General features: G+C 38.0%; 1 protein-coding gene and 1 long non-coding RNA gene across 2 annotated transcripts; one reads left to right on the top strand and one right to left on the bottom strand.

Moving 5' to 3' along the window:
- Positions 1-5,428: 5,428 nt before the first annotated feature.
- On the bottom strand, positions 5,429-45,087 carry chrm4a (cholinergic receptor, muscarinic 4a). Its single transcript, XM_008430160.3, has 7 exons — positions 44,470-45,087; positions 36,593-37,191; positions 33,744-33,898; positions 33,031-33,232; positions 22,929-23,012; positions 13,216-13,485; positions 5,429-5,693 (listed from the first exon to the last, which is right to left on the bottom strand). The coding sequence occupies exons 1-7, from the start codon at positions 44,522-44,524 to the stop codon at positions 5,448-5,450; spliced, it is 1,611 nt and encodes a 536-aa protein (XP_008428382.1). The 5' UTR covers positions 44,525-45,087; the 3' UTR covers positions 5,429-5,447.
- LOC145554479 (uncharacterized) lies at positions 24,713-34,447 on the top strand. Its single transcript, XR_014090446.1, has 2 exons — positions 24,713-30,472; positions 33,772-34,447. It is a non-coding gene; the product is annotated as an uncharacterized LOC145554479 (long non-coding RNA).
- Positions 45,088-59,022: the final 13,935 nt, after the last annotated feature.

Raw genomic sequence — 59,022 nt, forward strand, 5'->3', positions numbered from 1 at the left:
TAAAAATGATAGTATAATAATGTGGCACATTATGTAATAAACAATCATAAACTGTTTATCTTCATTCTAGTCATTATTCTTCTAATAACAATCATGTTATTTAAAGTTTTGTCAATAAATGCCAAACTTTTGCTCATGTAGTTATCTTTTCAACATTATAGAAAGAGCCGTTGGTACTAACTTATGTTGTTCAGGGCAAAACGATTCAAAGTGCAATTTGTGACTTCCTTACATTTTGTGCTAGTTATTACATATTATGGTTATAATGATGTTTTGTTACATCTAATTATTAGAGCCCTACATTTTCTTACCGAGGTTTAAAAAAAATCACCTTTTTTAAGAATGTATTACAAAATACACATTCTGTAAGAACTACAAATTCCACCAGTTGTTGTTGTTGCCATGGTAAATGTTTAAATTAAGAAAAAAAAATTTTTTCCCAAAATTGACAATAGATCAAATGTCAGTTCCAGATATAATATGCCAAAAATGTAACATTAAGTGACATCACTTAAAGTACATCAAAGTGATAATTTTCTCATTAAAATTTGAATATTTAAGTGTTTTTATATGATTAGCAGTTGAAAGACATTTCTTTTCAGAATCAGGCTAAGGTCTGAGAATGATGAGAAAATGAGGAAACAGGATTCAGGATTCGACCCAAAACAGAAACAACCCATTTCCACACTCCTTCAGTGTTTCTTCCACCTTTCACCTCAGTTCTCCTCTTATTCTGAAAAATATTGTATTGAAGCTCTATAATCGTCATGGTTTGTTAGCTGGTAGGATTTTAAGAAGCAGAGACTTTCTCTAATCCACCTGCCTGCAAATCTTGCTCCCTCTTTAGTCATCACTCCCCCTCTGACTTCCTCTCAAATTTGTTGCTTATCCTGATCTGTTTTTAATCAACAGAGTGACTTCAGCCACTTCGCCCTTGCTACTTAAAGTTGCTGCCTTCCCCACTGGCGAGTTATATAAGCTCGCTCGCTCGCCCTGTGAGGGTGGCAACAGAGAGATACATCAATGAATCTGTAGCAGCTGGAACCGTTCCTTCCTCTTCTCTCCTGGGAGAAGAATTCTTCTTTGTTTCGAAGACAGACGGCAATCTGCAGCCATCTGCTATTATGCTAAGCCTGAACAGAATCACTGTCAAACTCATCAATTGAGCTTTTAAGCTTTATAGTGGAGAGAACTTCTATCGAGCTCAATCTCACAATAATGATCCAGTCTGAGAAGGTAGAGAGGAGAAGAATTCAAGCAGAACTCCATCTATAGCCTCTAAAAAGATTAAAAATTGAATCTGTTTTGTTGAGATTTTTTTTGTTGCTGTTGACATTTGAAGGTCTCAGCCCATCAAATGGGTTTTGATGTTTTTGAAATGCAAAAGCAGTTTTTGAGAGCTGATTTTTAAAAAATTGAAAGTAAAAGACTTTACAAAGAACTTTTACCTTTAAAACAGACAAAAACTAAAAGAAAAACTACTGACAGATTTCAAGTGGCCTAGTCAAAGACCAGATTTAAGTCCAACTGAGATGCTGTGGCATGACCTCAGACAAGTTTGTTTGCTAACATTCCACTTTGGTTGAACACAAATACCAACAAAGCAGAAAAAGCCAAATTTCCTTTTACTCTAATATTTACATTAGTTTAACCCTTTAACTGTCATGAGGACATTGAAGTCCTTATGGACCCAATGACTAACGTAAATGTTTCGAAGGTGGTAGTAAACGGGTTTTAAAGAGCTGATAGGAAAAGCAAAAACTAATGCAACGTGTAAGACGAAAATGATTTTTCACACCACAAGAGGAGATCCACAATGCTGAACACAGTTATGTTGTTTTGAGTTTGACCTAATGAAATAAACGTATTCCAAACCTCAAATTGCCTAATGTAGCAGGTGGTGTATGATCCGTCTAGTTAAAGTAAAGTTTTATCAATAATTAAAAAAAACGACAGAATGAAGGCTTAGCAAGTCAGAAAATGAGTTTTAACAAATCTGTGAGCAGTATGAAATTATCTGAACCTGTAATTCAGATTTTGAAAAAGATTTTTAAACCAGAGGCAGTCCTATCCATCATCAGCAGCCATGGTAAGCAGCACCAGCAATACGTTGTTAGCTCACTGTCACAACATCAATGCCTTCTCTGCGTCTTTTCTTCAATCTTGGCAGATTCTCAGGGCGGCAATAGAAGGGGAGTGTATAAGGAATAAATAAAAACATCTGTCCATCTATTACTGTCTGTGCCCGGTTAGCTGGAGAGAGGCGAGGTTACACCCTGAATAGTTTGCCCATCCAACACAAAGCCCAATAAATAAGATACAAACATATTATTTATCTCTTATATAGCATTTAGCTACTGGGAATAATTACAGAAATGATGTCTGCACAAGTTGGGACCCATCAGAGAAGGATTTGTAGGAGATAGAACAATGACTCAAAAAGTAAAGAAGCTAAAGGTAAGGTGATTGATTGGTGTGTTTTTGGATTTACAGGCCAAGTTTGAGCTGCTCTACAGAAACAACAGAGACTTTCTGGACTTTGTGATAAATGATAAAAACTTGATTGACTTTTTTGCAACATGCTAAAGCTAATGTTAAAGTTTAATTTGTTGCTCCCTTGCTGTATGTGTTTGCACACAGCAAGGAAGGGTTAACTTTTATTTGCATCCAAGATATGTTTGCGAATAAATTCATTAAAATCTAGTGACTGGATTAACACTGAAGTTTAATTAAAGGAAAAAGTAAGCAATAAAAAATTAATGCTTGATTCAGTAGATGGTTCTGCTGAAACAAATCTCAATCTTCTCTCAAGATGCTGCAGTTGATGAAAACCCATAAGTTATTCTGTTTATTCTTTTAGATCTTCAAATATAAAGACTTAATATGTGTTGTGGCCGTTTGAATTCTAAATATAATCCTTCTTAATCTTATACGGTAGAATTTAAAAAAGATGCTCTAAACACTGTAGTTCTTCTGATGACAGAAGAAATACAATTATTTTAACTGGAGGATTAAAAAAATGTTTTTATTGAGATATTTACAATAAATCTCAAAACTAAATATTAAAAATGGATTTACTCAAAGAGGCCAATACAGCTAAACACTAATATTAGCAGGAGTGATATTTAGAAATCATTAACATATTGGTGCTAGTCAGGTGGATTTAAATTAATATATTTATAATTAAAGAAATATTAAACACCAGAATGTCCTCTCTCTTTCCAAGGGACAAACTTATCACCATGATCAGGTAGGATATGATTCTAAGGCAGTGATATGCAGAGCTGCCTTTCTTTTCTGCCCCAGGTTCAGTCACTGATGGCCTCATTTCCAGCGTACTCTGGGACTTCCTGAAACACTTTTTCTTTTCTCCTCTTAACATTCTCATCTGTCCAGCGGGTCACATTCGGAACACGGAGCTTACGCTGACTTTGTCGTGAACAGACCAGAGAAATTCCTTTATGTTACGGCTAAAACGTGTCTGGGTTACTTAAAGGAAAATCTTTGATTGAGTTACTCATGAGAGGAGTAAGAAACCTTATAGAGAACCTTAGCTTCAGCTTCTAAACCCTCACTAAAACCATTTCTAGTGTTAATCGCTGAGCAGGACCCGACCAGACTCTATTGAAACTTGCTAGGATATTTCAGTTATGTCTCAATAGTTGTTAAATCTGAAACTTACATCTGGAGTGTGAAGCCTTTAGCTGAGTTTCCATTACAAATATATAAATTTAAATATTCCACTAATGTCAAAGTAAAGAAAATTTCACAATTGCAGTGTTTTCATAAAATAAGAAACACAATTAAAATCACATGTTAAGTTTGTTCATTAAGACATGATGCATCATGATCCTCCAACTACTTCCTGTCTTCGTATTCTTCATGGTTTGCTCCAGTAGCAACATACGGTTGTTGCTCATGTGACGCGAAAAAAAGTGATTCCATTGCAGTTTTGCAAGATAAACCAATTTCAATACTGCCGAAAAACCACCTCATCCTAGTGCTAAAACGTTTTTTTAATCAAAAACCAAATGTGTTTTTTTGTTTTTTAAATTAGCATGTTTCATCCATCCATCCATTTTCTTACACCCTTGTCCCTTAGTGGGGTCAGGAGGGTTGCTGGTGCCTCTCCAGCTAACGTACCGGGCGAGAGGCGGGGTCACCCTGGACAGGTCGCCAGTCTGTCGCAGGGCAACACAGAGACACACAAGACACACAACCATGCACACACACACTCACACCTAGGGGCAATTTAGAGAGGCCAATTTACCTGACAGTCATGTTTTTGGACTGTGGGAGGAAACCGGAGTACCCGGAGAAAACCCACCATGCACAAGGAGAACATGGAGACTCCATGCAGAAAGACCGGTGCCGGGAATCGAACCCAGAACCTTCTTGCTACAAGGCAACAGCTCTACCAACTGTGCCACTGTGCAGCCCCTAGCATGTTTCTATTAAGCAAATATATTTTTGAAATGTCCAAAAACATGACTGTCAGGTTGATTGGTCTGTCTAAATTGCCCCTAGGTGTGAGTGTGTGTGTGCATGGTTGTGTGTCCTGTGTGTCTCTGTGTTGCCCTGCGACAGACTGGTGACCTGTCCAGGGTGACCCCGCCTCTCGCCCGGAACGTTAGCTGGAGAGGCACCAGCAACCCTCCTGACCCCACTGAGGGACAAGGGTGAAAGAAAATGGATGGATGGATTTTTGAAATGTCACATTGCACAATTATATGGTCAATAGAAGCACAGCTACCTGTTTTCCCTTATTTTAAACAATCTCTTGTTTCCTTTCTGTACAAATAGCTGATTTCAGATCAACTGCAGGATCAAGAAGAACTTTTAATGATTCTGCACCAACTTTTACCCGTCTGGGTCGATAGTTGAACTGTCACAACTCAGCCAGTGACCAATTATCCACACAACTGCCCTCGGTACTTTGATATAATATAGTTCACATTACATCAGAACTTGAACGCATGACTTTGCGGGGATTTTTGCTGGAGAATAATTCATCATGGGGAAAATGACAGAAAACTGTTACATGAAAACACTCAAATCTGAGCAGCGCCACTGCCGCCGCTGTTTTAGTTTTACCTCTACAAGCTTTCATTTCCATTCATGGTCTCCACACTTTACACTTGTTCCTTCTTTCCCAGCCCACATTCACTTTGTCTTACTGCTGTAGCAGCTTTTCCACTCTGCGGATCCATGTAAAGGGAAGCTGGAGAGCTCTCTCGCCTGTTTGCTTTAACTTGCAGAATAAATAGATGCATATCCCCCGCCATATGCCAGAACTCGTTAAATTTCACACATTTATGCTTTTATTTATCCAGTCTTCTTGTCACTCACCTTTATAGTGTTTCCTCTGTTCCTCCTTTGACGTGGCTTACATCTCCCCCTCCCGTAACCCTCCCCTCCCATCCCACCCTTTATCTTCTTCTTTCATCTCATCTCGTACCTATATTTTTATACTGGCACAGCAGCAGGTTTTTGAAAGTCTTTTTGAATGTGGCATTGCACAGTGCGTAACAAGCTGGGTTGATGGTGGAGTTGACATAACACAGCCAGTAGCCAATCGCCCACACGGTGTCAGGGACACAGGACTGACAGAAGGTGGATATCAGCACCATGACATTATACGGTGTCCATGTAATGATGAAAGCCAGGAGAATGGCAAAGATGGTCTTGGTTACCTGCAGAGAATAAGAAAAAAAGAGAGAGCAGAAGATTGGACTTAGCAAAACAGAGTAAAGATACAAGCAGTTCCAAATGAAAGATACCTGCTATTTTCTTTAAAAAGACACAGAGGGAACATTTTGTCTATTTGCTTTTATCTAAACATACGTCATGTAGTTAACATTTTATTACAGTGCCTTTTGAAAATCCAGATAATGCAATGGATTTGTTAGCTAATGATGAAAATGATGAAGAGGTGAGACAAAACATTTGAGTTACAAGTTGGATCACCTGTGGATATGTTTCAATGCAACACAACAAACACACCACTGCCTTGTGTGTCAACATAAGGCAGATACTCTACTTCAGCCTTCCTGAAGTAGAGTATCAGGAAGGCTGACGAAAACTGAGGCAAAAGTTTCTTGGCTCCAATTTTCAACAAAGTTCACTTGTTCAAACAATTTTGTACAAGAATGTCCAGTTATCATACAGATCATAAAGTTCTCTGTCCCAGACGTGAAAAGGTTTTGGTCTGAAACGTGTGAGTCAATGCCAAAACAACAGCTATAAACCTCATGAACAAGCTGCTGTACTAACATGGGCTGAAAGGTCACTCAGGGAGGAAGAGGCCATCTCCAAAAGACGCGGAGTACAGTTTGGAAATGCACTCATGGACAAGAATGTTGAGTTTTGTAGATCTATCCTGTGGTCTGAAGGCAACAAAGTCAATGTTTTGGAGTGTCCATCACAAGGTCGTGACCTGAGCCTCAGAGAACATCGGGGGGCGGAGCTAAAAAAGGTGTCTGTCAGGGATCGACCAACATTCCAACAAACTATTGCTGAAGGAAACCCAAACATTTGACCAAAATCATACAGTTTAAAAGCAGGTAAATCTCAGAATTTAAAGATAAAAAAAAAATGTAAAAAAAAAAATCACTCTTATTATTCAGGTACCTTGGAAGTGGAAGGTTTAATATAAGAAAGAGGGAGAGAAAAAGTATTTTTACACAGTGAATGTAAATCTCTGGTTTCAACTGTATGTGTAAACTGCAGCTTTAATAGCTAGGAGGAAAAGATTCAGTTTTATGTGAATAAAAGGAGTGAATGCCATCACTCCCTTGCATTCAAACCAAGCATTTCAAAGGCATTTACTTTCAACAGAGAGATATGAATTATTCAAGTGCAAAAAAGACATTTCTTTCAAGGGATCAACCAGTATTCTGTCTTTACATAACTATACGTAACCTGTTTTGAATTTTAGCTTTAATTGCTGTTAGAGCCTGTTGCACAGAGGCATCATTTGTTCCACAACTTTAGTTGTATCTAAATGCATAAAATAACTGTCTGATAGAAAGAAAGTGATTTTTGAAAGAGCGTGGCCGAAAACACCAGCAAAGAGTTAAAAAAACAAAGTGAAGCAGCCAGAAGAAATGCTCTGGTTTAAACATAACTTGGTAGATTTATGCAGGATTTACTTTAAAAGAAGCTTTTACATCTAGTAGAGGCACTGGGAACTTCATAAGTGAAGCAATAATAGACATAGGCTTGTTGTCATGCCAACCTGTCCAATACCTGAACAAGTGACATGAGACTCTGTGTAGCTTGGTGGACATGACCTACATTGTGGTCTGTCTTGGGTAAGAAGACAGACCACAACCATCCAGAAATAAACTGTTTATTCCCTTCATGATGTTTCAAGAGTTTATTTCTGTTTATTTGGATGGTTGTAGCTTGAAAGCAAGGAAAACCAAAAATATAGTTTATTAGAAAATAATATGAGAGCAATAAAAAAAAATCCTTGAAAGCAACCATATTGGTGGAAAGTAAAATGGAAGGGAAAAAGTCTGGAAGAACAGGGATAACTACAACCTATAAGGTATTGAAGCAAAGCACCTTCACTGGAACGGAAGTACCAAAGGCTTGGACTATGATTGAGTCTTCAAGAGCCACTGCACTCAGACATATCCAGGACATGGACGGTAACCATCACGTTCCTTCAGTTAAATCCTGAACCAGAGACAACATCAGAAGCCACTAATCTGAATTGAGGAGACAAAGGGGGCAGAGCCTCACCTGTCATCATGAAAAAATAATATATAATAATAAAAGTCATTTATATTGCTATTTTCACGTACTATAAAGTATCTATTTTTTACTTAGTTAAACCAATTCTGATTATTTTTTCTTCAAAATCGATGGGTTTTTGCATTTTCCCATTCAAATCCTCAGAAGCGAAGCCGGTGAGGCAGCAGCGAGCTGAGCCTCCCCTGGGATTACGCAACCTCTCGCTAACTGCACTGGCTGCCATTATATGACAGCATGTTCGTCCTGTCTGTACGCCGGCAATAAAATGGCTAAGAAACATTTAATATATGGACTGATTTTCCATAATTTCGCTTATGTATATAATGTAGAGTGTTTTTTGTCACTAACTGTGTGTGTATCGTGTTTTGTGTGTGGAGGAGGAGCGATAAGAAACTGCAGAGAACAGACTCGAGGTGAGGCTGGCAGTTCTATTGCCTCACCGCTGGGGGCGCTCATGTTCCCAGACATTGTGCCTGCACAACTGCAGAGTAAGACACAGTGAGCTAGCCATGGAGCTAGCCATACAGTAAAATGAGTACAGCGATATATTTGGTTTCTTCTCTCTTCCGACGTCAACATGAAAGACTACATTTCTACACTTAAACAGTTTTTTAAAGTGGATTTTTAATTGAAGGTGTTGGTCTAAAGGAAGACCAACACCGGCTGAAAGACAGTTTCAGCCGGTGTTACTCGAAGTAAAGACAGTTTACTTCGAGACAGTTTGACGATATTTAACCGGAGTAGAAAAGACATGCCGAGGATAAAGTTGGCTTTGGATGAATGGATATTTTTGCGCAGAATTAGCGGTGCATGGATTTAATTGATAACTAAAGGTAAGACAGCAATACGATGTTTTTGTTTAGTTTTTTAATGAAATGTGCGTTTGGTGGGCTACAGTTTGTATGTCTAAGTAGTTCAGTAGCTAATCTAGTCTTTTTTGGTGTTAAATCCTAAAACATTAAGTGGCATTGTTGTCAGTTGCTATGGCAACGAGTCTGCTTGTAGCTTGGCGGATACAGAGCGAGAAAGTGCTTGCTGTGGATCAGATCACGAAATTAATACCTGCATTTGTAAGTTTCACTGAGTTAACGCGGCCATGGTTGACATGTAAATGATTAGTCTTTTTGCCCCCCAGCGTTGTGTGGATGCGCAAAATTTCCGTACGTCCAATAACATTCATGGTGTCTATAATCGTAAGTCAGTGCCTCACCAGCATTGAACCTCACCGCACGTCACTGAAGTGTAGCTATACAGTAATGCATGTATTCATGCTAGACCTTCTAAAAAAGAGTCAGCAGTGCAATCAGAGCATGGTGGATCAGCTGTGTGATAACAACAACGATGCGGCCACAGATGTTCTTTTGTTGATAAAATCATGAAGAGATTGCTCTGTGTAGTCGTGAGCTCATCCATTCCCTTCCTTCGTCTGCAGCCGTGATTCAAATACTGCTAACAAAGTTCCAGGTATGGTACTGATCATTCATGCACATCCCTAACTCAACACTGTGCCATGTGCAAGGTACTAACAGCAAATCCTTTTCTGGTCAGTCACATCACCACAATGCATTCCTTGCATGGTGCACTAATTTGGAAAGAAAGTGAAAACCAAGAGGAACTAATAACATTACTGTAAACTTAAAGAAGCCATAATCTTACCACTTAGGAGGCTTTCTTTTATAGGAAACATTCACCATTATGCTTCACAGAAACAGAGAGGCACCTGATGCTTTTGTTTGAAAAAAATATTTGTACCGATTGATAAGTAAACTGTAATCATTAATATTTAAAAGTCTTTCAAGTAATACCTAAAGACTGAAAACATAAAAATGTACTCTAATTGAAAACAAAAAAATATATAGTCTTGAGTCTATCATCATAGAAGCATGAATGCTTTGAAGTGTGTGTTTACTTTTTACACTATAACATTCAAATCTATAATATTCGTCACAGGAAGAGAGTTGAAATCTCTTGTCCAAAAATAAGTCCTTGATACTGAGAGTAAGAAAAAATGGTAGAAAAAAAGAGTTGTGTGATTCAGACCTCCAAACATTGAAAGCACTTTATGACTGGGAATCTCAGACCAACATCATCATTGAGACGTCTGTAAAGCTCAAATATCAAATATCAAAACATGTAGTGTTTGATCATCCTCTGGGATGTTTGCTACTTTTAAGTTGCTTTAAGTAGTAGAAAAGCTTCATGTTTTTCTTGTCTGCTAGCTTCATGGAGAAAGCATGTCGAAACAACACTGTTAAATTAGACAGAAAATGTTCATTCTAATAATATACTGATAGCCCACAGAGTGTAGAAATACAACCAACATCCAACTGATTTTAGCTAAAGTGTTAAGATAAAAATATCTATATATGATGAAAGACTTTTAAAGACATTTATACTGGAAAGTCTGGAGCCATAAACCAAGGTCACTATTCCTTCATAGGGTCAACAGAGAGAAAGACACATCAGCTGCATACTTATTCATCACAGTAGTTAACCAGAATCTACTGGGAGGAAATCTTATTCACAGAGAGAAAGTAAAAACCTTGTTGTTGTGAGGCGACATCTGAGCCACTCTGCTGACTACCCACCTTCTCCTGAAATATGAGACAACTTTTGCTGGTAATAGCATCAACACAGATGGTAGGGCCAGAACTGGACATACTGCAGAACATCATAGCTGTTGCCTCATTCACACCCAGTTTGGCCAAGCACTTTTAAAGGCGAGGTACTGAGGATGCTGGGAAAGTTGATTTTTGCTGCTTAAAAACTTCAGTTCAACTTAGCAACATTTGGGATCAAATGTCACTTCATCCTATTGACATTTCTTCCAGTCTGGTGTTTATTTGTTAGGGCTGAGATACAAGTGATGATATCCTAATAACCAAACCTTAACTTTTGTTGTTGTTTTTATGGGATAACAATGACACACACCTGACATTGTGTCTGGCTTGTTGCAGCATTACAGGCCACAGAATCTTTCTTTGTCAAACCAGAATGATTCGAATCATCCTGCTCATTTTATTAACAAAGATAACCTGAGAAAATACAAAAAGCAGATTTAAATGATGAAGAAAAATCTAACAGGCCATGAAAGCTAACAGGCTGCTGTTAGCCTTTAGCTTAAATGAATACAGCTCTATGTTTTGCTGAGTTTACTAACAGTATTTATGCAGGAAATTTCACTCCTGCATAAATAAAGCTTCAGAGTGCTTATCATTTGGATAAACCACATTGGATAATAACAAGATTTGTCCACATGTGTTTACATGGCCCACTGCTTCGCTCAAACATAATGTCCCTGTGGAGCACAACGGCAAGGTGCTCTAATTGAATAACACAAATAACTGGATATTATTCTGAGTTCTCCCAGTAGTTATTTTCTAACTGCAGAAAAAACCACAAAGAAGACAACAGGAAGTAGTTGGATTATCATGACACTGCATGTTTTTGTAACGCATGGACAAACTTATTCACATGTGATTTAAATTGCATTTCTTATTTAATGGAAACACTACAGTTGCGAAAATGTAATTGTTCAACATTAGTGTAATATTGACAAATTTTGCTCACATATGTAATGGTTTGTTTCAGAGTGAGCAGGAAAGGTCTGAATCCAGAGGACTTTAGTGGATGGAGCCTAAAGGGTGTATGTCAGTGGTCCCCAAACTACGGGCCGCGGGCCGGATCCGGCCCGCCTCCACATTTGGTCCGGCCCCCTGAACAATACCAGAAAGCATTCCGATTTTTTTTCATATATTGTATTTTCCGGTTTATATGTAGATTTTCTTCAACCACCAGGGGGCTCTTTAGCAGGAAGTGTGTCCTGTAAACTGTGGGTGTTTTGTTTTGCATGGCGCATTGCTGCCATCTGTTGGACTTTTAGGGAACTGCTTGACTTTTATGTTACGTAATCAGTACGGTTGGTAGCGGTAGAGCAGATGAACACGTGTTTGTTATGAACGCCGCATTCCGGTAGAGTTCTTCGAAGCCTGTAAGTAGCAGCTTATACTTCAAAATGAGCCTTTATGTTAACATATGATAAAATAAATAACTTGTTTATTGAATTAGTTTTGGAAATACCTGCGGGCGATTTGATTATGTGATACGTCATTGCTAACTAGCAGGCTGCTAAGATTTCTCAGGTCGTTACGTAGCATTGCAGCTCATAGCATTCAGAGGTAGCTGCTGTATCAGTTGTACTTCTAATGTATGTATCTGAATGTAAAACACTTCTGTAAGCTGCTCTGAGCTCATCCTGAGTTGTTTGTGTTTTGACAGTTTCACTCCATTCTACATGGAAATAAAGGAAGAACTAATTAATCCTGACTCGTGTGAAAGGAGTTTGGCTGATGGTTAGTTTTGGTACAAGACATCATAGTGAGACCATTACAGAGTGAATCTTTGTAAGTCAAAATTGAAAATAAAAGAAGAACGCGCCCATTAAAACGGAATTAGGTTTTAATAGGGAATTGAAATTTGAGAATGTTGATCAGTTAAATAGCATTTAACAGGAAATGCTATTTAACAGTTTTTAAAATAATACTGGGATCATTATGAGAATTTGAGGTATAGATATTAGGATCCAGTAGATGGCAGTAATGCAACAATAATGGATGCAAGCTTCTGTTGAAATCTGAAGAAGAAGAAGAAGAAGAAGGAGGAAGCGCTCATTTTGTTTTAGCACATGCTAGTAGCAACACGAAGGATCAGCACTTTTACTGTTACAGTTATCGTTCGGAAACGATTGTAATCAGTTCAGTTAAATCTAAACTTGGCAACTTTTCTTTTCTTATGTAATGAATGTGATATTCAATTGACCTGTTATGACTAAAATGTTGGCTGTCCGCCCCCCTCTGCTGCTGCTGCATCGTTGTGGAAAACCTGGCGCGGCAGAGATATCTGAGACTTATATGTGTATGTTTATTGGTTAAAAAAAAAAAAAAACTTTGGGGTTGTGGTTTATAGTCCAGTGCGGCTCATAGTTAGGAAAATACGGACTATAATCCTTCCTGGATTTTTTCTGTGAAGAACCCAGAGAGGGTTATTTGGTTATTATTTATTTCATTAATAGTGTTATTATTTATTTCCTGACTTTTGTTCTGTGAAAAACCCAGAGAATGTTATTTGATTGTGCTTTCTGGAAAACAATACATTTTTACATTTAGGCACTCCTACAATCGTCTCACTTTTTCTGTTACAAACTGACTCCGGCCCCCAGCAGAGAAGGGAAAAGTTATGTGGCCCTCACAGGAAAACGTTTGGGCACCACTGGTGTATGTGAATAACTTTGGTAAATCAGATTACCTGAAATGGTGAAAGTTTGGTTTGTTTTAAAGTCAGACAGTAAAAAAAATTGTTTTTTGGAATGGACCAATTTCCATATAGTGATATGGAAATATGTTGTTGCAACTCTATCCAGTTTTCACCACATGCTTACTCAGTGTAAACACTCACTTTCTTTTCTCTGGCGGCCATCTGTCTTTTCCTCTTCACTTGGCTTCTCGCAATGCTGGCAAACTTTCTTGCCACGGTTCTGGGGCGGCTGATTGGGATGGAGCGCCTCTCCGCTCCCTCCACCGGCGGTACGATCTCGATCGCTGTGATGCATTCATCCCCCGCCTGCTTCGTTACTATCTTTATCTTGGACCACCTTGACGATGGGTTCATCTTGGTAAGAGCAGAGTTGGATGTCGTCGTGACAACTGGATCAGGATTTGTAGCCGCCTATAATCAAAAGTAAAGAGTTTTATTAAATCTCACCGTGATTTCTCTTTTAATAGGGTTAAAACTTTTCTTTTTCATGTTTTTTTTTCATAAAGTTAAAGTAGACTGTGATCATTTGGCTGCTCACACTGAACCAGGCTCTACTGCGGGTTTCTTCCTGTTAAAGTTCTTCTTAACCTTAAACATTCCTATGAGGCACAGAAGCTCCTCTCCAGCAGCAAAGCAGGTAATTATCAGTAAGGTCTCTGTGTTTTCTGTGTAGTTATTTTTGAGGTTTTCTGTGTTTAGTCCTGTTCCTGTCCTGTCTTCCCTGTTGATTGCTTCCCGGGTGTCTAGTTCCCCTGATTACTCCCTGTGTATTTAAGCCCACCTGTTGTCTCTGTTCTTTGTCAGATCCTTGTCGTATGTCGTTGTTGTTGCGTACTGTGCATCAGTCTGTCTGTTAGCCTTTCCAGTTGAACTGTATAGTCGTGGTTGGCTTAGATCTCATCAGTCTTTTAGTGTCAGTTGCTACAGGTTTAAGCTGTTTGAAGTTCTCTGCTGTGCCGCCTGTACTGGACTGATTTGAGCTACTACTATTAAACCTATCATCATCACCTCTCAATCTGGGTCCTGCCTGCGTTCACTCTCACCACCTCCACCTCAACTCATGACGGTCTCACAGGAACTCGGTGTAACATCTATAGAGCAAAGGGTTGAAGTGAAATGTAATGATCTCCTACAGCAAGTCAGTAACTGAGCTACTAGTGATGACGGGTAAATGAGGCGTCATGAGGCGTTTCGACTCATAGCAACACTGTATTGATACTGTGTCGATACTGTGTCACTCAATAGTGACACATTGAGTGTGTCACTATTGGACATTAAAAATTCCTACAGGCAATGTAGTGATTTAATGACCAAGTCTATACAATAAGATTTAAGTCTTTGTATTTTATTGAATATTATATGTTGTATTATGTCATATCTTCAGTTACATTTAAAATATATTTGATATACAGTCAATAAAGAATGTGAACATGTACCATAAAGTGAAAATTTAAGTGAATGTGTTTGGAATGAGGATGCATGGACTGTTTTTTTCCCACACATTTTTATTTTAAAAAAAGTTTTTACAACCTTTTGAAATTAAGCCTGTTACGCTTTTTTTGACAAAACTTCTGCTGTAGAGAAAATGAAGTAAACTCTACATTTACAGTGAACCCTTGTTTTTCTTAGGGGTTGCGTTCCGAAAATAACCCGTGAGGCGAAATCCGTGAAGTAGTTACCTTTAGTTTTTACAATTATTATACAGCATAATTAAATACTCTACATTGAAACCAAAGAACAAAACCTGTTTTCAGGTCAGCAGATGTGCGTGTGCATCAATCGGGCCTTAATGTGATCCGGAGTCACATCATTAAAGCTTCTCCTGCACCAGATTCACAGCTGGATCTACGGCAGAGCGACGGATCTCATCAACGAGCCTCCGGTCGGGTTTTGTGCTGATTCTGGCCACAGTTTTTTTTCCAGCAGACATTGAAAGTTTCAGTTTCCATCTCCTGAGTGGCCAATCTGTATTAAATACCATAACGTTATTGGCACTCAGGTAGAGAAGAAGCGCAGAGACTGTTTTTACCAATCATATGGTCAATCAGGACGAAGAACACTGTATAAAAAACTGCACAAAAAAATCTGCGAAGCAGCGAAACCGTGAAAAGTGAACCGCGTTACAGCGATGGTTCACTGTATATGAAATAATTTATAAAAAGCAACCGAGTAATTTGTAGAATGGCTGCATATCTGAGTTTATCTAGGTGTATCTGAGACTTAATTCTCATGCCTGGCCTCATAAGGCCTCAGCATTGAAAAGGTGGATTTATTTAAATAAGACAGTTTAGTCAAACATATGCGACATTTAACCTACAGAACATAATATGAAAGTAAACTAAGAGTCAATTTCAGCTGAATTTGGATTCAGATTAAGTAGAAACTGACAAGAACCGGATGAAACAAAAATGAAAACAAATTTATTTTCCAATATAAGATCAAAATGGTCCCACAGAGGAAACATTTCCTTTGAAGCTGCTCCATAGATGACATTGTAAAAGATCAAGAATTTGTTTGGCAAATGCTTTTGACAGATTTGCTTCCTTATAAACACAGTTTGGCATCCAGTGTCATTTCGAAACGGTTCCTGTATCGGTCACGTGACTTGCTGAAACCAATACACGCACCGACACGGGTGTTGGTCTGTGGGCCTGATGCATGCACCGACGCATCGGCGTTGCCGGACCCATCACTTGGTGCTACCAAATATGAGACGGCAAGTACCAAAAGAATGGACAGTTAATTAACTGAATATAAAACCATGTAGTTGGGATTTTAAATCAAGACCATAAACTAAGTTGCATTTTATACTGATTTGCTGCATCAGTTGAATGTCTGCTGAGAGAGGCTCAACATTTTAAATTGCTTATTTAATTGAATTTTAATGAACTCTACTGGATATAATGGATGACACAGCACAGCAGCGGATCTTATTGTCGCTCCCAGCAGTTTAACTTCTTAAATGGAAAATGTTACATGCAAAACAAAATCTTTTATTACCTATTTATTTTATTTTATTTTTGTTTCATAGAAAGTCATGCCACTCTTGGGCACACCCATTCATTATACTTTGCTAAATACAGTTTTAAAAGAAAATTATCATTTTTGTTGCTGGAAATGCACGAAAACATTCTATAGACCAACAAGAAGTTGGATAACCGCAGAAAGTAAGGCAAATATCATGCCAATGTTCGTTTCGTTAAAATATTAGTTGTATTTATTGTTGTGTAGACAAAGGAGGAAGAATTCACACTTTTTGTGTTTTCAATTGAAGAGTTAAAGCTAATGGCCCAATTGAGACAGATGTTCTCCATGATGTATTGGGTTACGCTGCCGTTACGTTCCTGTGCTTCACTGACTGCATCCTGGCTGACCTTCTCCTCACAGACTAAGGTTACAAGTTGATGTGAGGGTGGAGGAGAGAAGCACATGATTGTGGTTTGATTTCCCAATCAGAACATTTTTGAAGAACTTCATGTTTGCAAACATTTGTGTTGAATAAACCTTCCATCCATCCTGACAGTTTAAAGTGGAGCTGAGTGAGACCAGAACTGCAAAGTCTTAATCCAACAGGATTGTTGTGAAAACCTGAAGAACTACACAGTTATATGCCAGTATGTCTCACAGATGAATGAGTCTGCTGTAAAATCTATCAACCTCAGCAAAAAAACAAGATTCAACTGTGTCAATAGATTGTCTTATTATCCAAAGTGAAATGATTTCTGTACGTTATGAGCTCAGCAAGGAAGAAGCCATTGCTCCAAAATTGACAAAAAAATTATTTGGAAATTTGCAAAAGAAAATATGTTTTCAGTTTTAGAAAAAAAAATCTGTAGTATGATGATAAAATAAAATTGAAGTTTTGGTTATAATTTCAATTTCTGTCAGGAGGAAAGGGACAGATGCTCCAGGTCATACATGTTCATGAGGTAATTAATCCAATTACTACAGATCTGTATGGAAACTGTTCAAGATGAACAAAGAAAACAGAAAATTCATTATTTTTTCAGGCATATTTAAAAAGGAAACAGCTTTAAAAATCTTCACTAAAACAGAATTCATGTCAGACATTGAAATGAGTGTGTACAGTTACAGTGTGTATAAGAAACTGGTTTCAACTCTGTTCTTATTTAATTCAAGACAAACTTAAAATATTTTCTAGTGCTGTTCATAGAATATTCAGAAGACTCAAGAATTAGCAACATATTTCTGTTTATTGTCACGTAGCTTATCTTTTTCTGACCATTGTCTTCTTTTTCTAAGGAAGCCAGAAGGTTGTGGGTTTAAATCCCAGTCCAGGTTCTTTCTGCTGGAACCTTCCATGTTCTCCTCAGGGACTCTGACTGTTGGGTTAATTGGTCTCGTTAAATTACCTTTGGGTATGAATGTGTGTGTGCATGTCTGTTTGTCTTGTGTTGTGATGGGCTGGTAGCGTCTCCAGGGTGTAACCCACCTCTCACCCGTTGACCTCTGGAGATAGGTCATAAAGAGTTAATAGATGGATAGAATGTACTGCTTTATATATTTCAATAATGAATTAAATAAAGGTTGTAAGATGAGGTTATAGCCTTATCATTATTATTATTATTATTATTATTAGTAGTAGTAGTACTGTAGTAGTAATATGTTAATTTCTTTGCACCTTCTGCCTATATATTAAAATTTTTCCAGTCTTTAATATTTCTGTTTTCTGAATTTTTAAATTCGTTTTTTAAAGTTTATGGCATTGATCCAATAAAACTATTTCTGAAAGGCTGACTAAGGTTGTTTGGCGATCACATATGCATTCAAACTGCACCAGAGTTCACTTCAACCAAATCCAGGCCCAGGTTTTTTATTGGTCAGAGTTTGATTAACATCCCCAACATAGTAGAGTTTTGATAGTAACTCTACTATGTAGAGAACAAGGCGGGTGTGAATTCAATGTAATTCACATATTTTCTAAAATGTGTCTTGGTTGCAAAGTCAGATCACAAAAACCAAATAGGTCATACATGTCTGGCCATTTTTTTTTAACACACACTGCTGTTCTTTGGAAGCTCTTTCCAGAGCCTTTACTTGCGTCTGGGTTCACCATTAAAATGTCTGAAAGATAAGCAAATATGAACCAGCACATTTGTGTGCTGATAAGAGCCGCTGCATGTGATACAAGTATCCACGGAAACCAGCCATCAGATAGAGAAAACATGGCGATCTCAGTGTCCTGCCTCATGGAAAGATGCTCCCCCATGTCTTTTCCCAGGAGTTTCCCGCTGTGGGAGCTCATCTCCAGCAGAACATCTCCCGCCCTGAACAGCTCGTGTCAACAGCATCTGGGGAAAAGAGCCGAGCCAAATTGTCTGTAGAGTCTTGTGAGCATCTCTCTGTGTGTGAATAGAGCTAATGGGAACATGAATCAATAATGTGAGGTTTGAATGTATTAAAAGTGTTTTTTTGCCCCACTGATGTGTAAAATACAGAACGCTGGGAATGTCTTAATCTAAATACATGGGCAGGGCTTCAGGCAAGAGGAATCTCTGTTTCAACAATTGTTTTGGCAAAGAGTTTCACAGTTAACTGGTTAAAAAAAGCCTCAGCCTGAGTGCTAAGAATAAACTCAGTGGGGAAAACGGTTCGAGGATGTGTGAAGGGCAGCTTAAACACCTGGAACAGTTTGTTTCTACAGGTTAGAGAAGGAGGCAAAGATGCTCCAAGGAGAACAAAAAAGATTATTTTGAAACATTCTGATCTAAGAAGCAATGGCATTTAATCACCTTTTTCTTTTTAATCTAAAATATATAAACTTCAAGACTGATTTGCTAAAAACTAAATGATTTTGCAAAACCAACTCAGTTTTGAGGGTTCTCCTATTTGCGAATTTCGTTTTCACAGAAGACCTGCTTATTCGTGAAATTATTTTGTAGAGCATATCTGAAATATTAGATAAATGGAGCTTGGGAAGGGGAAGGGACTAGGTGCTGTGCTGTTTGACGTGCTGCTGGCTTGTGCTTGAAAAACAGCAAATCTAGGAGCACCGCTTATTTTCCTTGGTGCTGATTGGCTGCAAAATAAAGAAGCATAGGTAAAGAAGGCTGTGGAGGTTAGCTAGCAGTAGTTTTCATTGTATTCACGTATATTAAGGTACATTTGGCATTTTAACTATCACAGGGTTCACCATACAACCACAACAAACTGTGTCAAATTTCTGAAGCCCAGCGCTGTTACAAGGAATTGTAACCTCTGATAAAAACAAGGACAGAAGTGTCACAGAAACATGTTTCATAATATATAAGTTTTGAGAAAGATAATGTCTGAAATCATGTTGCTGTTTTATATTTAGGGGATAAAATGCCCAACAAATCCATTTTCAGCTCACACAAATTATAGTGTCATTTCTTATGGGAAAAAAAAATCTACATCAAATGTTATAAAGTCATTTACTTTATGGTTAATTATAAAATAAATTTTGCTTAATCACAGTGTTTGGAAAGCTGGCTTAAATTTCATTAACCATTCATTAGCTGCTTAAAGATCTCCATAACCAGTTTGTCAGCTAAAAATAAGAGCTGAGAAAAATAAGTTGACATAATACAAACAATGGTTTATGATATGAAGGTTCAGCAGTAAAACAAACAACACTCTCTAACTCTTTCAGGAAGTAACAGAAGAAAGCTCTGCAGACCTCACTGCTAATGTTAAGGTCAAAGGTCATATGGCTTCCATAGGGATAGTTCCAACATATCTGATTTGTTTAAATCATTTGCTAAAAGGTTCCCCAGAAATTACACATCTAAATGTCCTAAACAAAATTCTGATTTAGATCCACCTATGTGGCTGAATTAAAACAATTTACAAAGAAGAGAGGGACAAAATTCCTCGATAGCGATTATGAAAAGACTCTTTGCCAGATAACATCAACGATTGGTGGGAATCATTTGCTAAAAGGGTTTGTTACATTTTCTACTTAGGCCAGACATGACTGGATGGTTTATCAATTAAATTATTAAAAAACACTTTGTTGTATTTACTGAGAAAATATTTGATGATCAAAAAAATGATTCAATGTGTCTTTCTGTAACGGGGAAACATTGTTTTCAAATAAATTCATTGATGTTAACTCAAAACATTTACATGCACAGATTTCTAGTCCGGTTAGACTGGAATCATAAAACAACACATCCAACATTAGTAGATCATATAATGCCAAAGACATTATATGACATTATATGTATCATCCTGTTTGATGGTTATAAGTATCATCAAACAGGATGATACTTATAACCCAGAAATGATGCTGCGCTGACATGGCGCCTTCTGAATATTATTGAAACAAAGATTCATATTTTCACAAGAAAATTTAAGTATAAATCAAAAACAGACAATATTTCAATATTCCTACTGATCTCTGCAATTAAATTATATTCCAGTTTACTGTTACTATTATTTCACTTCTAGTGCAAATATGCATTAACAAAAGACTTTACAGTAAAAATGATGGTGATAGCAAATTGAGGTAAGGACATTAATATTATCAAATCAGCTGCATTTGCTCTCAATTGGAAGCATTATGATGAGCTTCTAGACCATGTCTGTAATGATAATGTTTCATTAACCTAATCAAAATTAACCAAAATATTATATGAATTTATGTAACATATGAGTTTCACTTTTTGAACATATTTGTTTACTGAAGTTCCTATTTATTTTGATGAACCTTTACTTAATCTGTAAAACCCTGACATAATCTGTACGTTGTGTTTGTCAGAGGTCAGACTCAGACAGTGAAGGGTTAAAGTTAAATGTGATTACAATCATTTCAGAACTTCAAATATCATCATATTTGCTCTGATATATAGTTTTAACTGAAACGGTGTGAAGGAGCAGGGAGACGAAGGACAAGACATGCAACATTTTAACCACAAATTCTAAAAGTGTTTTGTTGAGAAAAAGAGAGAAGATGTCAGATGACGATATGAAACGGCCGTATGTAGCTAAAAATAATCCCGACGTGGTGCTGGGCGTCAAACACACAGAGCAGGTCAGTCAGCATCTGAAGGAAAATGTCCAGAAAATGTCCAGACTGGCATCAGATTGTTTTATGTCAAACCTACTGTCCTTACATGCAAATTCAGACTCTGAAAGTTTCATCTTGTTTTTCTTTCGTTTTTTTTTCTTGCTCTTCTGCATAATGGTGCATTCATTTGAAAAAAAATATTTGCATACATCACTCAAACAAGCTGCCATTTGCTTCCCTTTTTATGTCATTATATAATTCTCCTGCTTGTCATTGTGTCCATTTTAAGTTTGACATCAAGCCATCACTAAACCACTAGATTTTATTACAACTGAATTTTAAATCTCTAACGGCTGAATTGACTGGGTTTTAAGAATTATGTAGGAGTTAGTCCAATTAGGACAAGTCATCTTCAGAATTAGCTTTAACGTGGCGATGTCCAAATCCAGGAAGTTGTTTTGATCTTTTTCAGAAGTTCTGCTGCTCCGTTCTTCATATTACATCCAGATTCAATGAATATTGTAAAAGTACTTGAGCTATTCAGCAAGAAAAGTATATATTTTTATCTGAATCTGAATTAGACTGGAATACGTTTTTTTAAACTTGGGTAAATTTGGATACAATCGGACCAAATATGTCGGGTTTTAGAGTGATTAGAGAGAATTTATGTGAAAAATTGCTATATTAAGAAACCAAATTGAAATAAATGATATTAATATGATGAAGTTTAACTACACTATGATGTAAAAGCTCTTTGAACTTCTATGTTGCTGAGATTTGCTGTACAAATAAACTTTTTGTGCATTGGAGAATAAATTAATAATATACTCTTTCTGATATTAAGAAGTTGTTTCTCATTGGCTGTCAAGAGAGATGCATTTCTCCTTGTTTGCCTCTGATTGGCTAGTCAGTCCGTGTTGAAGGAAGCACAGAAAGAATCGAGAAGGTTTTGTCTGAATTCACTGAAATGAGATCCAAAATCGCACAGCATTCTGGGGGATGTAGGCAGAGGAAAGACTAGCTGCTCAACCTCTCCTAGCCAGCAAAACAAGATTGGTGGCATCGACTAACTCGCTCACATTTTGGTTACCTAGCAACAACTTGTTAATTAACTTGTGCAGCAGCAGTTTCAGGTTTTGCCATCATATTTCATAACTGCTTAAAAAAAAAAACTGGATAAAACAGGAACGGTCACAGCAGCAGGTCGGCAGGATTTTAGATTAAAAAAAACAAAAAACATCAGTAATTATCAATATTGACTGATATGAAATGCTGATGTATATCGTTACATGTTTTTCAGCCATAGTTATAACACACATATACCAGTAATCAACGTCTGAGGTCGTCACAGAGCTGCTGCATTTGCACTCAGAGAAAAGGGGGCTGAGTACTTTTGCACACCGCACCTTTCAGGTTTTCATTTGTAAAAAAAATGTTTTGAATCATGTTGAGTTTTCTTTCTGCTTCACAATTGCACACCACTTTGTGTTGGTCTTTCACATTAAATTCCAGTGAAATATATTGTTTGTGAATGTAATGCAACAAAATACGGAAAAGTTCAAGGAAAAGTATTGATAATTTAGCAAGCCACACTATGCAGATCACCACTTCTGAACAGAGACGTTGAACCTTAGAGCAGGAAGTTTACAGCAGCAGAAAACACACTGGGTCCCAGAGTGTGTTTAAACAACATGAAAGGATCTCTATGGTTATATCAACAGTTCAGGTTTAATGATGCGAGGAATATTCTCTTACCACACAACTGAGCAGTGCTTAAATGTTACAGCCTACATGAGTTATTGACCATGTGCTTCCCTTTATGACCACTGACAACAATATTATCCACATTTTGGACACAAACCTCAGACGTCGCCTCACTGTTGGCCTTTGGTTCTGTTGGAGGGATAAAAGCTGTGGACGAGTCGTTGGAACTCTCCTTCTCCTCCTGTAAGAAAGAAAAAGGCACAAACTCTAATGCCACTCAGTTATGTAATAAATGCAATCTCTCTGCTTTAATTTGAAGGCACTCCAAAGCTGCAAGTAGGGGTTAGAGGACTGCAACATTCTGCAGATGGTTATGAATTTAGAATCTGCTTCAAGGAGAGTTGTGACAAATTCTCGTTAGATCTTCTGATTAATAGAGCAGGTAGGAGGATTGTGGGATATTCTATATGTGAAATCTGCATTCTGACTTTAGTCTGTGAACTGACATCAGTGAAAGTGAAAGGAGCCATTCATTGACTGGAAAGAACAGAAACAGATCCATCAAAGACGTAGAGCGAACATCCAAAGTGGAAACCTTCACCTTTCACTAAAACGGAATACACTAATGAGCCCAGACACACAGAAAGGCTACACCAGGAGTTTATGATTAGATGGATGGTAAAAAACCAATACTATGGGTACTACAGGCATAAACATCAAGGGTTCATCACAGTCAACGCTGTCAAGTATTTTTTATTATACTTCAGGCTTATTTCAGCAAAAACTTTTCATCTTTCTTTCCCACTTTTAGAAATGAACGTTGCAAACCGTTACACATAACAGTTTTGCAGAGGTCAGTCAGGTTAGTACAACCAGTTAGTTTCTGATCCTGATCGTGCTGAAGATTTAAAGAATCAGATGTTTAAAGATGTTAAAGAATCAGTACAACAACAGTTGTGTTCAATATACCAGACATCCAATACAGTTAGTCCCAAAAATCACCCATTTTCATGACCTTTAACATCCATGCTCCTGATTCTATGGGTGAATTGTCAAACATAGCAGAGTTCAGTGAAGGAGGGTCTACTGTGATGAATGTTATCTGAACATTCCTGGAGATAACAGAAGTCAGAACAGAGTGAAAATGAATGGTGAGAGTACAGCGCCCTGTGGTGCTGCTGACCGACGGTTAGACACACAGTCCTTCAGTCTCACAAACTGTGGTAGAGGCTAGAACGCTTTAGTGTTGAATAAAACCCACTTGGCAAAAGAGTTAACAACGTACAATCAACATTTTCTGAACCAAAGAGTTATGTTGGAACATTTAAGGGAGTGATAAAAGACAGATTTTTCTTTTTGGGCCACAAACAGTTTGTCAGATAAAACACTGATTTTAAACTATGATTCACTGTTGATAAAGGCTGTAAAGAAAGGGAATGTTTCTCATGCTATGGTGTTTATGATCTACTCCTCTAACAATAGTGATCATGGATCAGGCTGAATACAAGAAAATACTTGAAGAAGTCATGTTTCCTTACACAAAGGAGCGGCTGAAACTCAAACAGGTCAAATATGCTGATTCTGAGGCAACACAGATGGAAGCAGATCTCAGCAACAGCTAAACATCCGTTCAGTGGTTCACTACGTTTTCAAAGTTTTCAGTTTACACAATAAATGTTTGACTCTGTAAATTAAATATGGAAACTCTTATGTTAATTTGGATGATCTAATATCCTTTTCTCACCTGTTTCTGTAGACTAATTAAATGTTTATCCTTTGTTGTCCCACAGAGGGCAAATTCAGGTATCACAGCAGTGTGGACATACATAATCACACAAAGGTAAAAATAATAAAACACTGAAGAATATTCTCTGTTTCTATGACATTTACCAAAATAAAAGCTATCAGAAGGATTTTGAGCATTGCTCACTTTTTATAGACATGCTATTATTTTGAACCCAACTGTAATTTAGCATAAACACTCCATGCTGCCGCACAGCTGCTGCTGGAGCTGAAACAGAAGGTAAAGGTGAACATGTAGGCCGAGGGCATTCATCCTTCAGAACAAAACAACAACACTGACAATCATATAGGCGCGCAACGTTCTGCCTGCACAAAAAAGTAACAATGAGGTTTTCAGTGTTGCTATGGAGATCTGTCTCAGTTTTACTGGGGTGTGGTTTCTCAGTTTTTAACCCGTTTCACCTTCTCTCTTTCTTTGCCTTAACATTTCCTCCATCATCTTGATCTTTTTCTTCTTCATCAGCAACACAAACATTCAAACTAAGACTGTCCTTTGTCGAGAAAAGTCGAGCTCATCCCACTTCCCCATGCTGGAGATTTTAGTTTAATAGTAATAACAAATAAAATTACCGTAAAATTAATTACACAGGTGACATCAAGACCCAACAATAGAGTCAGACTGTAATAAAATGAATCTGGTTGTGTGTGTTGTTATTGTGTCCTGCAAACTTTGCTTTAATTCTACTTTTTTCTATTTAATCATAAAAAATCATAGTCAGGCAGAAAGAAAGTCATGAAACAGGAAAGGTTGATTTCCTTAATAAAGAGGAAGTTTCTGTCTTGCATCAGGCTAAAAATAGTTCAGACCATTCCTTATTTTAAAGCATTAAAGGTTTTTAAAGAATAAAATCTAAACATTTTGAGAGATTGGATAAAACCCAGAGTAAAATACTTAAAATAATGACTTATAATTATGCCAATAATTAATATCGGTTTAACCAGTGGTTGATGTTGGTTTGATTATAAGAATATTTACACTTACTCTCACACTTGTGGAAGTACTTAAAGGTGAAACAAGTAACTGTAACATGGTATCAGATAATTACAATAATGGATTATTATTGGGTTCTTTTCAGAAATGTCTGTAATAACTCACATTATGATTATAATAAGAGTAACTAATAAGTTATGGTTATTATAACATTATAAATGAATGTTGAATCAGATAAACTAAAAGGTTATAAATGTGATTTTGACATTGAACTTGAAAAGGTGTAAAATGTTGTAACTGTAATTAAAGGTCACTGATGTTGTGTAGGAGGTAGATGGTAGGTGGAAGGACAGGGCGAAAATGGGAACTGATAGGATAGCGGAGGTGACTCAGGCCTTATTGCTAAACTTCAACTGGCCTAAGAAAAGGTTGGGCAGGAAACAGAGGTAGGAGGAACTATTGAGCAACTTGGGGACATTAGAACAGAGATCCGGTCATAAGGTCTCCAGGGTGATGGAGATGAGATCATCTGTCCAAGCAGTCAGCCAATGAGAGGCACAGCAACAAAGCTAGCCAATGCAAACGCACCAAAAGGTGGATAAACCCTTTATAAGGTGGGTGCAAAAGAGGAATCTTTGGTTGGATCCTTCAGGCAGCTTCGAGCCAAGACGGAGATGGACAAAGAACTCTGCAGCTGAAGAAGAGCCAGGGCCACAGAACCGAAGACTGTTCTGCACATGGGGACCAACCCGTTAGCCCCGCAACATGTGGCTTCAAATCGCACTTCTCTCAACAGCTGGGTTTATACCCCCAAAGACAAAGACCAAGGCAAAGATGAAGATAAAGACAAAGAAAAAGAACAAAGGCAAAGAGGAAGAACTGGTGTGTTTCTTCCGTGGGACCAGAAAGATCGTGAGACGAGGAGAAGGGAGCTACAGAGCTGCAAGACAAGAAGCTGAGTACCGCTACGCGCATGAGGAAGTCACCCTGATGCCCGAGACCTGCTGCTCTAAGTCAGTACTCTTCCTGTACTGGGAACCTCCTGCTGCTGCAACACCTTCTTCATCATCAGGCCAGTTCTGGGGTTCAAAATGCCAAACTCTGTCCGTCTCTCTCAAAGTTTCCCTTTTTTAGTTCTCAGTGTCAGCATTAGGGAAAGATAGGCTAGATTATTGATTTTACTTATTTGATTATTTCTGCTACTGAATTAAGCTGTACTGACCCTTGCAAAATTGCCTTACTAATAAAATAATTAGCATTTAAGAAAATCTAAAAGATGTTGTGGACATTCAATTAATGAGTCACCTTAAAGTTCTTTGATGGTTGTGAAATAGCTATGAGGTTTGATTCTGGGAGGAAAAAGTAGAAATGTTTTATAGGTTGCTTTTGGCCAAAACTAAAACAACACCCTTGGGACTCGCCCGAGTCACTAAAACCAACCTGGTTCAGTAACAAGTGCAAGTTGTAAAAAAGAGAAAGAGCGACCGTTAACAGGTGTGCTCTGTGAAGCTAGTTGGTTGCAAGCTACTCAATCTGGCTAATTCACAGGGTGAAAAAGGGTGGGACATCTGGAGGGGGAGGTCGTTAGAAACCAGGCGAGTCTTTCTCGATGCCAGCTTAAACAGAGTTTACTCAGTTCTGAACAGGGTAAAATCCCATCAGATTTAGAAAACTCAAATTACCCGTTAGATGGAGAGCTGGCTGCACATCTCCCTCCTCTGAGAAGGGGAAGTAGAGTGAGAGAGAAGGGGGGGGAGGTGTTGCGCAACAACAAGTGGCGCCCAACGTGGGGCGTTGCGTAACCACAACAAGGTGGAGCCCAACGTCATAGAAGTCTAAGCGTGTAAAACAGGAGGATAGTTCTGGATCTCGCAGTAACTACACGGCGTGTGGGTGAGGGGAGTTTCACTGAGGACAGTTGACCATGTCCATCAGTGACGCTAGTAGCCAAGATAGCCTAGACCCATTCCTGCTCGATGGCTTAAGAGAGGCTTTGGGGGATAGGCGACTCGGAGACGAGGAGTACGACGCAAGGTCGTACGTCCAGAAGATGTAAGTAATTTCACAAGGAAGTGGTGAAATGCATCTGGAGCTCAAGGTCGAGCATCTGAGAACACGCATGAGGGAGCTCATTGGCGTGGAAATGATGAAGTGGACTGCTGTGTCCAACAGAGAAAAATTGTCTTTGTCGGAGCCGAGAAGTGGGACAGTACTCCCAGAGGACGGGAGGCCCCATGGATAACAGAAAAGAGAGGTGAGGAGTACCTCTTGGTGCTGATGGACATGGTGTAACAGTGACAGCTGAAAAAGAGCAGGTCTTCCCCTGCAGAGGAACTCCGTTCACGTCACAGAAAGCCGGAAGGCGAAGGCACTTCTCCTTTTTGCCCAGAGAGGGAAAGGGGAAGTTGCAGTTTACAGTGTCATTGAAAACAGGACAGAAAGTTTGGATTAAAGATCAAGATCGGCCTGTAGTCACGGTGATCAAGTTGAAATTCAATGGAATGGATTTTGTGAAGCAAGTACTGCAATGTAAAAAAGTATTACTTATGAAGAAAGGGGTCCACGAGGTCAGTGTTCAAGCCAGTTCTTAGCTAAAGCGAACCAGAACATTGCAAGAATCAAGCATCATGCCATCCTGTGTTAGACTGGCTACTATTACAGGATGATTGCCATTCAAAGAACAACTTCAAGGCTTAGGACTAGGAGGGCCCTGAAGAAATTGGATTATGCTAAAGAAGAACTCCTGTCACAAAAGGATGGATTAAACAGGAAAAGGGACTGAAGTCGTGAGGAAGGAGTGGCGTCATAGACAACCACCAAGATCAATCCTGCAACAAAGTGTTGAAATCAACACCTGGAAGCAACCTGTGGACTTCACAGAGTCCTGCCTGACAGAGTCCTGTTGCCTCCGACAACTCCAGTAACCCTTTAACGACCCCAGCGATGGAAAAGGATTATGATTATGGATAAAGCGTCGTGCTGCTTATGCTTTTTGTTTTGCTCTACTGAACATCCAGAGTTTTTTTTAATTTTTATTTGAGGCTTTTTGCCCATCAACCTGTCCCTAAGGAATCTTCTACATCCTGAAGAACCAACGCTTCATTCAGCTGAGGATTTTTTGTCACTGTTAAAGGATCAGAGCGACCTGGGTTCTCTTCAACATTCGTCACTTCCTGAGAGACATCAAAACTCCAAGGAGGGGGTGTCAAAGAGCAGTGGAGTTTGAAGACTGCTGAGCCCTTGGTGACAACTGAGAATCTGCATCTTCACATCCCAGACTGCTGTGGCCTTGGTGACGATGGAGGATCTTCACATCCCAGACTGCTGTGGCCTTGGTGACGATGGAGGATCTTCACATCCCAGACGACCATCTTCTCTTTCCAGGGGATGAGGACGCAGACCTGCAAGAGGATGTTGGGTTCCCAGCATGTGAAAGGTCTGACCTCGCGGAGGGGGTGTCGAGAAAAGTCGAGCTCATCCCACTTCCCCATGCTGGAGATTTTAGTTTAATAGTAATAACAAATAAAATTACCGTAAAATTAATGACATAGGTGACATCAAGACCCAACAATAGAGTCAGACTGTAATAAAATGAATCTGGTTGTGTGTGTTGTTATTGTGTCCTGCAAACTTTGCTTTAATTCTACTTTTTTCTATTTAATCATAAAAAATCATAGTCAGGCAGAAAGAAAGTCATGAAACAGGAAAGGTTGATTTCCTTAATAAAGAGGAAGTTTCTGTCTTGCATCAGGCTAAAAATAGTTCAGACCATTCCTTATTTTAAAGCATTAAAGGTTTTTAAAGAATAAAATCTAAACATTTTGAGAGATTGGATAAAACCCAGAGTAAAATACTTAAAATAATGACTTATAATTATGCCAATAATTAATATCGGTTTAACCAGTGGTTGATGTTGGTTTGATTATAAGAATATTTACACTTACTCTCACACTTGTGGAAGTACTTAAAGGTGAAACAAGTAACTGTAACATGGTATCAGATAATTACAATAATGGATTATTATTGGGTTCTTTTCAGAAATGTCTGTAATAACTCACATTATGATTATAATAAGAGTAACTAATAAGTTATGGTTATTATAACATTATAAATGAATGTTGAATCAGATAAACTAAAAGGTTATAAATGTGATTTTGACATTGAACTTGAAAAGGTGTAAAATGTTGTAACTGTAATTAAAGGTCACTGATGTTGTGTAGGAGGTAGATGGTAGGTGGAAGGTCAGGGCGAAAATGGGAACTGATAGGATAGCGGAGGTGACTCAGGCCTTATTGCTAAACTTCAACTGGCCTAAGAAAAGGTTGGGCAGGAAACAGAGGTAGGAGGAACTATTGAGCAACTTGGGGACATTAGAACAGAGATCCGGTCATAAGGTCTCCAGGGTGATGGAGATGAGATCATCTGTCCAAGCAGTCAGCCAATGAGACAGGCACAGCAACAAAGCTAGCCAATGCAAACGCACCAAAAGGTGGATAAACCCTTTATAAGGTGGGTGCAAAAGAGGAATCTTTGGTTGGATCCTTCAGGCAGCTTCGAGCCAAGACGGAGATGGACAAAGAACTCTGCAGCTGAAGAAGAGCCGGGGCCACAGAACCGAAGACTGTTCTGCACATGGGGACCAACCCGTTAGCCCCGCAACATGTGGCTTCAAATCGCACTTCTCTCAACAGCTGGGTTTATACCCCCAAAGACAAAGACCAAGGCAAAGATGAAGATAAAGACAAAGAAAAAGAACAAAGGCAAAGAGGAAGAACTGGTGTGTTTCTTCCGTGGGACCAGAAAGATCGTGAGACGAGGAGAAGGGAGCTACAGAGCTGCAAGACAAGAAGCTGAGTACCGCTACGCGCATGAGGAAGTCACCCTGATGCCTGAGACCTGCCGCTCTAAGTCAGTACTCTTCCTGTACTGGGAACCTCCTGCTGCTGCAACACCTTCTTCATCATCAGGCCAGTTCTGGGGTTCAAAATGCCAAACTCTGTCCGTCTCTCTCAAAGTTTCCCTTTTTTAGTTCTCAGTGTCAGCATTAGGGAAAGATAGGCTAGATTATTGATTTTACTTATTTGATTATTTCTGCTACTGAATTAAGCTGTACTGACCCTTGCAAAATTGCCTTACTAATAAAATAATTAGCATTTAAGAAAATCTAAAAGATGTTGTGGACATTCAATTAATGAGTCACCTTAAAGTTCTTTGATGGTTGTGAAATAGCTATGAGGTTTGATTCTGGGAGGAAAAAGTAGAAATGTTTTATAGGTTGCTTTTGGCCAAAACTAAAACAACACCCTTGGGACTCGCCCGAGTCACTAAAACCAACCTGGTTCAGTAACAAGTGCAAGTTGTAAAAAAGAGAAAGAGCGACCGTTAACAGGTGTGCTCTGTGAAGCTAGTTGGTTGCAAGCTACTCAATCTGGCTAATTCACAGGGTGAAAAAGGGTGGGACATCTGGAGGGGGAGGTCGTTAGAAACCAGGCGAGTCTTTCTCGATGCCAGCTTAAACAGAGTTTACTCAGTTCTGAACAGGGTAAAATCCCATCAGATTTAGAAAACTCAAATTACCCGTTAGATGGAGAGCTGGCTGCACATCTCCCTCCTCTGAGAAGGGGAAGTAGAGTGAGAGAGAAGGGGAGGGAGGTGTTGCGCAACAACACCTTTAAACCAGGGTTTTTCAACCACTGTGCCGTGGCACACTAGTGTACCGTTAGTCAGTTGTGCCGTGGAAATTATCCAATTTCACCTACCGTTTTTTCAGGACTATGAGCTGTTACTTTTTTCCTGCACTTTGAACATGCGGCTTTTCTGTGGATTTTTCTTCAACCACCAGGGGGCTCTCTAGCAGGAAGTGAATCATTGGAAGTCAAAATTGGAAATCAAAGAAGAAAGTGCTCATTTTCATTTAGAACAAACACATGCTAGCAGCTATGCTAGCAGTAGGCACGACAGAGAAATGTTTTCAAACTCGTATGATGCAGCTTCTAAGTGGAGGAGTATCGATCTGGAGGGAACTAGAGCCGCTGCACGTAAACTCGGCGTGAACAAAACCGGATATGGAGACGGAGAACTGCGTCCTTAATATGTCCAGCAGTTATTAGGACGCAGCTCTCTGCTGCCCTCTGCTGAGTCCTTATGGGAAACCGAGAGCGGCAGAGATACCAGCGGCCTGTAGCCTGGTGCGGCTGATATGTGTACGTTTCCGGGAAGGGGGGGGGGTTCAAAAAATTTGAAGGTACGGTTTAGTATGGTGCGCTCATAGACCGGAAATTACAGTAATTAGTCTTAAAATATTTTTTGAAAACGAATTAATTATCTGCAAATAATGTCATCTTTGAGTGTCTCTGCTGGAGTGACTAGCAGCGTAATCATGTAATTTTATTACCACTAGATGGCAGTAGGTACAGAGCATTTTACATTAAAACAAGAGAATTAGTGATGCATGAACGTTACTACATTCATGCATCACACACCACAGTGTTGTGGAACTGTTCAGGTGTTCAGGTGTATTTTTGTAGTGGACATGTTAAGTGCAATTTGAAATAAGAAATGTAAATTATGATAAAAATAATTCTTTGTGTTTATTTGATTCCTATTCAAGACACTTTGATAATAGTGACTATATATGTAATATAGGCAACTACAGAGTATCTTTGTTTACATTTTCGGTTGGTGGTGTGCCTCGTGATTTTTTCAATTAAAACAATGTACCTTGGCTCAAAAAAGTTGATGAGATTTCTGTTGATGACACTGAATGAAAAGAGGCTCAGCTCCTGCTCTTCACTGACCCTCCCTTCCTCATTTCCTTAGTCTAATGTCCAGCGCACATTACAAGAGTTGTCGGCCCATTTTCAAACCCTGAGAGACACATTAGCCGACAGAAATCCCAGGTATAACGGTTCAATCGGGTTCGTAGTGCCGTGTGGTGTCCAGCCACATGGGCACAAAATAATGGCTACAAGTCCAGTTAGCTAATTATTATCGTTTATCGCAATAATTTTTTAGACAATTAATCATCCAGCAAAATTTGTTATCGTGACAAGCCTAGTTCAAAGATGTATTTAGAGTTTCTTCTCCTCATTTTCAAACATCTAGACAGAACAATTTCAAGTGAAAGCAACAGAAGAAAAAAGGAACATAAGAAGATTTAGAACCAAAGAGGGTTTAAAGAGGAAATAACTCAGGTTTTCAGGCCGAGGCCCTGAGCTATACACCGCAGGGCGAACCGAGGGAACGGACGATATCCAGCTCCACAGTTACCGGAGGGCACTGAATAAATGTGGAAATAGCTCTAAGACTACATTTATTTATTTATGATTTAAGGCCATATTCCCACAGAGAATGTGATAATGCTGATCATCTTAAATTCCAGATTTCTTTAACAACACAAGACATAAACATCCTGCAAGTTTAATCAAACTGGATGCAATTACCCTCATATTTAAGCTTAGAGTTTGATTTTTCCAACAACTAAACTTTCTAATGTCTAATAAGCTTGAGAAGAATAAGCCAGTACCTGTGCCAGTCTGGGACTGGGGTGCCCCAGGGCTTCGGCTTGGGGAGGTTTCTGTTCCTCCACCTGGCCGTTCTTTACTCCATCCAGGGCGGTGGTGGTGGAGTCCAGGCTGGCCTTGGGAGTGGAGCGAGGACTGGCTTGAGGGCTGGTATCGTTGTTATTGTTCTGCTTTATCATGTGACTCTTTAGCAGGTTGGGAGGTCTGGGGAAATTATTATATTCAATTATATATAGTTATTATGTTCAATTAGAAAATATGCTTAAGAGACTCTTGAGAATGTTTTTGGACATTGCCAAAACTGTTTTACAATGATATCAAACAGTAACTCCTTTTTTGTCCTGCTTCCTGATATTAAAACATTCTTAAGTTATCCTGTTTTGTTAAATTGTTTAAATTTTCTAAATGTCAGAATAATTTTTTTTTTCAAAACTCTTTGTGACTTTCTTTAAATTTAGACTCATTATGTCATCAATCAGTTTTGGATGATGTTGCAGGTGGATAAAGGTTTGATGAGTTAATTCATGACATCAGAGCCACACTGAAAAGTTGAACCAGATTTAATGTCAGAGTGAAGAAAAAGATTGCATCATTATATACAGGGTATGTAAACCTCTGGTATTTTTTAAGCTAGGTTGAATTTGAGAAAAAAAATCCCTGTTATGTCCAGAAAGTTTCAAAGAAGTTTGATGTTTAATTCACTGATCAATCTTACTTGATTCCCTTCTTCTCTTTCTTCTCAGGTTTGTGTTTGGAGACTCTGCTCCTGGAAGCCAAGGAGATGTTGATGTATAGGACTGTCATAATAACGACGGGCAGATAGAAGGCAGCTATAGCCGTCCCAAAGGTCACTGCGGGGTTAGAAAAGAACTGGAAGAGGAAACAGAGAAAAGAAAAATGTATCTGTTCACAATCAGAGGGAATTAAGATATGTAAGAGTTAGATACACAGGCAACAATTTAAAATCCAATAAAAAGCATTTTGTCCTTACTTGACACGTTTACTAGATTAATATTGAGACCAAGACTTTACTCTGACTAATACAAACCATGTAGAGACTATACAGAGACTATTTTTGGTCAAAATAAAAGGATATTCTCACAAACTCAGCTCTGGTTGCATTTATATCAAATTTTCCACCAATTTTGAAATTGGATTCTTGAAGGGGTGGAAATAAAAAAAACCTCTTCCTAAGAATTTACCAGATATTATTCGTTTCAAATTGGCTTTTGGGTTTCCATCATCTATTCCCACTTGAAATGTAGAACAGTCCATGTCATGCTTCATGCTTCATGAGAGAAGCTTCACGCAGAAAGACTGGCTGGGATTCAAACCTGGGACCTTCTTGCTAAGAAAATACTGCCAAGTTGTTGCAAAATCATGGTCATAGTCAATAAATATGGTTTTTTTCCCATTGCATATCTTCCTCAAAGTCCTGATGCATATCTTTATTTTCCTGGAATCCACCATAAGTAGTCATATTTTTTTTCCAGCATTAGCGTTAGCGTTAGCACATACTGACACCAGTAGAATGGAAGCATTCGTTGGATATTTTCAGGATTTATTTCACATTGTGATGCTAACATTGGGAAATGTTGAAAAACCAAAAATAATTCATCTTCACTGGCAACATTGCTTTCGTTTAGTTTGATTGAAGTGTAATTTTTTTTTTATTCCATCATTTTCTCATAGAATACTGAAGATGAATACAGAAGCCATAGAAACATTACCACCATATTTAGGTTTCACCTCACTGTGATCATTAGAACTGATTATGCTATAAAAAATTTATATGAGACGAAGATAATACGAGTAAATATGAAATGCATATTTCAATTATTTCATTTATTATGAAACATGAACATAATTGCTTTTTTAAACGAGTAAAACAAATGCACACCAGTAAATCTGCTGGGGAGTACCTCGGATTCACTAAAGATGCAGCTTTTGGAGTGGCCTAGTCAATGTTGAAACATAAATCCTACTGAAATACAGTAAAATCACTTTCAAAAGGCCTTTCAGGTGATTTAATGACTTGGAACAAAATAATAATTCTTAATATCTTTAAAACATAGAGAATGTATTTAATGAAGTGACGGTCCAGTATTCTTTAAGCTGGGTTCCACTGAGCAGCAGTAGATAACTTACTTAGTGTCCAATTATTTAGAAATCACATTAGTTGCTTTCAGAGGGTGAAACCTAATGGCCGGTATGAACAGAGGTAGATGGGGCCTGGGAGAGGGGGAAATGCAAAAGTAGTTTTAGGATCTATTAACCTGATATCATATTTGCATTATACTGTTACGTTTGCAAACCTTCTGTTGTTTACATAAGGACTGTAGTCCAGAGTGGTCATCTACTAATGACCTTCCATGTGAAACGTTGAGCAGATTAAAACCTGAGAAGCTTCTCCTGCCAGTCACTGTGCTGCACAATAGTAAAAATTGAGAGAGCGTCTGCTTGATCTACATAAATTTTTCATTTGAAACCACATGACTTCAATAGCAAAGTTTCAATGTTAGCAAAACAGCAATTGATCTTTTTGAAGCTGAATTGCTTTTGAGATGACAGAAACTCATTTTTAAGAGATCACGCTTAAAATATTGTGAGATCATAATTCTCAGACTCCAAGAGAAAATTTACTTCAAGGGACAGTATTGTGTATCTTTCAGACACATAGTGCCATTTTACATCACAATCACATAAAAGATGTTACCTTAAGTTGTTATAAAAATTATATATATGTCAAACATGACTTAAAACAAATTTAACTTTGTAATTTAATGCCTTGAAATTGGGTCTCTGTCTCTTTAAAAACTCCTGCTCTTTCTGAAACTCAACCTTCAGGAAGTCATCACAACATGGCTCCTTTATTAACTCTAATAACATTTATTCATTGTTTCACTGAGAAGTAGCTACTATAATGAGCTCAGCAGCTCCACCAGGTGTTTGCTAATTGCTGCTGGCTAGTCTGAAGGAGCTGAGTGGGGGAGATTCTGGGCAAGGCTGCTCTGTAAGGGGGAAGCTTTGTGGTTTGTTCCCAAAAAGACTCGTGGTAAGCAACAATGTCCCTGTGGAGCATCTTCAGATTCAAACCATGAAAATCTAAATTTTCAATAGTCATGGTCATACTTCTTTCTTTAGTTTTTTCTTTTTCTTTTTTTTTGCTTCTCCCAGACTCTGTCAGTCACTGTATCTTCAAGTAAAGAAACCCATCCATTTTATCTCTGCCATTGGCTCAATGAAGTGGACTAAATGTCAGCAGTTACTTTTTCTGGTTTATAGTTTTTCCTCGTCTTTAAGTCCTGGTTTAGGGTGAACGAGGAAAAGGTATTTCATGGTTTCCTTTCTAGAGACTTAAATTTAAGAAAATGGAAGACAAGACTTTTATTTATCTCCTTTCATAAACTGAAACTAATTTGTATTCATACAAATGAAGAAGTGAGTTATTTATTCCAATAACTTCCTGGAAACTAACCACTCATAAAACCTAACTTTAAAATGTTGACTTTTCCTCTTAGTAACATGGGACATTGACAGTCGTCCTTGACCTATAAAATGTACCTGAATGTAACATTCTCCTGCTGGTACTGTTCGCTGCCCGACAATGAACTGCCAGAACAAGATGGCTGGAGCCCACAAGATGAATGACAAGATCCACGCTGCAGCGATCATTAGTCCCGCCATCTTGGTTGTCCTTCTGGTGGGATACGTCAGGGGTTTGGTCACGCAGAAGTAGCGATCAAAGCTGATGATCAATAAGTTCATCACAGAAGCGTTTGAGACGACGTAATCTAAAGCTAGCCACAGATCGCAGACGACCGGTCCCAGTGGCCAGGAGCCAACAATGATGTAGACTGTGTATAAGTTCATGCTGAAAACTCCGATGATCAGGTCAGCACAGGCCAGGGAAAATAAAAAATAGTTATTGACAGTCTGTAAGTGGCGGTTCACTTTGATGGACAGCATGACCAATATGTTTCCAGTCACAGTCACAAAACTCAGAGATCCAGTCACCAAAGCAATAAAAAACATCTCCAAGGTTTTATACCGACTTTCAGGCCATGCATTGTTGTCGGGAAGAGAGCAGGATGTGGAACTGTTGGTCGACTCATTACATGAGATGTTGGAGAACAGGTCAGCTGACTGGTTACCCAACGACCCTGAGGGAAAAACCAAAGACAGAAATTAGAAGATGGTGGGGAACCATGAAATGTAGCTAAGTTTGAAATCTGGAATAACTGTCTGATATTAGACAGTGCCTCTACTTGTATTTCTGTATGCTTCAGTAAACAGATTAAACAGATTTACATTGAGAAAGGAAGGTAAATAATGAGACTGAGATTGTGGACAAGTGTTAGAAATGATTTAACTTACTGCATGGTTTCTATAATGACAATAAAGATTATTATTATTATTATTATTATTATTATTATTATTATTATTATTATTATTATTATTTCTGTTTTGCATTTCACTACTGGAAACCACCTGGAAATTAAAACAGAAAACCCAAAACATATCAGATCCCCAAACCCATCCAGTTAGACAATTGTATCATTGTACTATGGACAACCTGAAACAAACACCTGCTGTTTGCACTGCCACCAGGAATCTGATAGATCCTAAAACACACTGATATCTCTGCACACTTCCTTCCACATTATGTTTTTGGACACTTTGACAGACAATGTTCTACATGATAGACAGACACAGATAGATGAGTGACAGCAGTTTTAAAGATGGGAGATGCCTTGTGTGCTGATATTCATCTCAAAGGATGTGAAGACTGAGCGCACTGAAGAAACTGACTCCAGCTGTCAAACCTCAGACCCAGAAGGAGCAGCGTGGCTTTGGGAATGTTGAGCGGATCATGGTTCAACCGGTCTACATGTGTGGATGTGGAGAAAGCTTTTGACTGTGACCCTTGAGGTTTTTATGGTGGGTGCTGCAGGAACATGAGGTTCTATGAGGAATATAATCAAAGCAAGCAAGTAAGACTCGTTTCCAGTGGTGATTGGACTACACCAGTCCTGATATTGATAACATTCTGATGAAAATTTAAAAGATTGATCATATTTTATCTGCCTTAGCTTCACTTCATTGACTCCCTGTTAAATCTAAAATATTTATGTAATATATATGTGAATGTTCTTTCATCCTAATGTGTGTGTAAATGCACATAGAACTACTTTTATGAGAGAAGTCTTACTGCTGATTTCATCAGTTCACTCATTCATATACGTAGTTTCACCTTGAACTCATCTCTACTTACATGAAGAACAAAAAGTCTAAATCATTTTGAAGTCAGACTGAAATGTTCCTCATAACAGCATCAAACATGGATTATTGATGCCAAAAGCAATTTCCTCAAAACATTTTAAAAAATGGATGAATGAACATTATGATGATTTATTCTGAATGCACAACTTATTTTAAAATATCTCAAGAAGGTAACATTTAAGGTAAAAGTTTCCAGCTGTCATCTTGTTCAAATAGCAAAACTATTTGATGGTCACATATGGGATAGCATCTAAATGGGTCCCAGTAGCTTTAGCTTTATGGAAGTGAATTTTTTTTTTATTCTACTTAGTTAATCCTGTTTATAACCATCAAACTTGAACTCATCTAAACAAAATTAAGTCAGTTGCAGTTTTTCCATTTTTTAATCAGGGGGTACTTACATTTTCAAAAAGGACCAGGTAGCTTTTTATCTCATAAGAAGTTAAATCATCATTTGAAATCAGCATTGTGTGAGTACTCTAGTTACTTTTTTATATTAGTCTGAAACCTTGAAGTTTTTAAAAGAAAAAGCAAAAAGAGGAAACGAAAATACTTTACAATAAGGAGATTTCCAGAGAAAAAAAAAAATAAACAAACAAATAGAAGTAAAGTCACATTGTAGCCATACAGAAAACTACCTCTGCAAGAACCTCATGGTGAAACACTGGAACAATGAAACAGGTTATGTGGTCTGATGAGTGCAGATTCACCGTACTGCAGAGTGATGGGAGCATCAGGGAAAGAATAGCGGCAGATGAAGCGATGCCCCCATCATGCCAAGAGCCTACTCTATAAGCCTGTGGGGGCAGTGTTATGATTAACTCCCGCTGAGGAATCAGAGCTGTTACAGAGAGGCAACAATGGGATGCTGAAAAGCCAGCAGGATACATGGCGTCATGTACGCTCTGGAGGCAGAGAAGCTTTTTAATACCAACATTTAAAATATGAGAACCTGCCTAACGGGAGCCCCTGGTTCATATGCGCATGAGGTTGAAAATTACTAGCTTGGTTTGTAAATTAACAATACAACTGTTGAAATGATGTTTACATTCACCATAAAAAGGAATTATCTTATTTAAAATGTGTTAAATAATCCAGTTTTTGATCAGTTAGGATTTAAAAAATTTGTTGGATTTGCTGCATGCCAGAATAAAGACAGAGGGAACATTTTCTGTTTTCTATTTTCTTTTATGTACTTTTTCACTTAAGTATAAGCTTAACTTTTAAGTCTACGATGATGTCACAACTCTGTATGCTTCCATTTGATTTACAGCAATTCAGTTACTTAAAAGCAGTTTTGATCTAAATCAAAACCTCTAACGCTCCTTCTCCTGTGACATCACAGCAAAAATAAAAATAAGTAAGTTAAGACATCAGGAAGGGAACTATGGACTTTCAATCCAGGTTTGCTTCACTCTTGGTTCCCAATCCCAGCTACCTGAACTCTCCATCTTCATCTGTCTAATAAGTTATCTGCAGGTTCTCAGCGGAGACAAGCAGCAGCTACAGAATCAGCAGCTAATTGTTATCCATGTCAAAGCATCTGTCCCAATCAACTAAACTTAGATAAACTGCACCATAAAGAGCAATGAAAATCTTAAGTCAACCCACTGTTTCACCATATGGTAGAAACAGTTCAGATACACATTAATGAACCAGCAGATGTTCAGAACTGCAGAGCTGTCAGTCATTCCATACTTGGTTCTACAACTTATCTCCATCTGGAATGTAGTTTGGTGTGTGTGCAGGACCTGGTTAAAGATGAAGGCCAGGCTGCTGTCTTATCCACACAGGCTTCTTTCATTCATTCAAATTACATTAAAATGACAGCTAGGTGTAAATTGAGGTAAAATTAAGGTTTTAGGTCTTGTTCCCATAACATGTTATTTTTAGAAACATTTTGTATTTGTCTTTTCAAATTAGTTAACATCACACAATTTTAAAAACTGTCCTTAGCAATACAAGAAAACTGACACCAAGCAAATACACAACTTACAATTTAGTTTTCTTCCTCATTAGAATAATGATTGGTTCTTTATTAAAAAGTTCAAATTCTGAGATGATCCTAAAGTATTTGGTATATTAAAGTATGAGATTCTTGTTCAGATAGACATTTATTTATTTATTTATTTTTTTCATTAAAATGTAACCAAACTAAACCCTTTCCTCATGTAGCCCCTTACTTACCAGCATGCATGAACTTATTCTTGAATAGGACAGAAGATAAACTGCCTGGGTATGCCACAAAATCATAGGGTGCATAGGGTGCATCCAAGTTGCATTGGCTCTGGAGCCCCCTGCTGGAGTGGAGGGGAATTGAACTTGACACCAAACTGGAAATTTGGCAGTTTTGGAAAACGGAGCGAGTGTTTTCCCTTGGCTCTTTCTCTAATTCGGTTGTCAGTACGGATGGATAGATTAATTAAATTGTCCAGAGAGCTCCGCTGGTCTCTGCAGACTAGTTAAATGATTTGAGATCGATCTGGAATCTGCCTCAGGGCCCCCAGTCCTCTCTAAGCGCCTCATGATGAGCCTTAACGAGCCGCAGCTGCGGGGCCTGCACCTGCCGGTCACACCCTGGAGAGACGGATGAGGACAAAAACACTCAAACCGCCGCACACAGCTCTGTGGATGACAACTGTATGCCTTGTTTTGACGTTTACACCTTAAATTCTACAATATGTTTTTGTATACCAAATTGATTTAGAATATGAATACATTAGGGGACATAAGTATTTGGTAACTTTTCCAAGTTGCTCCACTTTCAAAGAATAAAGGTCAGTAATTTTCACCGTAAACCTCAGCAGTGGAAGACAGAATCTACAAGAATGATTCAGAAAATCACATGATTTATGATTTCCATGCAAGTTCAGACCTTGTGGAGGACCAGTGATCATGAGAAAAGGTCAAAGTTCAAACCAGAATTATACAGAAGGATCTGATCAATGATCTGAACTGAGGTAGGACCACAGTCTCAAAGGTTGCCATAGTAACACACTACACAGTCATGGATTCAAATCTTGCAATATTGGGCATCTTGCTATAAAAGACTGAACTACAGGAGGCTGGTTTAAGAACTATTATCCCACAATGCATTGTGTGATGCATCATGTCCACACGAGGCCTCTGCTGAAGGAACATGCTCTCTTCTGGTCTCTGGCATGTTGGTTCAGTGGTCACTGGTGTGTTATGCCACCCACTAAAAAATATCTAAACAATATTCTCAATAAGCAAATAGAAAACATTTTAGTGATTCTCTCTGAACTAAAACATGAGAAGTTTGGTCAGATTAACTTCAGTGTATGTAAATATCTGGCTTCAACTGCAGATAAATTTATTAGCTTATTCTTGTTGACAAGCTTAGCATACTGACATGTATTAACTGGGCGTAAAACTGGCACTGGCATCCCAACGCTCATGTTGTGTTTAAAGGCAGCTCAGAAAAGACATGTTACGACATGCTAACAACGAATTAAAACAGTTGGAAAGGCTAAAAAATGTGTGGGAAAAAAGAGCTCAGATAATGGGAGTGTAGGAGGAAAAAAACAAGCCTGTTTTTTTCAGTGAAAGTATCAATGAATATCAATGCATTTGAAAATATGATTAAATGCAGTTATTGTGTGTGTGTTGGTTACCCAAATCACTTTTTTACACATCACAAATGAAAGGCTGTCAGTATTTGTGTTTAGTGAGGCTTTGATTTTTATGAAACACAGTAATAGTCACACAGATGCCTAAAAATGTTATGGTTTTATTGTTATCACTATAGCACCATAAAATTCTGTCATCAAACTACCTCCATATGCCCACCCCTAGTGGACTGCACATCAAAGTGCAGGATCATTTTAAACAATATACAAAATGTGAACATGTGTTTGTGCATCCCAAACATTTATTTACAATAAATGACAATAAAAATGTGCAAACAACAGCATAAAAGTTATTTAAAATGAGAAAACCAGCATAGAAACCAATAGGAATGTGAACAATAAGTTTATGATGGTTCTAGAATAACAGCTGTTGGGAGGAAAGATCTATGATAATGCTCTGTTATGCACTCAGGATGCCGCAGTCTGTCTGGGGATCCTGACAGGCTGATCCTGGGGTAAAGGTCATGATGTCAGATGAGAACATCATTGAACGTTGTGGTAAACGAAACTTAACGTTACTCGCCGTGTTTGGAGGAAAAGGAAGGATGAGAGTAATCCCTAGAGCAGCATGCCAACCATGAAGCATGGGAGTGGAAGCATAACGCTGAGGGATGCTTCTCTGTAACCGGGGCAGGTGACTGCACTGTGGGCCTGGAGGAACCTGGGCCGTCTCCACACCTGAACCCAGTAGAAAACCTCTGGAGGGAGCTTAAGCTCCATGTTGCCTAGCGACAGCCCCAAAACCTGAAAGGTCTGGAGGAGAACTTTATGCAGGAGTGGACCAACACCCTGCAGTGTGTGCCAACCTGGTCAAGAACTCAAACCTCTGGGATTGTAAAACAAAGGTTTCTGCACCAAATGTTAGGTTTTATTTTTTAATCATATCAAATTAGTTATTTAATGCAAAAAAAATGCTGATTAATGGTTTAAAAATCATATGCTTTCATTGTTGATGTTTGTAATTTTTTACAAACCTCTCCATTCTTTGCAGGGTGAAAGATGAAAAATTGCCTTGTGAATCTGAGTTTAAAGGAGACTTTCAGATAGCTTCAAATTGCATAAAAATTGAACAAACAGAAACTTTTGTTTTTTTGGACACATCCATACACTAAAGATAAATAGCTAAAGATCCTAAATCCTATAATTAATCGAACAAAAAGTCTCAGCCTCATCCAACTCTCCAACATAAATACAAATTGACTTTCCACCAACACGATCCAAGGAGCAGGCTGCAGAACAGGCGGATTAGAGATGGTGACAAATGAACAAAGAAGCCACAACGATCCACTGGGCCATTTAAACATTCTGCAGCTCTGACTGCTAACATGCTCCAGGAAGGATGGAACACCGTCCTATCAATCCTCTCCTCTTATCTCACTAAATTCCTCTTCACGTATGAGCATCATATGTCACACGCCCTGCGATTTCTGCTAAACCATGTCAACAGACATCTGAGAGCAGCTCGTTGTGTTCAAACATAGATTTTTACTCTGAGTCTGGGTTTAGATTGTGGATTTTTACTAGTTAAACAAAGGAGGATAAAATTCATCCTGTTTTAAGCCCTGGGTTTTCACACCAAAGCAAGGAGGGAATAATGAGAAAGGAAGCAAGATTTTTAAAAAAACAAGAAACAAACTGGTAACGGAAAAAGATTATTAAAATGTAAACCAATAAATTATGTTTTTCTGATTGGTTCACCATTTCTGCTGCGTTTGTATGCATCATGGTTCCAGCCTCCATGAAGAAGAACAGATTTTACATATTGCGCTGAGAAACAATAAAATATAAAAATAAGAAAATAACAATAACAGCACTGTTTAGATTTTGATCTTTTCCAAGAAAAATCAAATAACATGTCATATCTTCAATTTACTAAAATTCCAAAGATTTTAGTAAATTTTCATAAAATCAGGATGAACTGAAGACATCTCAATGGCAGAGTTCCTACAAATTTACCATGTAAAGATTCCAGATTTAGATTTCAATATCTGCCCAATGTTATTAAAATGATTTATTGAGTCATTCAGCTTTAAATAAGTGATCAATAATGTAATAAACAAACAAACTGAAAATTTACAGACTGAGATTTAAGATGTAAGAACAGAAAGAATGAAGGACATGAAAGAGTGAAAAAGGACACAAGGAAGAAACAAACAAACCTTTAGATATCTAGATATGTAAAACTCTAAAAATACACACATTTTCTATACACAGCTTTCTTTTTCCATGCTTATCCATGCTAGAAATGTGGTTGATTAATTTCCAATTACATACTCTATTGTTAGATGTTTTGCATCGAGCAAAGATAAATAAATGCTAAATAATCTGTTTTTGTTGGGATATCACGACGAGAATCGTCTGTTTGTAGCGGGTCGTTCCAGCACAGCGGGGCCACCGGAGCGCACCTGACTGATTCTCACACTTTCAGGTTTGAACTAAAACCCGTCACTTATTTCCACCAACTCTCCCTCTGCTTGTTAAACCGAATAAAAAAGGTTTTGTACTCACCGCTGAAGTTCCAGTGAGGCTGAAAGCCTCCAACTTCACTGCTTTCATTAATCATGTTTCATGGCAAAGAGCGAAAGACAAGTTTTCCACTCAGGCTCCTGCCGCCTCGACCCTCCGCTGGAATCAGAACCGAAGTTTGGACTTTTTTCTCCTTCCTGGAGCTTGATTCTGTATCAGTCCGAGTCTTTAACATCTAATTAGGATCGCAGTGATTTGAGCTCCATGCCATCCAGGCGCTGCGCTGCGCTCCGCTCCGCACCGCTCCGCTCCGCTCCGCTCCTCACCGCGCCGCGCCGCGCTGCGCTCTCTGAAAGGAGCAGCAGAGAGATGCAGAGACTTATGATGTCATTTTCTTCAGCCAATCCTTCATGACTCACTGTTTGGATATTAGAACTCTCATTTATACAGATGCTTTTCCAAATCTTCCCGACATTCGTGCACAAACTCCGGGGAATTGTCTATCCATCCTCTCGGTTGTCCCGGATTGTTTTACCCAACATTTACATCAAGCTACGACCAAATCACAGCAGATGTTCATATTCTCTCACCCCTCTGGCAATCAAATTCAGCCTCCTGTCAGGCAAACGCAGGCGAAACCCTGAGGTTGGGGAGGGAAGTTGGAGTGTGCTTTTGTCACTTTAAAGTGAAGCAAACATTTTTAGATCAGGAAGAAGCGCTTTTTAAAAACTGGGAGATTATATATAACGGCGAATTAGGGACAGTGTAAATAAGAACAAAAGGAGGAAAAATTTCCACTAAGAAACTCAGGAAATTTTGTGATTAATCTCAGAAATTTTTAGAAAAAAAAAAGAAATTTCTGAGTTAAAAAAGTCAAATATTTCCCACTTTTGAAACTGAAAATTAATTTTTTTTGTAGAAAATTTCTGAGTTTAATCTAAAAATTTCTGAGTTTTTTTGGAGCAAATTTTCAACTTTTTTCTACCTACAGAGGCCAAAATAAGAAGCTTCACAGCCAGAAATGTATGGATTTCATTCAGTTTGAACCAATGTGCCTTATTTTGTAAAGTAACCACAATATGTAAAGAAGAAAAATCTCTGTTAATTGTTTTTTTTTTAATTCCATCCATTGGACACAAAAAGCATCTTTAGTGGTTGTTGGAATGAGAAAGGTTCGGTGAATGCGCATATGCAACTGGGGGGTTTGGTACCTCAGAAAAGGTTAAGAACCACTGATCTAAATATATTGATATCGGAGCTCAGGTGTTTTTTGAGCTTTGAAGATGCTAACCAGCTGTTCCCAACTGTAAAATTTTAACTTTAAATACCAATGATAACAATTTAGAATTGCTTCTTATCAAGAATATTTCTGTTTTCTAAATGCCAGATGAAGTCAATTGAAACTGAAAGAGGTCAGATAATCTTTTCCAGACTAAAAAGCATAGATATTAGAGAAACAGATGAGACAGAGGCTCAGAGTAGCATGCCACCAGGTCGTCACATCATTCTGTTGGGTTCCATGAAAAAGAGCAACAACACAGATAGAAGCTACAAGTGTTTATAAATCACTCCAAAGAAACTGGAAATTGAAGTGTTTCTGAAGGACTAATTCAGAAAATCTAGCACAAGATAAAAATACATGAAGTACATAGAATTTTTATTCCTCCAATATTAAGGATGATTAGTATTTTTCAAGCATTGTGTTAAACACCTTAGAGGAGCAAACTGCTGACTTTTTTCAAGAGTAGCTCTTTCTTTTTCAAGCGTCTTCCATTCTGACTTTAAAGAGTTTAACATATTGACAGCACCTTGCATATTTTCTCAGTAACTGTACATCTTCAGTGACTTGCTCAGTTGTGGTGCTCCCCAAGGCTGACTCCAAGGACCTCTCTATGTTTACCCTCTTCTGTATGGTCAGTGAATCCAAAATGATAATGACCATCACAGTTTCATGGATAACACTGTTACATGTTTTGTCAGTCAAAAGACAAACCAACAAAAGAAATATTTTGCTTCCAGTTTGCTCTTACATTGATCACTGTAATGAAACTTACAGTAAGCCTTTGTCTCCAGTAGGTTCAGAACACTGGAGCTCGACTAATTACAGAGACTAAAATGCACAAAAACATTACCCCAGTGCTTGGCTGTCCGCACTGGTTCCCTTTTAGGTTTCATATTGATTTTGAGATCTTGCTGCTTGGTTGAAAGCTTTAAATGGCCATGCCTTGAATAAATCAGTCCTATTGACAAGGTAAGCTTCCACTTGAACTCTGAGGGCCATAGACAGAGCTCCTCTGAATATTCCCAAGGTACAATTTATGGCGATAGGAGATCAAACCATATCCATTATAAATCTCCAATTCATGGAAACCAGCCCACTAAACATGGGCCAATTCAATCATGACCTTAAGAGCTAAGCTTGGTTCTGCTTGTGAAAATCTTAGTACATTCTTCTTTCATCTACTTTTATTGTTCTGAATATAAACTTGGCAAAAACCATCTAATTTCTTCTTATGCAGGATACTGTAACAAGTGTCCATTACAGATTTCTTCAGTCTTGCTGTTACATCCAGTGAAAAAAAGCATCTTAAATTTCTTTAGATTGGGGCTTTAGATTTATGTCAGACGGAGTGACCTGGTAGTCAGACCTGGTAGTCAGACCTGGGTGTGTCTAGTAGTAAAATTGACCTAAATTTTCAATAATCATCCTCTTAATTTGCAATTTTTAAAAACTAAATATCTGCTCGGGTTTTCTCACAGCTCTGCTCATGTTGTCATTCTAACATAAAAAACTCATCATCAGAGGAACAGGAGCCATTGAATCGGAGGTGACAGGTGTACTGCTCTGTTTGTGTGAAATTTCAGAGCATCTGCTGTCACAGTCATTCTGTGTTCACACTTACAAACAATAAAACCCAGCAAGTCTTGTGAAAATGAGGTGACTTAACCATCTGATTGCGAAGCCTCCTATTGTAAAAATGAGTGGAATGCCAGAGAAGGGCATGAGTAATGTGAGTGTGCAGAAATACTCAGGCACACACCCAGACTCTTCTCCCTGCAGTGGGTTGTATAAGAGTATAATGGCTGAGCCAAAATCAGTCCACTTCAACCCATAATGGTTTGAGTAGAATTTCTTATGTAAGCTTGTAGGTACAAAAACACACACACACATTCCGTCTCCTATTATTGACGTTCATTTAATGGACACACAAAGGAATCCCATGCCTTCACATTGTGAAGTGGTTGTCCTTCACCATTTATAGCGAACATTGTCCTTTTATAGCTCTTCTTCTGGAAGCAAACAGAGATGCATATTACATGGCATCTGATCTCTGATTTCTGTTAAAATGTTTAATTGAAATTTGTTAAAAATTATAGTTGAAAGATTTTTTCCCATACAAAATCTTTCCAGGAATTTCTACTTGGGTTTTCAACAACTCCACAGTATAGAGATACAAACGTTTTAATAGATACATGAACTAACAACAATGCATCCAGTACTAAGTTGGTACCACTAGATTTTAAGTGGTGAATTTGATACAGTGAAACTGGAAAAGTGACAACTGTGCAAAGTGAATTGTGATGTTATTTACACGTAGCTCAGATTAGAGTCTTGTAACATCTCTTACCACCTCTATGCTGATGATACACATCTTTATATTTCTATCTCACAAAAGTTTAGTCCCTTACTCTCTTAACTCCAGCATGTTATTCCTCCAGATTAACACTAAAAAGTAGGCAAAAGTCATGGTTTTTATCTCAAAAATATTAAAGCTAGACGCAGGGCAAAGTGACAAAGCTAAGAACTACAGAGTATCAAACACTAAGGAGAAGTTGTGAATGTAGACTTAAAATTGAACAACCACAAAAAAATCCATCTATGTTCACCTTCCGCAATCTTAAAAAGAACATAAAGCTGCTGCCACTGTTTGCTAGGTATATTTTGACATACCTAAAATGGTTTTATTTTCCATTCAAAAATAGAGATTGCTTCAAAAAGTACCAACTATATTGTTTATGATGCACTCCACCCCCCATAAATAAAAATATGGTTTGTAAAGATGTCTGAACAGACAGGAACAGTTTTTGGGTGGTTTGGTTCCCTGTACTGTCACAGTTTCAGTGGAATAAAATAACACTTTGACACAACAAAGGTGGACAATTCACCCACTTTCACTTTTGATTCTTATTCCATCATTTGGAGTGATTAGAGTGTGGACAACTCTAGGTTGTGGTTTTGCATTATTAAATCATAATTTCAATACCCAGCAATGAGGCAAAAACATATGTTGCAGTTCATTTTAAAGATCTGGTTAAGCAGTAAATCAACTAGTCTTCCTACCAAAATCTGTATCAATTGCATGGATTATTTGTAAATTAACAATATTAACATATTACTATTTAATGCAACAAATACTTGCCAATAAAAACAATACATTGATAATATATTGATATTATTATCTTTGCACTGGCCTCCTGTCTGGAAAATATGACTTTTTATAAATGTCATCTCTTCCACTGTAAGGTCTGATGCCCAGGCATGTGCAGAGGGGGGGCCTGGGGGTGCTTGAGCACCTGCCCTTTTTACTCCTTGCCCCAAAGTGCCCTTTTGGTCAATTTTCATTTTTATTTTATTATTTTTTTTGTATTATTATTTTCTAAGCCCTCCTCTGACACATAACATGTACTAAAATTATTATTATTATTATTATTTTTTATTTTTTATTTTTTTTTATTTTTTGTACAACATAATAAGCCCTCTGGTCACCTTGTTACCTTTGACCTTTTGCCCGTGACGCATGACCCAGTTGCCTCTCGCGCAGTGAGATAAGGCGGCTAACTGGAGCTCAACGTAGCGAACGTTCCAGATTACAGAACAGATTTTGGTGAAAAAAAAACAAACTTTTTGGTGAATAAAGTGGAGTAGACTTGCTACTTGTCAGATGACGGAAAATGTTGAAGTATCGTTTCTGCTTCAGCTCGGAGTCGCGGTTTAAACAGAGAGGTAATGAAATACAACAGACACTGACAGGCCTCTGCGTCTGCCTTTCTCTGAAGAACTACTGAGGGGAGGAGACAACCAGGTGAGGAGAAACTGTTCTTATCTATCGATTCACTATTTTTATCATACGGACATTAGGCTGTTGTTGTTGTGCTATTAGCTAGCTGCTAGCTAACGACTTTGCTAGAAAAGCAAGATAACTAAAAAGCTTCTTCCCTGTATCTTTAATGATATCAGTCATTCTTCAGTATCGCTTATGCAATGGGGCACATCGCCCGTCCAAAACCGATCATCTCCATAATGGATATATGTCCGATTTTCTAATTTCCTTTGCTGCATAATGTACATTTCATTTATTCTGGCGTTATGTAAATGTATCTTGAAGGAGAATAACACTTAAATAAAAGTCCAACAAGGTTATTCATTAAGAATTAAAAATAACTCACCCTGAATTACCATGAAAAAACTCAATCCAGATTTTAAGACGTTTAGGGTCTGGTTCACAGAGTATGAAGTTAGATTTTTTTTCCCAATTATTCAATGTGGAGAAAAAAAACTAATCTCAAATAAGTAAAATAAAATTGTAATCAAAACTTTTGAAATTGTAATGATTTCTTTTCTAAAAAACAAATCGTTTTGTTTAAAAAGCTTTTTTAAATTAAATAAATTTTTTCTTGTGAACTTAAAGTTATTTGCCAAACATAAACTTTTACTTGCACACATCATAAATCTTTTGTTGTGATTTTAGTCTCTGCTCAAGACGTCAAATGAGAATCACAAGCAAAACTTTGAGTCAAACAAAAACTTAGAATATTAAGAAAAGATTTCTGACATGCAAAATAAGTTTGTTTTGCAAAAAAAATGCACTTCCTGAGACGAATGTGATTTAAATGTTTCAAAAAGTTTTTTAAGCATAACTCAGTAGGCTTTTCTCATGGTGACATTCATTAACAATTAAATGTTTGCTTTTGTTTTTTTCGTTTTTCTGCAGTTCCACTTTGAAAGCTGAAAGTTGAGAGGCTTTGTTAATATTCTGTCCTAGAATGCGGTTAGATGGCCCTTTTTTTTGAGCACCTGCCCGTTTAGTGGCCTTTGCATGGGCCTGCTGATGCCTAAATAAAGATTATTTACTTGTCCTATGTATTTAATTCCATTTTCATTCTTTACTGTGTTACTTTTTAAATTTACCTCTTTTCATATGTAGCACTTTGTTTGTCCTCATATCTGAATACTGTTAACTGACTGGCCTTCCCAGTAAAATTTTAAATAGAAGGAATTTTAATTAAAATATGGAAATGAGCAGCAGATATTTTACCACATATTCTAAAACACTGACTGCATTAGTTGTGTCTTTATTAGTTACAAAATATAAAGTGCCTTTTACAATGTTTCATGGGATTTAATAGTGTTTTACATTTACTGGAAGACATTTTTCAGTCTTTTGCAGCTTTGTTTGCTTTTTTTCTCACCTTTAATTTGAAGCAGCAGTAAGAGTGACTAAATCCTGGAAATCAGTCGTCTTGCAGTGTTGCCTTTGAATGCTTCACCGAACATCCTAATTAAATCCATTCCTTTTTGCTCCAATAGCTTTCATAGTTTTATTGAAGTGACATCTGTAAAAAAAAAAAAAAAAGAAAAACGAAAAAAGTTTTGTTTCACTAAACTGTAACCTTTGAAAAATGGTAAGAAGGTGTCCTATTCCCTCCTTTTGGTCCAATTACAGAACTAATCCAATTATAAAACTTCCAGAAACATTCAGCTATGAATTTATTTTATTACGTTACAGGCAGAAACATTTATTAAACAGACTTAAGCTTTTCTGTAAGTAACAGGATTTTAGCCAAAATATGACATATTTGTTTTGATGTCTCAACTCCCACTCAAATTAAACAGCAAGCATGACTGCAACATAATGTGTTCTGTCAGATGCATTTTCAGCCTTTTGAATGACAGACCATCAATATGTCAGACTTTCTTAAAGTACATTTGGATGTTTCCTTACAGGCGCAACGTTTTTTTTTTATTTGGTTATTACTCACATCATTTCAGGATGAATGATGAAAAGAAAGAACAGCATATTATATGGATGAAGATGCATCACATACAGACTGCTCAAAAGGATACAAGCCTCTTTCCTCAATGCCTGACATCTAGTCAGACTAGGTTTTCCTGTTTTAAGTTACGGTAGTCAGAATGATCAAAATTGTTACTCTTTGCCAGACAGATTCTTTTACTTTTTCAAATTCAGACAGTTGGTAGAAGTGTCCTTTAAGTTGATTTGTGTAGGTTAAGCGTCTGACAATAGTTTGCTGGAATTTTCTCCCATTCCTCCTCATGGAACCAGGGCAGCAGCCATGTTGAGGCTTATAGCCTGTATATACGGAGAGTCAGCTGATTTATTCTCAATTAATTCCTTCTTACGTATACTGTGTGTAATTTAATTTTAACTGCTCCCTGGATATAAAATAATTATATCCATAGAAAATAAAAGAAATTGTAGACTTTAGGCAATTTCTTGCTTAAAGTCAAGGTTTTGCTACCAAAGGTTTTGGTGCCAAGCATTAGGCCTTGTGGAACCAACAGCAGAAAATTCCATCTCACATCCCATGAGCCTCTAAGCTCATTAGTCCAAAATGATCTGTAAAACCTAATTTTGTAAACTAAAACAAACAATGAATATGGAGACATTTTATCACCGTTATTGTGAAATTAACTAAAATTCACCCTGATTCACATTTTTATTGATTCTCATCTATAAAAGTAAAACAATACAATGCATCTCTTTGCTTTTGTCAGATGATTGCTGGGTTGTAAAACAAACAGATATGACTGGAGTCAGCATTTGTAACTGTCTAATCAAAAAGTGGTACAGTGTAAAATTCTGAAGAGTTTTTCCAAATAAAGATATTGTGAGATTTGGGTTATAATCTGTGAAAATGTCACCTTTCTGTGACCCTCCAAGCTGTTATCTTTATTAAATCATCTCTGTCTTCTTCTTTTTGAGAGCTGCAAAAAACGATCCGTCCCGCTCAAACTTTTCCACACTGTCACACCCACAAACCTTCATGCATTTTACTGGGATATGATATGAAAGATTAAAGTAGTGTATGATACAGCTGGGACATAGTGGTTATTTTATACTGTGGATAGAACAAAATAATCTGATCAGATCAGGCCCAAATGGAATCTAATTTTCTTACATGCAAAACACTGAAGGTAAAAATAACACTGCACAGCACTGCCGTCCCGGTGTGATGCTGTGGGCATGTTTTTCATCAGCCAGGACAGAACAACTCATTAGAATTGATAGGAAGATGGATGGAGCTAAACTCAGAATGATCCTGGAAGAAAACATGTTAGAAGCTGTTAAAGACTTCAGAACTCCACAGTTCGTGGTTTTTACGTTGAATGGCTCTGGGCGGTACGTTTTATTACAGGTTTTCTTAGTATTGGTACCTCCAGAGCAGAGTTGGTGTAGACTGATCAGTTGACAAAGTCCCTTCCTCAGAGTCTGAAATGATTACTGTGAGCTCTGTGAGGAAACAGATTAATTCTTTTCTCCCACTGACGAGATCACAGAAATGGCTGCAGTCGGCCAGATCTCGGATCCCTGCTGTGAGCATCTCAGGAGTTAGAAAAAAGAAAGTGTTGAGGTTAGAATCAGCATCCTTTAAGGATTTGTCCTTGCACAGCCTGTACCCATGAGCCTCATATTTAAATAAAAGAAACTGTTCACTGCAGCATTGCACAGATGGGCTGTTGATATCTGAAGGCAGCTTGAGGAATAAGTCATGTCACAGACATTTTGCCTTATAATGATAAACAAAGAAGAACTCAGAATACAGTGATACATGTCACATTTGGACATGGACACCTAAAAAATAATCTCCATTTACTCCAATTTGGATTAAACCAATTACTCAATAACTGCAACACAATTCAAGGAATTGAAGCAATTCTTTGCTTTACCACAGATAATTACACCACAGACCACGTTACGCCATTGTCTCCAGAGGTTCCATTTCAGTTCCCAGGACAGAACCAGTGTAGCATCATTGGCTGAATAATGGCCAATTGCAATGATGGTTCATAACATTTGTGTAATGAAAATGCCTTCCAAACAATTTTGTGTTGAACACTATTAGTGGAATTTTAGAAAATAACTTTTTTCATATTTTGCATAGCCTGGGGAAAAACAAACTTCCTTTTGCAGCCAGCTTCATTCATGTGAGGTTTATTGTATTTTTCACCCCACTGGAACACATCAGGGTAAAGAAAGTTATGCATTCACCATTCAACTTTCCATTTATTTGATGTAACATAGAAAACAATATTTTCTATTTATTTTTTATTCTCATTTGCTAATGCTAATGTTACAACAACTCTTTTTGGGTTGATTATTAATCTTAACTCCTTAGATTTTTATTCATATATCCTGCTATTAATTTGTTTAATTTTATTTCAGTTTTATTATTGTTGATTTTCTTTATCATAGTCAATCACATATGGAACAAGTTTCCTGTCTGATCTAAACAGTGGATTGATACAGCCATTTTAGAAAATAATTTATTTTAATACTTTGCATAACCTGGTGGCATGACCTTTTGCAGCAACAGTTACATTTATGAGAGGCTTATTGTATTTTTCACCCAACTGGAACCCAGGGAGGGTTTAGATAGTAATGGAGCTATCCTCCATTTTCAAAGTTTCAAAGTTGTCAACACCAAAATGCTGAGGCATAAATGTTGGTTCCCAGACTCCCTGAGAAAAACTTTATGAAAACCAAAACATAAGTTGAGCAAATCAGACACTGAGCATGTCTGCTTGCTTTTCTCATTCTTGCAAGAATTAGAAGTGTTGTTTTAAGTAAAAATCACCTCTCATCTCTGCTTGGTAACTAAGAGTGACAGTTCATTAGGGCATTTTTCTATTCATTTTAATAGTTTCCACTATCAAACATATTGTAATGCTACAAAGAAAAATAAAACAAAAGCATCAAACTACTTTTGCTCTTACACATTAACAAAAGCTCCCTGTAGAGTCACTTTAGGTCATACTGAACAAATTCAAACACATTGACCTAAATACCAACTCCGTGAAAAACTATCCCAACATGAATAACAGCAGCAGTTTTAGGCATCAGAAGCATCTTTCACAATAAAACAATCTTAACAAACTTTTAAAACGTTCTTTTTTTAACCATATGCACCATATGCGCATTCACAGACATCATAAATATGATAAACTGACATACCTTCTGCCTGCTGTCAGCCAGGTGCTTAAAATTAGTAATACCTCTTCTTTGTCGAGGCTTCGAAGAGCGTGTCGAGTAATCTAGGAGGATTTCTTTGAAGCGCGTGCCAAGGCTTGTGTTGATCGAGCAGGTGGTGACGTTTGAAGCTTCGCACTGGGGCCGCGTGACTGATTCAGGAACTGGCTCGTCAGTTTGATTGTAAATTGAAATAAATTGTAGCCAAAGCGCGGCTGTTTTTCGCGTCACATTTTCTTGTTTTAGGATTTTATTGCGAGTGTACTTGCAGTTTATTTGAGCGCCTTTTTTGCGATAGACTACATTTTTCCATGTTTGGCAATATTTTGATATGTTTTAATAAAAAGGTGCATACAGTAATCATAATTTCTTATAATGTCATAAAAACAATGCAGCGGGTTCTGCGTTGTGATTTCTTATTTTTTAAATGGCAACATGTTGGTTGTGTCTAAAGGAACTTACAACATACATACATATATATATATATATATATATATATATATATATATAGATAGATAGATAGATAGATAGATAGATAGATAGATAGATAGATAGATAGATAGATAGATAGATAGATAGATAGATAGATAGATAGATAGATAGATAGATAGATAGATAGATAGATAGATAGATAGATAGATAGAATTCCTCATCTGTGCTGAGGAATATAGAACTCTACATAAACTAAGGAAAGAAAGAAACAAAGATAAACAAAATGTCTATTTCACATGTATTGTCCACTCGATGTAAATGAAGCACCACTGCGCATGGCTCATGAGTCTAGCGGTGCATCATGAAGCTTCATCTCGCCATCATTACTTTGTGAGATTTATTTGTCATTTGAAGTATGAAGGTGGAAGCATCATGTTGATACTGAAGGAGGAACTGGTGCACTTCACAAAATAGATGGCATCATTGGGAAAGAATATTAACTGGAAATATTGAAGTAACACCTAAAGACAAACAAGAAGTTATAGCTTCAGAATAAATTCAATTCAATTCAGTTATTTTTTTGGGGGACTAATTAAGAACAAATGTCAAAGTACTTATTTTATATAAATCTGTACCAAATGTACACAGATTCAAAGTGTATAAGTGCGACTGGTAAAAGTTTTCAATCTAAGCTCACTCCTCCTAAACGATGACCAAGCAACAGGTCATCTGATTGTAAAGACAAGAAACATCTTCCCTGGCATTTCACCAATCCAAGCCTTCTGGCCTCTTTGGTGATCAGCTCTGAGTTTTTGAATAAGAACAACATGTTGATCAAATCTGCCAGGGATATGAATAACTTTGTTGGTATGGAAACTTCTGAATTTAAATAGACATATTTTTGTCATCCTAAAACATGTATAGTTTATTCTGACATACAGTCTCCAGCAATATGGATAAATATGTTGCCCATATTTCTGCAGACTCTGCTCTAATTGACACACAGGTTCTACAAAAAAAGAAAAAAAAATTCAAATGATCTGTTTAGCCTATTTTGTTTACAGGATGTGACCTACAGACAGCTGCTGGTTTAGGATAACAAGCAGCCAAACCTATCATCAGGATCTGCTGATAAGGACAGCTGAGGGGTGGATGGTTGTGGGGGGTGGGGGTGGCAGAAAGACAACCTTGTCACTGTTCCTAGCTAATGACCCTGCAGCTCACTTTGGAGATGCAGCAGAAGTAACAAGTACAACTGTCAGGATAGAAGCACCAATCACAGAGCAATGTCACCAAGAGGTTTGATTTGCAGCACCATCCAAAAGTATTCATTCCACTTATACTTTTTGTTGAAAGAGCCACAAAGAATGTTTTCTTAGGATTTTATATGACAGTGCATGAGGTATAAAGTGGCGGAGGGTTGGGATTTACATTTGTTAAATGGCAGCCGTTCACGTGCAGCCTGTCATGATTGGCTCCATCCCAGTCTGAAGTTTTCTTCAGCTTCATCAGTCTTTCCACCAACTTTGACCAGCATTACTGTTCTTGTCACCAGCATTTTTCAAAAAGAAGTTGGTTACCTTAATAGTCTGTTCTGAAGATTCACAAAAAAATTGGATTTTAAAGGGGCAGTATCAAGTATTTCCCAGACACGTTGTGCTATAAAATGACACAATCAAGTAACTATGTTACCTTCAACTGTTCAAAGAAATAAAGGGAACACTCAAATAACACATTCTAGATCTGAATTAATGAAATATTCTCATTAAATACTTTGTTCTGTACAAAGTTGAACGTGCTGACAACAAAAATCATCAATGGAAATCAAATCTATTAACTAATGGAGGCCTGGATTTGGAGACACACACAAAATTATAGTGGAAAAACACACTAGAGGCTGATCCAACTTTGACGTAATGTCCTTAAAACAAGTCAAAATGAGGTTCAGTATCTTATGGATGGAGCTAAACTCAGAATGATCCTGGAAGAAAACATGTTAGAAGCTGTTAAGACCTGCCTGTATGACCTCCCTACAACGCCTGGACAGGCTCCTGATGAGGTGGTGGATGGTCTCCTGAGGGATCTCCTCCAAGACTTGGACTAAAACATCTGCCAACTCCTGGACAGTCTGGTGCAACGTGACGTTGGTGGATGGAGCGAGACATGATGTTCCAGATGTGCTGAATCGGATTCAGGCCCGCGGAACGGGCGGGCCAGTCCACGGCTTCAGTGCCTTCATCTTGCAGGAACTGCTGACACACTCCAATCACATGAGCTCTAGCATCATCCTGCATTAGGAGGAACCCAGGGCCAACCGCACCTGCATATGGTCTCACAAGGGGTCTGAGGATCTCATCCCGGTACCTAATGGCAGTCATGCCACTTCTGGCTGTGCCTTCCTATGGCCTCCTCCATGTCTCCTTGTAGCGCCTCCAGCCTCTGGACACTACGCTGACAGACACAGCAAACCTTCTTGCCACAGCTCGCATTGATGTGTCATCCTGGATGAGCTGCACTACCTGAGCCACTTGTGTGGGTTGTAGAGTCTTGTGCTACCACAAGTGTGAAAGCACCACCAACATTCAAGTGATCAAAGAGGTACTGAGAAGCTTACTGACTTCATAGCTTAATCCCTTGAAATTGGGCCTCCATTTCTTTATTCAGTAAACTTTATTTATAAAACACCAAGTCAGAACAAATTTAATTTGTGGGCCCTTTAGAAGACAAGCAGGTCCAGTTCCCATCCTCTCCTTCCCATTTCAAAACATTTTTTTCATAGAGGTGAAGGTTCAACAATATATTTTCAAACCTTTCAGAATCTTTGATGCATCAAACAGAAACCAGTCCGTCTTGAATGTAAATTAGCTTCTTTTGCAAAAGTGAGGCAATCCTAATGGAGAATGCAGTTGAAAGATTATTTACTTAAATTACAAAAGATTAACAATGAAGATTTGACCTGGGTTGGATTTGATTGTTTGAAACGAGTCTCATAGTCAAAGCAGTGGGTAACCATGTAGATCAGCGGTTCTTAACCTTTTTTGAGGTACCGAACCCCCCAGTTGCATCTGCGCATTCACCGAACCCTTCTTATTCCAACCACCCCCGACACACAAAATACTTTGTGGTATTCTGATTTAGTAATGTAATTATATTAGCTGTGTTACAACCCCCACACCACTAGAGGCAGTAGCAACCCCGAAAAGATGCGACTAAGGAGCAGATTTAGACTATAGAATTTGGTAAAAACGGTGAGTTTTTACCTAATTTTTACCAGCAATTGAGAGTGGAGCTCCTTCAATCAGTGCTCCTCCGCAGCTCTGATTGGCTAAGCAATGTAACATGATCCTCTGATTGGCTAAGCAATGTAACATGATCCTCTGATTGGCTAAGCAATGTAACATGATCCTCTGATTGGCTAAGCAATGTAACATGATCCTCTGATTGGCTAAGCAATGTAACGTGATCCTCTGATTGGCTAAGCAATGTAAAATGATCCTCTGATTGGCTAAGCAATGTAACATGATCCTCTGATTGGCTAAGCAATGTAACATGATCCTCTGATTGGCTAAGCAATGTAACGTGATCCTCTGATTGGCTAAGCAATGTAACATGATCCTCTGATTAGCTAAGCAATGTAACGTGATCCTCTGATTGGCTAAGCAATGTAACATGATCCTCTGATTGGCTAAGCAATGTAACGTGATCCTCTGATTGGCTAAGCAATGTAACGTGATCCTCTGATTGGCTAAGCAATGTAAAATGATCCTCTGATTGGCTAAGCAATGTAACATGATCCTCTGATTGGCTAAGCAATGTAACGTGATCCTCTGATTGGCTAAGCAATGTAACATGATCCTCTGATTGGCTAAGCAATGTAACATGATCCTCTGAT

Source organism: Poecilia reticulata, chromosome 2 (assembly GCF_904066995.2).
Source record: "Poecilia reticulata chromosome 2, P_reticulata-male-v2, whole genome shotgun sequence".
Classification (NCBI taxonomy): domain Eukaryota; kingdom Metazoa; phylum Chordata; class Actinopteri; order Cyprinodontiformes; family Poeciliidae; genus Poecilia; species Poecilia reticulata.

Coding starts and splice junctions, on each gene's coding strand:
- chrm4a (XM_008430160.3), bottom strand. CDS start 44,524: ATGATTAATGAAAGCAGTGAAGTTGGAGGCTTTCAGCCTCACTGGAAC. Junction 33,899..36,592: donor CAGGAGAATGTTACATTCAG/GTACATTTTATA, acceptor TTCCTCTTCCAG/TTCTTTTCTAACCCCGCAGT. Junction 13,486..22,928: donor ACAGTGAGGCGACGTCTGAG/GTTTGTGTCCAA, acceptor TTTTGATTATAG/GCGGCTACAAATCCTGATCC.